The sequence below is a fragment of the Emys orbicularis genome, chromosome 4 (assembly GCF_028017835.1).
Source record: "Emys orbicularis isolate rEmyOrb1 chromosome 4, rEmyOrb1.hap1, whole genome shotgun sequence".
Lineage (NCBI taxonomy): Eukaryota > Metazoa > Chordata > Testudines > Emydidae > Emys > Emys orbicularis.
This window is the reverse complement of record NC_088686.1, coordinates 86389420-86445984: the sequence shown is the minus strand read 5'-3', so window position 1 is coordinate 86445984 and position 56565 is coordinate 86389420. Positions and strand designations below refer to the sequence as shown.

Sequence of the window (56565 nt, the reverse complement as noted above, 5' to 3'; positions counted from 1 at the left end):
ATAATTATATCTGTGAGTTAACTGGACAGTTTCACAGTTGATCTTGCACTTTTGGCTTTTTACACTGATGTAATGCTGTGTTGAATCATGCCACTAGTGTTCTTTTAATGACCATATATAGGCTTATGCTATATCTCATTTTTGACACTAAAAATTCTATAATTTTTTTATTTTTAATGTATAAAGCTAGACCAAGATGTATCAGGAATGTAATATTCTTTATAACAAACTCACAGAGTACTGCTTTTATCTCCTTTCAGCTTGACTACTGTAACTCCTCCTTTATGACTCTCTCAAGTTCGGTTTGCCAGAAATATGGAAGCTGCAATCCATCTCCTTGCATGAAGTTGGTAGAACCTCACATCCATTATCAGAAATCTTCATTGGCAGGCTGCCCATATTGGAGTCCAAAATAACATTTCCATCTTTTCTATCTTCCATGGAATTACTGTCTTCCACTTCATATCTCTCTGATTTCACCTATTTCTGTTCTGCAACCTGTTCCCTAATACTTTGCAAACACGAGATTTCTTCCTACAGGCTCCATGTGGTATTATTTTAAAGTTTCCATTACTAAGGCTCCATTTTCCCTGTCCCTTAACTAGCTGGGATGCAGAGAGTGGTGTTAATATCACCCCTTCAGCAGAGCTACTATCGCAGTAGAATTCTATTTGTTGGTTGTCCTACACAGTGAAAATAATTCTATGCTCATAATTGATGTAAACAGAATTTGATAATAGTTGAACTTGATAGCCTATCAGGTCTCTTCCAACCCAGACTTTTGTGATGCTCAAGCAAAAAATAATACAAAAACACTAATCAAACATCTAGCAGCTTCCATCTCAAGCTAGGTGATAATAATAAATATTGAGCAAGGAACATTGAAAATTAATCTTTATCTAAAACATATTTAATATAAAGCTACTGAAAAAATGAGAGCTGATCTGTTGGATCTGGTGAGATCTTGTAGTTGTATTGAAAAGGATCAGAAGAATCTCTTTGAGGTAGCATCAGACATGATTAAAGACATGGAAGCATTCAGAGGAGTCTTGTACATTCTGAAATTTAAAAGATTAAGTTTCTTTAGGGCTAAATAATCCTCAGCCCCTAAGCAAATGTTTGAGGTCAGGAAAGGGGAGAAGTCAAAATAAGCCTCATCTTACCATGCTCCCCTGTTCAAAGACTAGGGACAATTGCTGTCCCTTCACTCTGAAGCTCAGAATCTGCTCCCTCTGTATGTCCCCAAGCGTGCATAGTGTCCCAAAATGGGCAGGGAAGAGGTGGAACAATGGCACCACCCCACCAGTCAGCTGAACAGGACCCCTGGACAAGTACATTGCACCACTCAAAGGAAAGGATGTACAACCTCTGGACCACAATCTCTCTCTCAGCTCTGCAAGGGGTGAAGCACCCCAGCTCCTCCTCCAGTACAGGCCTTTGTGTAAATCAGCCAGTCTGGCTCCTGGTCATTAAAAGAGAATCATAATCATACAGGTGTACACAATTATGAATAAAGGAGCTCAGTCAAGTGCTGCTGTTTACTTTTTCCCATATGACAAGAGGCCACTCAAGGAAGTTAAGATAATACATTTAATATGGATAAAAGGTAATGATTTTTTACACAACAAAAATTGTACAACTCACTGTCAGAGGCAACAATTGAACCTCCTCAATGGTTTTGATTCACAGCAGTGTTAGATATTTAAAGAATAGAAAAGAAGCTTTGTTACTCTACTCAGGATGAAAATTGGAAGGTCTGTCAGTCTTCATGCTCAAAGGAATAAACTAGGGTAAAGAAAAAATAGCACTCATAACTCATAAACATGTAGGAATTTAGGATCTCTGCTCTGGAGCACACTGGTCCATCTAGTCTAATTTTATTTGGCCTATGCTGCACATATCAAAGGAAGGCAAACCTTCCTTAGTATTGCACAAAGTCCAGAAGAAATGTCTCCTGTGCTCCAGTATTGCATAAGGTCAGAAAGAAATTTTCCCTTTGGTACAATATTTCATAAACTCTGGAAGATGTTTTTCCCATGCTATAGTATTGCATGATTGTCAAGGTCCATGATGCAACGTAGCACCTTCCTTTGAAGTATCCAGCGTAAACCACATGATGCTGGACTAGATGGACGAGTCTGTTCCAATGTGATGATATCTATATTTCTATGTGACTATCTGAGTTGGTTGTCCCTGTATTGATTATAAATGAAACAGACTTCAGCACACTTAGATAAAAGCAATTAATTTAATCATTTACAACTGAATTATGAACTGCTGCTTTTTGTAGCGGTCATGAAGCTTTCTGATATAGGTCTCATGTACACCAGAGACAGTTTCCCAAATGTTGTCTGCTCACCTCCCTTAAGATCAAAATAAGTAACAGGCTTTCCCTAAGGCATTGGTCCACTTCCTCAGCTAAGGTTCTGGCCTATGTTTTGAATGAGGTGGGGTTGGTGTTTGTAGCTATGTCAGTATGGATTATGGATTATAATTTTGTTTTCTTGCCGCTGCAACATTAATTGTCCTAAGGCAGCACTGTCTTTTGGCATCATCTGAGGCACACTGCACTCTCTCTCATATAGACATTATTTTTGTTCTTTTTTGTTCTGTAGTTTACCTTAAATCTAAAATAAAGTCATTTAAACTGAAAGCCTAGGGTTACTCTTTGTATAGAGAAAAGCGTAACACCAGATTTCACAAGGGTTAGGGATAATGAAGGAAATTGACTTCCTATTGATGCACCATGCACAGGATACACTATTATTTTTATTATTTGTATTACTATAGTGCCTAGGAGCATAGGCACCGACTTCCTGTGTTCCTGGAGGGGGCCTGACCCCAGCTCTGCCACAGGCCCGGCCCACACTCCTCCCCTTCCCCCAAGTCCCCTCCCCGACCCTGCCACTTCCCATCCCTGCTCCTCCCCAGGCCCCACCCCCACTCCACCCTTTCCCTAAGCCCCCATCTCCAGAGCACCCTGGAGTTGGTGCCTATGCCTAGGAGATATAATGGACTAGCACACCATTGTGCGAGGCACTGTACATACAAAGAACAAAAGATGGTCCCTGCCCCAATAGTAGAGTGAGAAATACCCTAATGCAAAGGCTCTTTATTTTTTCTGACATGGCTGAATGTTTGGTTAGTAGGCAACAAAATAATCAATGATGCACTTAGCTATGTTCTTAAACTCTCACAAGGATATTGGCTTATATATACTAAAAGTAGGTAAACTAATTTATTATGTATTGTAGCTCAACCTGAAATTGGAATGATGTCATTAATTACAGTAGTTCACCTGTTTTCCTGAGTTTATTTCATAGGAAATATTACAAAACATAAAACAATACATTAAACTTTGTTTTAAATCGATGGTATATCAGGCTGGTATAATGGGCCAGATTCTGATCTCCTTTACATTGGTGGAAATCCTCAGTTGACATCAGTGACTATGTCTACACTGAACACCAGTATTAGCGGTATGTAGGCTATGTGCAGCTACACACTGCAGTGAAAACAAGCTGCATCCACACTAAGGTGTGTAGCTACATGTCAGTGAAAGGCTCTGGTGGGGGAGGCAGCATGGAAAAGCTTCAGCAGCTCCCTGTTGCTGTACCTTTCCTGCCTGCCAGAGCCTTTCTCCTCTGCCAAAGTCTTTCCCTGGGGTGAGAAAAGCCCCTGGCAGGGGGAAGTGCAGGAAAAAGCTCCAGAAGCAGGGACCTGGAAGAACATTTCCCTGCTGCCTTCCCATTGTCAGAGTCTTTTGCTGCATCAGGGAAAGGCTCCAGCAATGGGGGAGGCAGTAGGACACTCTATTGCTAAAAACAGCAGTATAGCCCGGGGAGGCACTGCTCGGGCGTGTAAAGAAGCATGTAGGATATATGCCTGGATACATACCTACAGGCTTCAGGCATATCTTTGCTCTACTCACCTAAGCAGTGCCTCACCATCTACACTGCTATTTATACCCGCACTAGGGGGGTTAGCTGTGTATGTACGCTACACAATGCCATAAGAAGTGTGCAGTGTACCACCTAATGTGGTTACTTCAAATTTACACTGATATGAGTGAGGTCAGAATCAGATTCAGGAAGTGACAGTCTCAGGCCCTGCTCCAGAAAAGATATGCGCACATGCTTACCTTGATTCACTGTGAGCAGCTTCATTGCTTTCAATAAAAAGGTTGAACTGTTTTAGCTGAACCTTTCCAAAAAAATCCAGACTGAGGCAGATACCTGTTATGAAAAATTTCAGTCTCAACAGTTAAAGTTTGTCAAAGTTATAAGAAGTTGAAAACAGAGTCACATAATAGAAAGTGTTTGGTATGCTTAATGAGAGGTGTGGCTACCAGCACCATCTACAATTATGAAATGAGCAGGAAAGAGGGAGCGATCTGATTGGCTAATGAAGTCCTAACCTGTATAATTATGGGTCAATAACTGAAAGATGTCAGAACTACTTAGACATATCACAACAGAGAAGCACTACACCAGTTTTCTTTGCTACAAACAATTAAATAAATAAGGCAACTGTTCCCAGACAAAATGCCAATAAATAATTCACATTTTCCTATGGAACCTATAAAGTACTTTCTTGTTTGTCAGTAAATGTAGTACTCAGGACTGGCACACCACGGTCATTTGTCAGCACAAGGTTCCCCACCAATCCTCTGCCAATGTTGACTTGGAGAGATCACCAATGGAGGCAAGAGGGTAGTTCAGGCTCCATAGCAATTCAATCATTGCATCTCTCCAAGTCTTTCAACAAGGATACACATTGAGATGGTGATTTTCATGGTGTCAACACAAGTCCATTGAAGTCAATTACATTCATTTCTCGTAGTCCACCGAACATCCATAAGCTGGTAATAGTTTTGGGACACTACTGATCTGGGCTGTATTGGTTTAAAAAGAGATGTGCTTCTCCTGCCCACAGTGCCACTCTTAAAGTGTCTATTTCTTTATGGAATTCATGCTGAAGATTTCAGAAAGTGATTTAATACATCGTTTTTTGGATGTCTTTTCTTAATCAAGGCATATCTCCCAATAATATTATATTATTTTTCATAATAAAGGGAGATTATTGGTACAGCCATGTTGGAAAACAAGGAGCTGGTCCAGAAAACTATGTATCTATCTGTATGTGTATCTTAGGGTTTTTGATAGTGCTCATCACTGTGCTAGCTAGATGCTTCTCAGGTAAGTTAGGTCGCTAGGGCAAGATCTGGACTTGATGAGTCTTTTGCTCTTTTCCTCTGATTGGGATAAAGATATCTTTTTTTATTCTCTTCCCAATTCCCCATTAATTTTACTACTTTGTAAAAGAAGAGGGTCTCATAACATGCCCTGAAAGTGGTCAGACTTTTATAGAAAAAAAATTAAGACCTTGGAGTTAGGATTTTTAAATTTTAAATCCAGTACTGTATATCAACAGTTGATGAAGAAAACCTAACCCAGTTAAAGGTGTAGGAAACCAGCCTACTCTTGTCATGAATATTGGGGATATCACTGCATTGTTGGAAAATCTTGACTAATCCTAAAGAAGCTAATAATAGCACATTCAAAAGTATCTATGCAGATCCATAGAAATCTAAGATATTTCTTAGATTTATGTGAACAAAAGAAATTTGAAACATTTGCACAGTTTTAAGAATATCAGCACAGTCACCTGATAGTCAAAATCAATATAATGGAATAAAACAGTTTGCATAAATGTCCATCAATAGTCTTGTCATAGGTAAATCAGCAACATCTTACTGTCTTATGAAATTTTATAAGACTTACAAATATTTTCTGACTGGAAATATTGTGGTAATTCTCAGAATCTCCAATCAAAAATTATAGTTCTACAGTATTTTAATTTTACAAGATTCTTCTGCATCTAATCCTGGAATGTTTGGTGCGGGGTTTGGGGGGGGGGAGTGTATAATAAAGCATTTCTGAGTGACTCTCTGAAAGATACCAAGTGACTCAGCTTTATTTATGGTTGTCCTAAATAAATAAATAGCTGAGATTTTCAAAGCTGCTTAAGGAATTTGGTGCTCAGTTCCCAAATGGGAATTTGATGTCCAGAAACCTTCGGCACCTTTGAAAATCTCAACCTATGTAATTAATTCAAATAAATCTAGTCTTTTGGCTTGGTTCTTCTCCCCTGGAAGTAACTGACAAAATTTCCTGTGATCTCCAGGGTGGTTAGGTTGGTCCTATACATCAAAATTACTGAATAGTTTCTCCACAGTTCAAGACTACAAAATATTAGCAATATTTTTGGCTTTAGCACTCTATTCCTTATCTTAAGGAAGAGGTCCCAATCTGATGGGATTTATGAAAAAAACTACACAATGGATTAAATTTATCCCTAATGCAAACAAGTGCATCTCCTATTGACTTTGGACTCTCATTGACTTCAAAGGGAGGTGCATTTGTTTTCATCAGGCCTCAATTTGCCCAAAGTGAAAGCATTTTTGATGAAAAAATGGATTTAGACCTTCCCACCATGCCTTCTTCCTAGATGCACAGAACACTTGTGGTAAAGTATACAGTCTCTCAAAAGACTGCAAATATGTGGTCTTGGTACTGTTATCTCAAACATCCATCACTCTAATATTATGGTATTTGCTTTAAAGGCATTGTTCATCCTTCATGCTCTGCAAAGACATCAGACAGAAATGTCCACTGTCTCTCCCTTTCAACAGTTTACTCATAGTTTGAACGATTGTAGCTTCTAACTGGGATTTCACACTCAAACATCGGACACCAACCCTTTAAAATATTTTAGGGCTGTAAAATGTAATTATAAATCTAAAGAGAATGCAAACATTTTACCATATTTAGCAAACTATAGTCAGCCTTTGGCTTATACAGTGCAATTCATGATGGTTGTGTTGTGTATATTCCCACCATCAACGCAAGACAATACTGTTTAAATGTTTTGCATACCAAGTTCCTAACCTAGTCAGGTGTCTAATAGTAAGAAAAACATTTCCCTATCATGATTACATCTGAGGCTGTTTTATTGTCATATCTCATAAGTGAAGCAGTCAGGCCTAGTCAATGCTTGGATGGGAAACCTCCAATGAAAAATTAAGTGCTACAGAAAGTGGTGTTGGTGATTCAGTTTCTGGCATTCTTCTCTATGACTGACCATGCTGTTACAATAAGAGATGTACTGTTGGTGTGAGATGTAAAACCAAAACTGTCAGCACATGGAGTCAGTAAGATCTCAGAATCCTTTTCACAAATGTAAGGATGTTAACCCCTGTGCTCTAGCCAAATACTATCTGAGTAGTTACATTCTGTCTACCTGAAATTCCATGTGTAGTTTCAATTAGATAATGTATCCAATTCAGTCAGATCTCAATTGTTGTTTATATCCTCAGTTCTGGCAGCCAAGAGTTGACCTATCTGATCCCATCACCCACACATTTATTCTCAAAGTTACGGTCCTAATCAGACCGCCTTTTATTCACAGTATAGTTCTTGACAATTAAGGTCAGCTTTCTAGTAGCTGTAACATCTCTCCTAAACTGTTTTGTAGAGCTGGTCAAAAATTTTCCATCAACATTTTTTTTTAAATGAAAAATTGGGTTTTTGACTAAACAATTTTTTGTGAAGTATCTGCTTTTCACAGAAAATGTTGATTTTTTTGTTGAGAAACTGAACACTCAAACCCCAAAAAGTTTTGTGCTAAATTAAACATGAAAAACTGGATAATATCTCCCATGATGCACTATGGCCAGGAGACTCACAGGAGGAGAGGAGACCATGGGGCACCATGGAGTTGTAGTCTACCCCAGAAACTCAGTTAATAGAGGAGAGTGGGGATCTGAGGAACCTGAACTTCAATTCCCATGAGCTACTGTGGGAGCTTTTCCAAATTGAAATGTTCAGTTTTTAATTTCTTGCTGGAAAGTTACAATTTTCTCCAGAAAATTAACCCATTTTCTACCTCGCTCTATTGTTGGGTAGTGTTGTGGTTTTTCTATAAAAGACAGAACACTCCTTCCTAGAGGTGTCTGCATTTCACAGGTGGATGAAGTGATCTTTATATGTTAGTACATAAATCCATTTATAAAGTTTGTAGAATGGTTTGGGGGGTCTTTGGATGAAAATCACTACATACATTTTATTCACTGTCTGTTTTAAGGGTACAGATGCTATAGTGCACACAGACTAGAATACCCTTTGTCCATGCTAGGAGTTTTGCCAAACTACAGCCATCAGTGGCCAGAAACCAAAGTAGCTGCATCTGTGCAACTCCTTTGTGCATACCTGCTATTTGCACCTGTGCAGTTTACCCTGCTTGAAACCAAGTGGTTCAAATCACAGCTTATACCAGCGTTGCCAGTCTACAATAAGGATTTCCAGCAGGGCAACTGCTCCAGTATGTGGCTGCTGGAAGAAAGGCAAATTATCAGTGTATACAAGTCCCTAAATTATTTATGGAAAGCCACTGCACACTTTTCAACAGTTTAGAAAGGATTTAAGGACACTACTGCAAAATTAAAGCAGGCAGAGCTTTATAAAATGCCCCTGAATCCATGCTCATGGGCATTTTTCTTTCTTTTCCTCATAAAAGGAGATACAGAGTTTAAATTGGAGCTTCAGTAAGATGTTATGCCAGAGAACCAGAACTTGGGGCCTGACTCACTGAAATCAATGGGAATTAAGGGGATGGAGAGAGCTCAATATATCTCAGGGTCAGCCACTTCGTGAACAGTCTCCTGGACTTTTTCCACAAGTACAGAATCTCCCCTCCTTGTTTTAGAATTGTATCTGACCTGCCTTGCTTCTGTAAACTGTGTTAATCAGATTACATTTAATTTGCAACAGAGACATTGTTGACATCCTGAAAGCAGCACTCTAATCCTGCCTGTACAGATTCCATTTCTAGCTCTGTCACTCATTGCATGAGTTTGGCCAAGTTGCTTTGTTTCTCTGTGTCTCAGTTTCTTCATCTACAAAATGGGGATAATAATACTTACCTACCTTACAAGGTGAAACTTAATCCAATAATGTTTATAAAGCTCTTCAAAGTCTTTGAGTAAAAGGTGCCGCATAATTATTGAAACAGAATCAGTTAGATTTTATGTTGGAGATGATTTTTTTAATTACAAATGTACACACTAAATTACTGACAACATCACAGAAAATTTTAAAAAAAGTTATATTTTCCTTACGATTTCATGATTACAAAACTTCACAAAATTTGTTAAAACTAAAAAAACCTTCATGAGTACATAAATAGAATTTTAAGTATAAATAACAGTAACAAAATAAACAGATGTATGTATTCAATAAATTAATTATAAATATTGCATTGGTAATGAAGTGCTAGGTCAAGAAAATACTAACATTTCCAGTACAGTTTTCTGTATAGAAATACTTATTATAAATGAAACTTTGGAAATGGGTAATTTTCCTGGACCCCTTGTCTCACATTCCTTTTGTTGTTATTCTCTTGCTGGAATGCTAACATAGGAGAACAGGACTGAAAGCATCATATATACATTATGGGCCATAAACTACCGAGAATCACTCCACCACATATCAAAGGCAGTATTTGCCCAGTTCTGCAACATTGAAGTCAATGGGTGCAGGATCAGGCCTATATGGTCTCGAAAGAACTGCTGATGCTTTAAAGGAAAAATATAAAAACATATTTGGAAGCAATTTGACCTATACAACATTTATTTTCTGTCTTTTCTTTTAATTGCTATGGATATTTACATATAACAGGACTGTTATGACCTGAAAGTTAATCTGTTTCTACTGCTTGTTCCCTACCTGATGAACATAATTATGGATTCTGTACAATCCTCAATCCATACATAGAATTCCCACTAACATTAATGAGAATTCTACCTCAGACCAAGTATAATACAGGTCCCAAAGAATTCATCAGCAAACATACGTGAGCCCATAAAGAATCAATGATCTGGTTTTCCAGCATGAGCCCTTAGCAATAATCAAAGAAGGGAAGAAAATGCGTAATATACAAGCAGAATTGTTTCTCAATGCAATGTTTAAAATGGAAAGTTGTCCCAGAACATCAGCAGCAGTTTTTTAAGAGATAGATTGAACCCTAGTTCACAGGGTAATGTTTGTTAGGTTTTGTAATCATGTTTTATTACAAATGTTTGTCTTTGAAAGGCTATGAAGTGAAGAGGTCATTAACCTCCCTGTGAATGAAAAGCTTTTGCTGCATTTGCTTGTATCAGCAGGAATCCGAGGTGAGCATAAGTAATAATAAAGGGGTGGTGAAAAATGTTAGTGATCTTATCACCCCAGCCATCACCAGACGGAAGGAATTTCTGCATGTTGTGTATTTTTGTCAGAGGCGAACCAGTTAAGCAGTTGTTTAGATTATTTTTTTCTAAATGTGATATGAAAAAATGAATAGCTGGTTCTTAGAATGTAGCCTTAGAATGGTGCTACTATTTTACAAGTTTAGTACATTGCAAGAACAATGCTAGCACCATACCTTAAATGTTTACATATTCTACATATTACTACTGGAAAAGCTAAATAATATCCTGGTTCTGGTAATGTTTGTTTAAAACCATATTTAAAGTCAGGAGCATTAGTTATTTCTGAAAGCTGGGGCTCTTCACTGGAGATATTTTAGAGGTGATTCCAAAGGGGTCCATGCTGTCAGTTTCAAGAGGTGAAGAGAAGAGATCTGATTCAAAAGTATGACTATAATCACCATATTCCACAAAATCCATTGACTCTACAGGCACGGTGTTGATCATAGGTAAGAAGTGAGACAATGGAAGAAAGTCTTTCCCTTTGAATTGTTGTCTTTGTTTGGCACTACTTAAAGACACAGAGACTCCATATTTCTTTGATTTATATACATTGTAGCCGTCTGGGCGTATCTCCTCTTCAAAGGAGCAATCTTCTGTAGAATACCTGAGCTGAACAGTAAGGAGTGAAGACAATTACAGATATGTCTATGACACTTATCAGATATAATATAAAGCTTGTATGTGCTTGACCCTACTCTCCTTGATGTGAGAGAGATTCAAGCCCTCCGTATTATACACAGAATTCATAACAATCTATGGGGACATTAAAAGTCAACATAGGCTTGATCCACACTCCTTTGAAGTCGCTGGGAGTCTTTCCTTTATCCTCAATGATCTTTATTCCATCTATTACCACACAGCTGCTACAGACTGCCCTATTTTGATTTTAGGGGAAAACTTTGATAATCTCTGGTAGATACCTCAGTTTTATAAATTATGATGAATGCTGACGTTTTAATTACAACCACGATAGCTAAGGGCCCAATCCAGCAGTCCTAATGCATACAAAACTCAATTTGAATCCCACGGGAGATTTGCCTGGGTAAGGGCTGCAAGGATCAGGTCTGCAGAAAGGCATTTTTATAATAGACTGTGTTAAAATAAAGAAAATTAATGATTAAAAACAACAATAAAATGGGCAAACTGCAAGTTTTTTCTCGTCATTTTATTAAAATGTCTAAAAATGTATTAGTACAGTATCTCTTTCTCATTAGGCATTAAACTTATCAAACAGTTCTACTATGACACCAATAAAGATTCTATATAGGATAATATATTTTATAACCTGCCTAGCAATTTGTAGAATTCATCTTAGACATAGTTTATAATGTAGATATGGTATGTTGAGATTTTGTGTTATCTCAGACTTTTCCAGATCCTTTAAGTAATAACTATTTTCCTTACAACTCTGGTGTTATTTCTGGCTCAGTTATTTGAGGTGACTGAACTCTGGGCCAATACAGGAGAATTGCTGGTTATGTCTAGGTCTTTGATGATTAAAAAAAGCAGTGTTCCCGAATGAACTCTCTACCTGTCAAAATATAACCCAGAGCACATTTGACTTTTTTTTTTTTCAGTTGTAAAAAAAATCAAGCTTTGTCAAATACTATCAACAATGTAGAATAGACTGTTGTGTGTGCTATGGTTACCTTTTAAAAGTACTTTTAATGTTGAAGGAATAAAGCAAAAAAATTTATTTTTCTCACAGATTAAGACTTGCAATATTTATCTCCATATATTCTATCTCATAGAGCTGGAAGGGACCTTAAAAGGTCATTGAGTCCAGTCCCCTGCCTTCACAGCAGGACCAAGTACTGTCCCTAACAGATTTTGCCCCAGATCCCTAACTGACCCCCTCAAGGATTGAGCTCTCAACACTGGATTTAGCAGGCCAATGCTCAAACCACTGAGCTATCTCTTCCCCCAATCAAGCTGGACATCATACATTTTGAATGAATGTATATCAGTACCAGATTGTGAACACTTTACTTCCACAGGTGGCCAAATTATTCACACAAGTAGTCTCACTGAAGTTAATTGAACTACTCATGGAGTAAGTTCTAGTCAATGTCTGAGTAAAGGTATCATCTTGTAACTCACAGTAGATCCTGCTTCTGTACCTCCCAATCCATCCCAGCACACCACCTCCCAACTCATGCTGAGTAGTACATTTCCCCATTCATTTCAATGGAATTACCTTCAGAGTAAGGTACTAACCAAAATGAGTAAGGGGAAGAGTACAAATTTCCCACTGGGCCCTGCACAGGCTACTAGCATGGTGGGTCTAGGTGCAGAGGAGTCAGAAGACATTATGCATCAATTGCTTCCCTGCGTCACTCCGGAGCAGGTGGGTTAGGAGTGGCCAGCACATTTTAGCCAGTGTGGGAGTCCATAATTTGCTGTTGGCATAGGCCAGTAGTAAATGACTTCCTCTTCCATCCCTCAATACACACACACACACACACACAAGGCATCTGGAGCAGAGTGGAAACAGGGAAAGGATATTGCATCTCGGAAGACACATTTTCTCTGTGGGCCAAATTCTGCTCACCTTACTTGTGTGAGTATTATTACTGAAGTTAATGGGACTTCTCATTAGAGTAAGACATACAGGATTTGGCCCAGTACATATACAGGAGTTTGCATGGCTGTATTCTAATAACTGTCAAACATGTACCTATTCAGAATATTAATTAATATAATGAAGTATTGCTATAGTTCAATAAACAGTCATTCAATAAACAGTAAATTAAGGGCTGTTCATTTTTTTCTCAAAGATTATTACAATAATGCACAGTGCAACTACAAAGAGCCTGCTTCTGCTCCCAGGGAAATCAATGGGAAATCTCCCACTGACTTCAGTGGAAGGAGGATCCTATCTATAGTTATCAGTCACTGAGTATTTCAGTTTGGACATGCAATAAAAACTTCAAATTGACACTTTCCATACATGGTGGTTGGCGCCCAAAACCAGATCACCTCCCTCACCTTTTCAGTTTATTGAAGGTCTGACTTTAGACAATAAAAGCAAGGAAATTCAGGCTTGAAAGGCAAATTCTGCCCTAGATACTCAAGTAAAAATCCTATTCGGCCTGATCCTTTTCTCGTTAAAGCTCATGGATGTTTTGCCATTGGGCCCACTTCTTCTCCTGTTGAAATCAGCGGGAGTTTTGCTAAGGAAAGTAGGTTCAAGCCTTACATTTGCATTCTGGGGAAAATGCACCTTCCACCTATGCGACTCAGGTAGGTACAATGGAGTTACATGGCAATGAATTTGGACCTTTCTCATTAACTCATGCCTTTGAGTAGGTATTGCAGGGGCCTCACAAGAGCAGGACTGTATTTCTGATGTATCTAGCTGATATGCTGAAATACCTAGGCAAAAAGGCATGAGTTAACAACACCATGTCAGAGAATCGCTATAATCCTCAGGCTCCCATAACCCTACAGGTGCACTGTTGATCACAAGTAAGAAGTGAGACAGTGGGAGAGAGTCCTTTCCTTTGAATTCTTGTTTCTGTTTGGCATGACTTAAAGAGATAGCAACCCCATATTTCTTTGATCTATACATATGGTAGCCATCTGGGTGTATCCCCTCTTCGAAGGAGCAATCTTCTGCAGAATACCTAAGCTGAACAGTAAGAAGATAATTACAAATATGCCTGTATCATTTACATTCCAATGTAATGAACATGTTTTCATTTCATTGCAGATAAATAGCCACATATCAAATAGGCATTATTGGGTCCTCTGTTCTATTTTAACTAAAAGTGGATAGAAAATTATAAGAGGGAAAATGCAATAAAGAACGAAAATGGTCGATTGTCCTCCTTATTTTTATTTGTATTAGAAATTTTGGGAAGTTTCTTTCTCATTTGTCGCTAAACTTAAATTTCTACTAATAAACATTACAGTTTCATTAGACACTAATAGGGACAAAAAGTAATTAGAGAGTAATGACAAAAAGTAAACAGCTCATAGTTCTGTCTACATTTTATCAACTCTCTATAGTAAAAGAACTCAACTATTTAATCTTACACATCATTTTAGTTTAGGAGGCTGAGACCTATTAAAAGGAAAGCTTGCAGTAAACGCACCCTATTTATCTATTTATGTTGCCCAGTGTTATTTGTGTTATTGCCCAGTGTCACATTCATAAACTGCTTCGTTATACATTTTGATTTCCTTGCTCCTTCGCGGAAGTCAGACCCTTAATGAGCTGCTTGGTGGTGGAGCAAAGATGTGATCGGCTTAAGTTGTTTTATCTGGACGCTTCCAGATAAAATCATAACAAGCCCTGCGAGCGCGTGCAACCATTCCCGCATTTGCTATGGACTTTCCCATGCCGATTCAGTGCCCCCCCTCCAGCTCAGTCTCCCTCTCCTGTAACTTACAAGTCCATGCAGCTTCCCGTCTTCTTCCATGCAGAGGTACCGGGAACTGTGGACGCCCTTGATCGCCACCGTGCGAACTGCCACAGCCCTGATTTCTAGCAGACCTATGCAGCAAAACCAAAACAGCGTTCAGATGAGGGGGGAGAGGATCGCCGTCCCCAAGCCACACACACCCTCACCCCACCGCCTCTCAGGGCTAAATTTCACGGGTAATCGGAGGTAAAACTCGTCCTGCTCCCTTCACAAAAGAGCCTTTACTGTCAGGTACCCAAGCGCACGCTTTCCTATTTCCAGGGCTATGGGAGAATGCAGCCTCATAAGCTCACTAAGGGAATCCAGGGCGTGGGGCTCCATTCCTTTAGCCGAGATCCTGTTAATAAGTAAGACGGCAGCTTTCCCTTATACTTACTGTGGGGACTCTGAATGCTGGTGCCATCCACTTTGCCATCACTGTTGATCCTCAGGAAGTAACTGAACAGACCATGTTTGCTGGCTGTGTATAGGTGCCTTAATCTAATAGGTTCCCCCCAGCCATAGTTCACATGTGGCCCTGCATCAGAGAAAGGCAGAGATCTGACGACCATTGCAAAACAGAGTCCAAGCAGAGCCAGGGACGTGCAAGGTTTGCACAGGCTCCTCCACATCTTTTCCAGGTTATTTCAATTGCAAGAGGACTCCACGCACACACCCCACACGCATACAGAGAAGCAAGTGCCACTAAAGAAAAGGCAGTGGCTTGGTGCTTTTTGAGCTAAATGCTTCGGGGATGTAGTAAATGCAAAGCCAATCCCCCTGCCTTTTTATAGGTCTCTGTTATCAGTCCAATCGATACGGCTAATTCCAATTCCAATATAGAGACTATTTCATAGAAGGAGTTAGTCAGAACAGTCACAACTCCCCCGCCCCCCAAGTATTGATTGGATGACATCATTTCACAGGGGACACCCTAGGGTGTTGTTTCCCTCCCCCACCCCTTCCCTAAAAGCTTTATCCAGGAATCTTTCTGTTATTTGGAATCTAGCATTTCTTATGCCTAGCAAGGCAGAAATGTGCAGTCGGGTGTAAACACATACTGTATGAGGCTTACATACCGGTGCAAACCTATGCAACGTGGGATCGGCGCTGACAATGCAAGTACTGAAGCTAAAGTGGGAAAACAAGAAAGAAGGTTTTCAGTCTGTGCGGGACAACTTCAGAGTCTGAAATGTTCTCTTGCCCACACAGAGCCCACGTTTAAGAGCTGGGGGGAGGGGGACAGATGTGGTTGTGTATAAATCAAAATCAATCAATCATAAATGAAGGTAACCCTAGGGACATCTTTTGTGGCCAAAGGCAAAAGTCAGATACATGACAAGAACGATTTGATTAAAGATCACAATGCCCTAATTTACCCATGAAAGCTCAAATTCTTTGTTAAAGTCAATCAGCTGTTTGGAAGGGATCTAATGCCCACTTCCCCCTGTATTTTCCTTTCAAAAAGAAAGTTAATGTCCTTAAAAATGTTTTTTTTTTAGTATTAAAGATGCAGTATTAAAGGTATTAATACTAAGCAAAACATTAAATGTTAAGACAGCTCCCCTTAGTTTCTGACACTACGACAACACCTTTCCGCCTTCATAAACCACTTCCCCAGATCTCCCTAGTCAGTACCAGGAGAGACTGCAGAGTAGATGAAAGATAACCTTTTTCCAATTTCCCTGGTGAACATTACGCCAGAGAAGAGACTGAGGAGGATGTGACCTTAAGTTATCTCGGTTAGCACCCACTTTTATAATTACTCACCCTTTGTTCCAGAGGGAGGTGCAGATGGAAGAGTATACAAAACATCCGGAATCGAGATGAATAATAATAATAAAAAAAAAATCTGCAAAGCAAGGGTCAACTCCACAGCTCATCAGCCGCCCAGACAGGATCACCTGAAGTTACCAGCTAATCTTCCCACCTCCTGTTACATTTGACCAGGAGTGAGGTGCTGCAGATCAGGGAAATAATATTAATGTAACCGTTATTATTCCAATTTGTGGGTGGCCCAGCTCTGGATTCCATCCATACAGCAAAAGGAAGCCAAAGCAAACCGAACCAACAGAAGAAGAAAACACCCTGTAATGTTTCCCCCCAGAGGAGAAATACTAACAAAGAGGTGGAAGCACTCTCCACCTGCTTTCCCCCAAAGTACGTTGCGGCCATAGATTATCTGAGACATAACAATAGCCTTCACAATAGATAACGTCAAGCATGCAAGTAATTCATTTCACACTCACTCCCAATCAAGTAGAAGCAGGATGAGTCACTGAGGAATACTCAGCAGCATTGTAGTTGGTAGCTGCTGAACAGGGGGCTCAGTTCCCATTCTTTGTATTGGAAATGTTCTGAATATGCAACCTTTCATGGGGAGTGCTTGTGCGGGACAGGAAGCCAGTTTTTGACCTACGTATGGTCCATAATTAAGTGCCACCTGTCAGGCAATATACAAATCATGTGCATTGGACTTTATTATCTGTACGTCATTCTCTCTTTGGCCACTAGATGGAGCTTTAAACCTTAAATCTCAGTTCTCTCCCACACACTTCCCTGTTAGGCGTAAATCTGGGGGTGAAATCTTGACTCCATGGAAGTCAATGAGAGTTTTGCCATTTCACTCATATTTTTTAAATACTATATTATGTTACTGAGATGGAGCTGTTTCCTGTTATCCTGGTTATAAGGTTAGCAAAAGAAAATAAATAAAAATACATGTAGTAAAACTGTATTATCCCCACACCTCTCTGGGCCCCCAAATTAAAATAAATTCTCTAATATTGTGCCTTAAATGATATTTCAAAAAGCTACAGGAAATGGAGAATAAAGCTGTGTGAGGCCTTGATCATCTGTGGAGGAACTCTATGTTCTACCATTCAAATTTCCACACCTGTTCTTGAAACAGCCTCCTTCTTCCCCTATACCAAATGCCACCTCACTCTCCTCCTTTGAGTCCCTCCTAAAAATTCACTTATTTCACCCTGAGGTTCACTACTAAACTGTGGCACAAGCAGTTGGGTCACTATTATTACTATGTTTTCTGTGTTCTGCCTATTTAATATCTAGGAGTCTAGTCTCTGCAGAAAGCAGCTTCCATTTTGTGAAGTGGAGCAGATGCAGCATGTTACAGAGGAGACACAAACACTGTGCTCTCTCATGGAGTCCTTACGTTTGTGTTTTCTTATTTAGTTAACCTGAAAGAATATGATTGCTCTTTGTATATGGAAAAACACCACTAATTAGGGGTAATGTTGCTTTTTTTATTTTATCTGTGCTTTACTGTTTATTTGAGGTTTGGGATTTCTTTGTTATACTTTGCTAATTTTCTTTTGTTCATGTTTATTTCACTTTTAAATAATTATAAGGGGTGTCTACAGTGTAAGATAGGTACCCATAGGATTTTATAACCCTAACTAACAAATAAATGTTTTTTCCCAACCACAAGATACATTTTAAAATACAAATAAATATAAAAGACAGACAATCCCCTCTGAAACTACACAGTGCCCGCCAACTCAAATAATGCAACGTGTATATCTTTTGTTACTTTCCTATCTCCGTTCCTCTGTCTGTACACTTTCAGCACAATCCTACAAACCCTTACTCAAGGGAATAACTTTACTCAGAAAAGAAGTCTTATTTAGTTCAATTAAACTACTTATGTGCATAAAATTATTTACATGAATATAGTTTTGCAGGATCATGCCCTTATGCCTCTAATTTACATGTTTAATTTTACTACTGTGAATAGCTCACAGAAGTATAATTGCATAAGTGTTTGAATCATCTGGGCCTTAGATTGTATGGTTGGCACAGCATGAATCTTGTCTTCTTATATTTAACCCAGATTTTCAAAAGTGACCAGTGATGTGGGGTGCCTCAATTTTTGGGTGCTTAACTTGAAAAGGAGTTGAACTTTCAGTGCCTGGGTACTCAGTAATTTCTGATAATCATTCATCTCCTGCAAGATATCTCCAGTTGGGCACCCAAAAACTCAGACACCCCAAATCACTAGTCTCTTTTGAAAATATTGGCCGGTAAAGCACTTTACAGCACTATGGAAATAATAAATAGTATCAAGAAGTAGGAGAGGCTCATTTTCTTCTCTACTGATTCTGCAACATTATTACATTACTACTACAAAGGCAGTTCACTGCTCAGCAACCCTGGGCCCCACAGCAGTTGTGCATGTTACTCACCCCGGCTACATGTGCATACTTCAAGGAATAGAGCACCCATCACATAAAGAGGGTATGCACTGAAATGAATCGGAGAGAGGGTTTTTCAGCCATTTGGTATGCATTTCAATAAACTGGAATGAAATAATAATGATACTAATTTGGCATTTTCCACCTGAGGAGCTCAAAATGCTTTTCAAACATTAATGAATCAATGCTCACAACTCACCTATGAATTCAGTAACTATTAATATCCCCATTTAAAGATCAGGAAACTGAGGCACAAGGAAATAAAGGAATTTGACCAAAGTCACATTCCAAGTCAGTGTTACAGCTGACTAAAAGCCATTATCATTCAACAGCTGTTAAGAGGCCTGTGTGAAATTAGTTTATTAATTATTAATTACTACTATTATTATTATTATTATTATTATTTAGGCTGGAATTTAAGTATCCAACTCCCACTGAAATTCAGTTCCAATGGGAACTGGGGCATTTGATTCCCTTAGGCTGGTTTGAAAATCTCAGTGATAATGTATATTGGCCAATCTGGCTCCATCATGAGATCTTTAATGACCTGAAAATAAAAAAAAGCAATCCTACAAGAAGTAAAAATGTGGACAAATTGCTAAGGAGAAGGAGTACAAAAGAATAGCACAAGCATGTAGGAACAAAATCAGAAAAGCTAAGGGTATGTCTTCACTAGCAACGTTAAAGCGCTGCCGCGGCAGCACTTTAACATGGCTATGTAGTCGCGGCACCAGCGCTATAAAAACCCACCTCCACGAGGGGAGTAGCTCCCAGTGCTGGTGTATTGTCTACACTGCCACTTTACAGCACTGAAACTTGCAGCACTCAGGGGGGTGTTCTTTCACACCCCTGAGTGAGAAAGTTGCAGCGCTGTAAAGTGCCAGTGTAGACAAGCCATAAGGCACAAAATGAGTTATGCCTAGCAAGGACATAAAAGACAATAAGAGGTTCTTTAAATACATTAGGAGCAAGAGAAAGATAAAAGAAAGTGTAGGTCCTTTACTTAGCAGGGAAGGAGAGCTAATAACTGATGATATCAAGAAAACTGAGATGTTTAATGCCTATTTTGCTTCAGTTTCACTACAAAAGTTAATGGTGACCAGATATGCCACATAATTAATTTTAACAAGGAGGAAAGAATGCAAGCCAAAATAGGGAAAGAACAGATGAAAGACTATTTAGATAAGTTAGATATATTCAAGTCAGCTGGTCTTGATGAAATTCATCAAAGGGTACTTAAAGAACTAGCTGAAGCAATTTGGAACTGTTAGCAATTATCTTGAAGAACCCATGGAGGATGGGTGAAGTCCCAGATGACTGGAGAAGGGCAAACATAGTACCTTCATTAAAAAAGGAAATAAAAAGGATGCAGAGAATTATAGATCAGTCAGCCTAACTTCAGTACCTGGAAAGATACAGGAACAAACTATTAAATGACCAATTTGTAAGAACTTGCAGGATAATAGGATTATAAGGAATAGCCAGCACGGATTTGTCACACACAAAAATCATGCCAATCCAACATAATTTTCTTCTTTGACAGGGTTACTGGCCTAGTGGATGGAGGGAACTAGTAGACTTGATATATCTTGATTTTAGAAAGACTTTTTTGACATAGTCTCACATGACACTCTCATAAGCAAAGTAGTGAAATGTGGTCTAGATTAAATTACTATAAAGTGGGTGTACAGCTGGTTGAAAGACTGTACTCAAAGAGTACTTATCAATGGCTTGCTGTCAAACTGTGAGGGAGTATCTAGTGGGGTCCCACAGGGGTCAGTTCTGGGTCCGGTACTAGTCAATATATTTATCAATGACTTGGATAATGGAGTGGAGATTATATTTATAAAATTTGCAGAAGACATTGAGCAGGGAGGGAAGCACCTGGAGGATAGGATTAAAATTCAAAATGACCTTGACAAATTGGACGATTGATCTGAATTTAACAAGATATAATTCAATAAAAACAAGTGCAAAATACTAGGCTTAGGAAAGAAAAATCAAATGAACAACTACAAAATGGGGAAACCCGTACAGGTGTTTGTTTAACCTGCTCTTAAAAATCACCAATGATGGAGATTCCACAACCTACCTAGGCAATTTATTCCAGTACTTAACCACCCTGACAGGAAGTTTTTCCTAATGTCCAGCCTAAACAGCCCTCGCTGCAATTTAAGCCCTTTGCTTCTTGTCCTAACCTCAGTGGTTACAGAGAACAATTTTTCTCCCTCCTCCTTGTAACAACCTTTTATGTACTTGAAAACTGTTGTCTTGTCCCCTCTTGGTCTTCTCTTCTCCAGACTAAACAAACCCATTTTTTCAATCTTCCCTCATAGGTCATATTTTCTAGACCTTTAATCATTTTTGTTGCTCTTCTCTGGACTTTCTCCAATTTGTACACATCTTTCCTGAAATGTGGCACCTAGAACAGGACACAATACTCCAGTTGAGGCCTAATCAACACAGAGTAGAGCAGAATAATTACTTCTCATGTTTTGCTTACAGCACTCCTGCTAATACATCCCAGAATGATTTTTTTTTTTTTGCAACTGTGTTACGCTGTGCACTCATATTTAGCTTCTGATCCACTATAACCCCCCAGATCCCTTTCTGCAGTATTCCTTCCTAGGCAGTCATTTCCCATTTTGTATGTGTGCAACTGATTGTTCCTTCTTAAAAAGTACTTTGCATTTGTCCTTATTGAATTTCATCCTATTTACTTCAGACCATTTCCTCTAGTTTGTTCAGATCATTTTGAATTTTAATCCTATCCTCCAAAGCAGCTTGGTATCATCCGCAAATGTTATAAGTGTACTCTCTATGCCATTATCTAAATCATTGATGAAGATATTGAACAGTACTGGACCCAGAACGGATCCCAGCAGAACCCCATTTGATATGCCCTTCCAGTTTGACTGTGAACCACTGATAACTACTCTCTGGGAACAGATTTCCAACCAGTTTTGAACCCACCTTATAGTAGCTCCTTCTAGATTGCATTTCCCTAGTTTGTTTATGAGAAGATCATGCAAGAAAAGCCTGTATCCTGCTCAGTGGTGGAACAACTTTAGACTAACTCAAAAGGAGAGCTGTGTCTAGTAACTTGGGATTTATATTTCACAAATGGAAAGGAACAAAAGGTTACAGGATTTAAAAAAAAAATCTGTATCTCCTTTGGTTTCCTTTGGCAACTCTCCAATAAGCTTAGGAGAGGACACATTTCTGCCGAACATAAATAACAGGAGTACTTGTGGCACCTTAGAGACTAACATGTAGTCCAGGTAAAGAAGCCTTGTCTATTGCTTATACATTATTGTATAACATGTCTGACCAAATATGGTCGGTTCTGATCCTCCTCAGAAGGAATTCTGTGATTAACTTCAGTGGGAACAGGATAAGGAAGATGTTACCAAGGTCACAGAAAGCCATGATGAAAATAAGGAAGGAAATGAGGGAAGGACAGAAGTGAAGCTGTAATACACAATATTATACTGCTATTCTGGAATGCTGGATGCCATAATAAATAACCATAGCAGCCCAGCACAAGTTAGAACAGCCTACAATTACTCTACCTTATTCTGGGAACTATTCTAATCCCCGGCTGCATCCAGAATCCAGGACGCACAAAGGTGGCATAAATTCCTTCTGGGCTGTGGATAAGCTCATAATTAGATTCCAGGGATTTTGCTTCATGTTCCAGATGATGGAACCTTAATAGGAGACACAACTGTCCTCATATAAACACTTTCAAGATGTCACAACTGTGGGATTCCCTGCTGAACTAAGACCACAAAATAGCAAGATAAAAATAAATTAAATATCAAGAGTCCCAAATGGGCAAAATATGATCAGCCTCCTCATGTACTATACATCTTTAATCCCTCTGTTATAAAATTGCTGTACTAAAAGTAGGCCAATTCATTAGAGAAAGAGATGGTATTGCAATTTGTTGTTACATCTATTTTTTTTTTAAAAAATCAATACAATTATAGAACTTATTTCAAACATCTTTGACAATTCTGTTACATAATAGATTCTTAATCATTGCAGGCAGTGAACACATTCCTAAGGGAATTACTTCCCTTATGATTGACTTGATATTCCTGTGGTCAAATATTGTCTGCCATTTTTTCTATAGGCCTGATCTAAAGCCCAATGAAGTTAGTGTGAGAACTTCCATTGGATTCAAAAGCCTAACTGCATTTTCTTCATAAGGACAATAATTGTTCCATGTTTTGTTAAAGCTGATTCCTTGTGCAGCCATGATGCCCTGGAGTTATGTCTCAAAAGTCCATGGGAAGTTTGCATACATAAAGTCATAGAATCATAGAAGATTAGGGTTGGAAGAGACCTTAGGAGATCAGCTAGTCCAATCCGAGGGTGCTAAAGGAGTTGGCGGATGTGATTGCAGACAGTAGCGTAGCTAGCGGGGTGCAGGGGAAGCAGCCGCTTCCCCCGCCTTTCCAAAAGCAGCCAGAGGAGCGGGGGGGGGGGGGTGTGGCATGCGGCCTGCAGCGCGGCCCAGCAGTCGCGGCTGGAGGAGCGGGGGGGGGGGTGCGGCATGCGGCCTGCAGCACGGCCCGGCAGCCGCAGCCAGAGCAGCGAGGGGGGGGCGCAGGCTGCCGCCGCCACTGAGCTCCTCGTGCTTGTCCCGGGCCAGGTAGCAGGTGAGGAAGGCACAGGCGATGCTGAAGAGGGGGCTGAGGCAGTGGAACAGTCCCAGCAGGGTGCGCAGCGCCGAGGGGCCCCGCCAGCCGCTCTCGCCCTGCTGGCCCCAGGGGCTGCTCCGGACGTAGGAGAGCAGGAGCGAGAGGACAAAGGCGGCCAGGGTGCCCAGGCTGAGCAGAGCCCTGGGGGAGGCGGCAGGGAGCAGCAGCAGGGAGAGGAAGCCCCTGGGGGGGTCCTGCCTCAGGGGGGTCACGCAGCTCTTCACATAGCCGTTCCGCAGGCTCTCCGGGCCGCTCCCAGGGCGGGCAAGGGGGGCAGCCACCGCGCTGCCGTCTTGCGGCAGCTGCTGGGGGAGTTTGCTAGGTCCATGCTGGGGGGCGGCGGCGGCTTCTCTCTCTTCCCTCATGGTGGTCTGGGGAGAGCGTGGGTCTAGTCAGCTCCTTCTCCTCCTGCCCACCGCTTTCCCCCTCTCAGTTGCCCATCTCCGCAGCGCGGCCGGCAGCCGCGGCCGGAGGAGCGAGGGGGGGCGCAGGCTGGCGGCCTGCAGCGCGGCCGGCAGCCATGGGGGGGCGGCGGGCGCGGCCGGAGGAGCGGGGGGCGCAGCATGGCGGCCGGCAGCCGCGGCCGGAGGAGCGAGGGGGGAGGCACGGGGGTGGCACCGCAGGGCCGGAGGAGCCATGGGGGGGGAGGGGCGGTGCGGCCGGAGGAGGAGCCAAGGGGGCGTGGCCAAAGGAGGAGCCAAGGGGGGGGCGCCTTTTTTATGTTTGCTCCCCCTCCTCTTAGAAGCTGGCTACGCCACTGATTGCAGAGCCGTTGGCCATTATCTTTGAAAACTCATGGCGATTGGGGGAGGTCCCGGATGTCTGGAAAAAGGCTAATGTAGTGCCCATCTTTAAAAAAGGGAAGAAGGAGGATCCGGGGAACTACAGGCCAGTCAGCCTCACCTCAATCCCTGGAAAAATCATGGAGCAGGTCCTCAAGGAATCAATTCTGAAGCACTTAGAGGAGAGGAAAGTGATCAGGAACAGTCAGCATGGATTCACCAAGGGCAAGTCATGTCTGACTAACCTAATTTCTTCTATGAGGAGATAACTGGCTCTGTGGATGAGGGGAAAGCAGTGGATGTGTTATTCCTTGACTTTAGCAAAACTTTTGATACGGTCTCCCACAGTATTCTTGCCACCAAGTTAAAAAAGTATGGGCTGGATGAATGGACTATAAGGTGGATAGAAAGCTGGCTAGATCGTCGGGCTCAACGGGTAGTGATCAATGGCTCCATTTCTAGTTGGCAGCCGGTTTGAAGCGGAGTGCCCCAAGGGTCGGTCCTGGGGACATTTTTGTTCAATATCTTCATTAATGATCTAGAGGATGGCGTGGACTGCACTCTCAGCAAGTTTGCAGATGACACTAAACTGGGAGGAGTGGTAGATACGCTGGAGGGTAGGGATAGGATACAGAGGGACCTAGACAAATTAGAGGATTGGGCCAAAAGAAACCTGATGATGTTCAACAAGGACAATTGCAGAGTCCTGCACTTAGGATGGAAGAATCCCATGCACTGTTACAGACTAGGGACCGAATGGCTAGGAAGCAGTTCTGCAGAAAAGGACCTAGGGGTTACAGTGGACGAGAAGCTGGATATGAGTCAACAGTGTGCCCTTGTTGCCAAGAAGGCTAACGGCATTTTGGGCTGTATAAGTAGGGGCATTGCCAGCAGATCGAGGGACGTGATCATTCCCCTCTATTCGACATTGGTGAGGGGCCCAGCCCAGGCCAGTGACAGCTTTTCTATATTTAAGAATATTACTTATTACTCCTCATCTGGAGTATTGTGTCCAGTTTTGGGCCCCACACTACAAGAAGGATGTGGAAAAATTGGAAAGAGTCCAGCGGAGGGCAACAAAAATGATTAGGGGTCTGGAGCACATGACTTATGAGGAGAGGCTGAGGGAACTGGGATTGTTTAGTCTGCAGAAGAGAAGAATGAGGGGGGATTTGATAGCTGCTTTCAACTACCTGAAAGGGGGTTCCAAAGAGGATGGAGCTCGGCTGTTCTCAGTGGTACCTGATGACAGAACAAGGAGTAATGGTCTCAAGTTGCAGTGGGGGAGGTTTAGGTTGGATATTAGGAAAAACTTTTTCACTAGGAGGGTGGTGAAGCACTGGAATGGGTTACCTAGGGAGGTGGTGGAATCTCCTTCCTTAGAGGTTTTTAAGGTCAGGCTTGACAAAGCCCTGGCTGGGATGATTTAGTTGGGAATTGGTCCTGCTTTGAGCAGGGGGTTGGACTAGATGACCTCCTGAGGCCCCTTCCAATCCTGATATTCTATGATTCCATGATCCCCTGCTCAAAGCAGGACCAACACCAACTAAATCATCCCAGCCAGGGCTTTGTCAAGCCAGGCCTTAAAAACCTCTAAGAATGGAGATTCCTCCACCTCCCTAGGTAACCCATTCCAGTGCTTCACCACCCTCCTAGTGAAATAGTTTTTTATAATATCCAACCTAGACCTCCCCAACTGCAACTCCTTGTTCTGTCATCTGCCACCACTGAGAACAGCCTAGCTCCATCCTCTTTGGAACCCCCCTTCAGGTGGTTGAAGGCTGCTATCAAATTCCCCCTCACTCTTCTCTTCTGTAGACTAAATAAGCCCAGTTCCCTCAGCCTCTCCTCATAAGTCATGTGCCCCAGCCCCCTAATCATTTTCATTGCCCTCCACTGGACTCTCTCCAATTTGTCCACATTCTTTCTGTAGTGGGGGGCCCAAAACTGGACGCAATACTCCAGGTGTGTCTTCACCAGTGCCGAATAGAGCGAAACAATCACTTCCCTTGATCTGCTGGCAATGCTCCTACTAATGCTCCTACTAAGTCCCAACTACTTCCTTGCAGGATCATTAATAATGCTTATGGTTTTTGCCATTTATTTTCTCAAAAGTTCAAGGAGGAAATTTTCTTTTTTTATATACATATAAAACTAGTAAAATGAAAGGGGTAATTTTCAGCATTGAAATATTTATCAGAAAATCTAAACCCATCTCATCCCATCCAATTCTTTTCTTTTCTTTTCTTTTTCTCTTGAGGGTCAATTTCTATTTACATAAATGTTGGAAAGTTTTAACTTAACCAAGTATATTGACACACCTGATTTAATAGTTATTTATACTACATTAATTCAACATTATATTTGAATACTTAGAGGCAGAAAAGAGTCTAGTAGTTTAAAGCTATGGCATCCAAAGGTATTGTAATTCAGCCACATTTTATATATACATTATTTTATATTACTCTTGTGTTTATACTGTCGAATTTATACTTTAATACATGTATGGGCAGTATGTAGCTTTGGCCACAATAATTTTGATTTTCCTGAATTATGTGTATTGAAATTCTTTGCATTATTGTTTGTTTTAAACCAACCAAAAAACAAATAAAAAAGGATAAAGATAACTCAGTGGGCCAGCTCCTCAGTTGGTTAAATCATTATAGCTCCACTGAATTGGGTGGATTTTATACCAGTTGAGGATCTGATCTGGTGAATGATCACTATTTTCAGTAAGCACGTACAGCCAGATTCTAACAGTGTAAATCTGGAGTAACGTCATTGCCTTCACTTTCTGTCTGTCCACTCATCTATCTCCCAAGCATTTGTATTCAAAATCCTGAGCAGCTTCAAACAACCTCCATTTTTAAAAGTCAATCCACCACAAAATGTTTCCTCCTAAATGCAGCATTCTTCCTCCCAAAAGATACCCTTTTGTAGACACATAGGCCTGGTCTACACCTAAGACATAGGTGAACTTAGCTAAATTGCTCAGGGCTGTGAAATATTTCATGCCCTGTGAGATGTAGTTAGGTCAACCTAACCCACACTGTAGGTACAGTCTGTCTACCTAGCTGCTGCCATCGCTGTAGCAATTGTCTATACTACAGCGCTACAGCTACAGCTGCTGTAGTGCTTGCAATGTAGACATGCCCACAGGCCAATAGGCATTAAAATATTATGATATTGAAGTCCGGCATCTTGTTGTAGTAGTAGGATTTTATGTTTGTATTTTGTATAATTTAAAATAAAAAAATACAGAATAATAAGATAATAATGTAACATGTATTAAATGTATTAATGTATGATTTAACCATATCCTGCCAGCCACCCTTTTTGAATAGCAGAAAGGAATGGCCTAATGTGCCATTGGTAGAAATGAATCAGCCAGAATCTGTTTCTGGGCTGATTTCAAGGCAGTAACAGACCTTTTAGGGTCACCACTTTGTTGTAGGTTTAGCATTTTAAAATAAGTAAAAGAATGCAACGATGGTTTTTCTTTTGCATTGCAACTTGATGTTCCTGTTCAAAATGTTCTGTGTAAATCAGTTCTGTTTTGTGTGTAAATGAGGAATGTGTGTGTTAAGAAATAAGTGTGAAGGCCATCACCGGACCAGATGTTCTAGGGAGGAACCGAAGACAGACGCAAGGGCACCAGGAGGCTGCCACACACCCCTATTGAAATGTCAGAATAGGGTAAATTGATGACTCTAAAAATGAAACAGGCACCTATCAATGGGAACAAGATTGCTGCAATCAAAACCAGCATAGGAGAGCTCCCTAAAACACTTAATAAAAAAACAAAATAAAAAATAAAAAGGACAATTTAAAAAAACAAGCACTCGTCAAACAACAATTGATTATAGCATGATGGTGCAAAACTCATTGGTCCCAGTGAAGGAAAATCACTATATAAACAGGGTGCCTTGCCCTGAAACTTTGGGTTCGTCCTGCCAAGACTTCCCCGGAGCATTGTGTCGTGACCTACAGAACCCGGCTCCTACCTACCCGTGATCAACCTAGCTGGCCACTAGATTGATCCAGACTCTGGACTGGTAACTATACCATCGACTGGTGGGACAGTGTGTGTGTGTGTGTGTGGTGTGTGATTGAATGTATATGCTAATTGTTGTATCTTCAATAAACGTGGCGTATTGCCTTTCCGCCTGAAAAAGATCCCGTGTGCTTCTTATAAGCATAACATTGTGACCCTACATTTTTATAAACACAAGCTTTATAACAATGGTAGGGGAGATTCCCAGCACTCGTTTTTAGCCTTCTACTGCTTGGGTGATTTGGGGTGAGAGGGAAGTGAAAAAATCAAACATCTCTAAAAGTGATCTAAAATAGCATTCTTATGCCATAAAAGTCATGCTCTAAAGTTAGTTATCTTGAGCCCCTCATGGCATAGCACCAATGACTGAGAGTTTCTCCTTCCAATAGTATGAAGCTCCTGTTTGTTGTCCTGTGATGGCATTTGGATAATAGATTTAGATAGTGTAATATTCTTAAATATAGAAAAGCTGTCACTGGCCTGGGCTGGGCCCCTCTCCAAATTTTGTAATATTTGTGATCCACACATTGTGGCTTGTGCCTATCCTAGTATTTTCCTACAGAAATTCTGGTAAATTAAAAAAATAACCCCTCAGAATTGTAGAATAGATTGAAACGTGACCTCTGCTTTGCAAGGAAATAGTCTCCTCCCTTTTGTGTTCTGTTCCCGTGGTGTTTGCCCTAGGTCTTTAACAACTGGATTTTGTTGGTAAACTTCCTTGTCAGTGAGCTTTGGGTTACATGTGCTCTTCTAGCTTGAACTAGGGATTAATGACCCTAGGCGCTGTTTACCCAACATCTTTGTGAAAAACATGCAGCAATTTTCTAACTGTCCAGAAGTGAGGGACTCCACGTTGTTGTCTGCTAAGTCGAAGGCATTTTTCTGCAGAACATTCTATGTGCTTTGCATTGTTAGTGGCTAAACAATGTTGCTTTTAAGGCCTGCCCCTACTCCCAATGGGAAAACTCTCATTTACTTCAACAGGAGATGGGATAGGACGCTAAAAGAAGCTGCTATACTATTTAAATCTCATGCATTTTGATTCCTTTTGGTGACTCACTCAGAGACTCTAACATTAAAAGATAGAGGAACAAGTGTGCTATTACAGAGGGACCAGAGTCACAAAGTGAGAGCTGTTTCTGCATTCTGATCCAAATGTATCCAAAGTTCTAGAGGTACAGTGCCAATGTACTCAGCTTTATTAAGTTTGATTCCATGGTAACTGCTATGAGGTCATTCCTGAAGACTTCAGTAGTAGTTTTAGGTGTGGAAGGACTCCAGTATCAGGCCCCATGTTGGAACATTAGGCCAAACTTGTCCCTGGTGTAACTCCACTGACACCAGTGGATTTATACCTGAGCTGAGTTTGGCCCACTATCTCTAACTTCTTGATGCTTGAGGTTTAAAAATGGCTTTGCTCATTAACTGGGAGACTAAGGCAGAGACTGGCAAGTGGTGATTTGAAGATATCAGGAAAGGGAAGTGGGAAGGCCGAGGGGATTTAGCTGTTACTCGCTTGGTGGTGAGGCACTTAAAAACCCCTTCTGTGTGGGGAAGGAGATGTCAACTGAAACCTCCGCTTGAAATCAGGCCTTTCCTAGAATGGGGCTATATCTTGGGGAATGTGATTCAGTTATCACCCAGCTAAAAGACAAATGTCCACTCCACACTGTGAAGACATGTATGAGAACACTTGGTCAAAAAGGGATCCTGGAGGCTCCAATAAAACTCCAGTCGGTGGTACAGCGGGGCTAAGGCAGGCTCCCTGCCTGCTCTGGCTCCACACGGCTCCCAGAAGCAGCCGGCCTGTCCGGCTCCTAGGCATAGGGGCAGCCAGGGGGCTCCACATACTGCCCCCACCCCGAGCGCCAGCTCTGAAGCTCTCATTGGCCAGGAACCGTGGCCAATGGGAGCTACATGGACGGCGCCTGCAGGCGAGGACAGCGCTCAGAGCCCCCTGGCCGCACCTGTGCCTAGGACATGCCGGATGCTTCTAGGAGCTGCCTGAGGTAAGCGCCACCAAGAGCCCACACCCCGAACCCTCTCCCACACCCCAACTCTCTTCCCAAGTCCTGAGCCCACTCCTGCACCCAAACTCCCTCCCAGAGTCCGCATCCCACACCCCTTCCCACACTCCAAACCCCTCGGCCCCATCCCGGAGCCCCCTCCTGCAGTCCTACCCCCTCATCCCCAGCCCCACACCAAAGCCCACACCCCTAGCTGGAGCCCTCACCCCGGCACTCCAACCCCTTGCCCCAACCTGGAGCCTCCTCCCAGACTCTGAACCCCTCATTTCTGCCCCCCCCCGAGCCCATACCGCCAGCCGGACCCCTCTCCCCCCTCCTCCACCTCAACCCACTGCCCCAACCTGGAGCCCCCTCCTACTCTCTGAACCTCTCATTTCTTGCCCTACCCCAGAGCCTGCACCCCCAGCTGGAGCCCTCACACCCTCCCGTGCCCAACCCCCTGCCCCAGCCTGGTGAAAATGAGCAAGTGAGCGAGTGTCTGGGAGAGCTGGTGACTGAGGGAGGGGGGATGGAGTGAGCAGGGGTGGGGCCTCAGAGAAGGGGGAGGCAGGGGCAGAGCCTCAGGATAGGGGGCAGGGCAAGGGTGTTCTGTTTTCTGCAATCAGAAAGTTGGCAACCTTAGCTGCAGCACCCCTTGGCTTGAAGTGGTTTCCATTATATACAGGGTTTACTGTTTGGTTCGATGGCTCTCAGCACCCTCACTATACAAATTATTCCAGCACCCCTTGGGAATTCCATAAATTTAGGACTTCAGAAGGAAAAATATAGACAATAGCCCTTTTGCACCTGCAAATTCCATGTTGTGACAACTTTGGATCTTAATTATAATAACTAAAACCAATATAATTCTTTGCATTTTCAAAGCAATACACAAACATTAACTAATTAATCCTCACAACACCCTCTGAGATAGGGGAGTATTATTATCACCCTTTTTCAAATGGAGAATCATAGAAATGTAGCGGTGAAAGGGATCTTAGAGGTCATTTAGTCTAGTCCCCTGTGCTGATGCAGGACTAATTACACCTAGACCATCCCTGACAGGTTCAACCTGTTCTTAAAAACCTCCAATGGTGGGAATTCCACAACCTCCCTTAGAAGCCTATTCCAGTATTTAACTAGCCTTATAGTTAGAAAGTTTTTCCTAATATCTAACCTAAATCTCCTTTGCTGCAGATTAAGCCTATTGCTTTTTCTCCTACCTTCAGAGGACACAGAGAGCAATTGATCTTTGTAAAACTGCCCTGTTCATAACAGCCCCTAACTTATTTAAAGATTGTTATCAGGTCTTTCCTCAGTCTTCTTTTCTCAAGACTAAACATGCCCACTGTTTTTAACCTTTTTTCATAGGCCAGGTTTTGTAAACCTTTTATCATTCTGTTGTTCTCCTCTGGACTCTCTCCAATTGTCCACATCTCTCCTAAAGTGTGGCACCTAGAACTGGACACAATACTCTTGCTGAGGCCTCATCAGTGCCAAGCAGAATGGGACAATTACCTCCCAGGTTTTAGATATGACACTCTTGTTAATGCGCACCAGAATGAGATTAGCCTTTTTCCACAGAAACTGAGATACAGTGAAATAAAGTGGCTTGCCCAAGAAAGCTGAGACTAGAATTCAGGAGTTCCTGGGTCTCAGTCCTATGCTCAATGCATGAGATCAGGCTGCCTTACCTCAGAGGATAAAGTGGTATAAAGGAAGCCATAAAGTTAACTGAGACCCATAGTTGTTGCATATTATTACTATTACACATTGCCCCTTATCATTTATATTATGTCATAATCCATTTCAGGGACAAGATAGCGTTCATGAAGAGGTTAGAGAGCTGTAAATGATTACTGAATTCTAGTAAATGTCATTGTGTCAAAAATGTCAATGTAATGCACATGTGGGAGGTTTGTATAATGATTATTCACTTACTGACATCACTTTTGGTTTTGATATTACAAGAAGGACTCTATGTCTGAAATGAGCAAGTCCTTTATGAAAAGGTCCTGAACAAATACAAGTTTCAAGAGGTATTCTGATGTCAGATTTGCCAGCAATGTCATTTAGGATTTCAGTGTCATTTAGGATTTACACTGATTAGCATGTATTACACATAGCCAGATCCTCAATGGATGGAATTCTAAGTAACTTGATTGAAGTTAATGGATCTATTCCAATTTATACCAGCTGAGGATCTGGCCTGAAAGCCAAGGAGAAAGAAAGATGTTGGAAAGAAGAAGTAAAATATTTGAATACAAATCCTCCAAAATGTATTCAGTAAACAAAGTGAGATTCTCCTTCATCTGGATTTTACAGTATGGTGATGTCCTTCCCTCTGCTTGACAAGACAGTTACTCTCAGTCCTAATTGTAATTGGCATTAAACTACACAGAGAGTTTGGAGAGAGTTTAGGTTGAAGAGAGGGACAAATGTTCCTAGAAACTGTCCTTTTAGTTGAAGGTCTTTTGAGATAATTTTCCTCCTGATGGAAAGGCTACACTTCAGTTGTAGTGTAATTTCATGATTCTTGAGTAATCAGGAAACTGAATTTATGATAAGAAACTCACTCTTATGTTCCCCAGTGCAGTTTCTTAACTTGCCACATTGGGGGGTTGCCACCATGAGTCATGGCTCAGGGATGGTCGGGGTCAAGAATTGAAGGGCAAAGGTTACTGAAGCATCCTGCCAATGGCAGCTAGAATTGACCTTTATTTGACAAAGCAGAAGTAACTAAAACAATTGTACTGAAATAGCCAGTCCATCTGAGCATTGCATCTGGATTGATCCTAATCAGCCATAATTTCCTAATTTAAATGGTCAATTAAAAGACCATTTGAAAGTAAGAAGAGCAGAACAGATAACAAATCGACATGGAAAAAGAATGGATGGCTTTAAAAACGTAATTCAAGTTTATTGAAGTTACACTTTTGAGTAGTGAGAAAACCGAAGAGGAGTAGATGTCTTATTCTGTTTGAAAATCATTCAAATTCATCAACTGACCTGTGTAAATATATAGATAAAAACCCAACTAATGTTTGAAAGTAAGATAAAAGCTCTTAGTTAAAAAGACAAAACAAGGAAATTCAGAATTAGGGCTGAGCCCTCCCCTCCATTTGTCAGCCTAAGTATTTCAGCACATGTGGAATGGAATGTAAGATCACCCACTGTCTGGCTATTGCTCACGTGATACGCCTTGGTCTGACCTAAAAGGCAGAGAAATCTGAGTTCTCCCATTTTGTGTATTATGTGAACACAGAGCTATTCTAATTTTTTTTTAAATAGCCCTATGAAAAGAAATAAAACTCCACTAAACTGAACCAAGAGTTTTAGGGCCAGACTGTCCCTGGCCCTTTGTAAATGAACAGGGATGTGGGGGACAGCACAAACAACCCATCCCTCCAACCTTTTGCATACCCAGTATGAGGGACAGGGACACTCCATGGACCCTTGGGTGAACAAATCAACCCAACAGGGATGAGGATGAGAACTATGGACTGCACCACACATAGAATGGTTCATGACCCTGGTTGGCGATGGAATGGATAGTGGAGCCTGCACATTCCTCCTACACACTGGGGAGCTGGTGGCAGGGTTGTGTTCTCTGACTCCTATAGTCCATATACTCTGTAACATGGAGAAAACTGACTCGGGCACTGATCTTCCAAAGAGAACTGAAGGAAAGGAGCCATGTGCTCAGGCAGCACACCTCATTAACTTCAGTGGGTATCCACACAGGTGCAAGGGTTCTCTTTGCCAGGATCAGGGTCTCACTGAAAGCTGTATATTACTCTTTATCTTCATTGGAGGTATCCCATGATAGAAAATGGAGCTCTCCTTGACCTATGGCAGAACAACTATTGATCTCAATTATACGAGTCTTTATCAACAATAGAACACCTGTTGACAGACAATAGACTGTCCTTGATCCATGGAGGATCTCCTGACAGATGGGCCACATTTGGCCATCAATCTGCTTTGGAAGTCCAGTCGTTGTCTATGAGAGTTGCATGCAGAGAATGGCATGGTATATGGATCCAGGAAGTTGCCATGTCAGGATCAATTTAAAGACTGTTTAGTTTAGTCTATCATGCTAACTTGGATAATATCCCTGCTAACTATATCTTTGCACTACAAATGCTGGAGGTGTGTTTTGTGTTTGTTTGTTTGATGAAAACTCGTTACTCTGCACTTCCATAACTGCTTTTCATAGTTAAGCAGAATGTGTCACTGATTTCATTATATTATTCAGGAATTAAAGGCATGCTATAAAATAAAACCAGCAAAACTGCTGTAAAAATGCAAGGTACATGAGCATTTCCTGTCCCTATAAGATAGATATATTCATAACTAATTTTTCTAAAATATATATTAAAATAAAAAACAACAAACATAAGCACCTAGCACTAGTTTGGCAAATAACAGAAACAGTTATAATGTTATTAATTAACTAATGGCCTTGCATGTTTAATTTCAGTCAAATTATTTTTAAAGCTGCATTACAAACCTCATATTCCATAAAAGTTATTTTAATGGAGAGATACGAAGACTGAAGTCTGTTTTATTGGTGATTTACGTGCTGCCAACTTAAATCCTGTTGGTTTCTTCATTTGGCAATGATAAAACTTTTTCAGCTGTCTGTGACCTGTTTTGTAGAGTTGTGGTGCACTGGGAAACAGCTGATGGTGACTGCATTTCATTGGTTGATGAATTGATTCCCTGTGTATAGTTTGTATTTCAATTTAACTTTGCAAAATATTTTTGTGATTCTTCAGGGTGAAAAGTTCCACACAGATATAATACATTCAAAAATACCATTAATTAATAATACTAATAATCAATTAATAAAAAGAGCTAAGTCCCAGTCATGCCCTCCATGGAAGTACTGCCATTTACTTTAAAGGGAGCAGGGTAAGGCACTGGTTATTAATTATTATTATTACTATTTAACATTTATATTTCTGTAGCAGATAGAAGCATTATGCCAGGTAAGGCTCCATTCTGCTAGGCATTGTACAAGCACCTAGTAAACAACAGTGTAATATTTTACACGTTATGCTTTCTCAGTGAAATCACACAAATATTAAGATTATAATTTATGCCAAACCAGTCCATGTAAATTTAAAACTAGAAGTCTTTTCTCATATATTACACACATGAGCATATGTGTCTGTGACTTAAGTAATGTCCTTTTTCTCACTCAGATCAGTGGACTTCATTGTAAATAGTATTGGTTTGAGGAGAACCTATGTACTTATCTGAATGAAATGAAAGGGAAGCACAGTTCTTGGCTCCAGTTTTCTGTCACTCCATTGTCATTCAACAAAATGGACCAAAGAGAAAAGCGATCAATCCATAAACTCATGAAGCCTCAGTCTCCAGCTGTCATCAGCTTTGAGCTCTCTCCACTGATCTTATCTGCTGCAGAGTGATTGAAAGTAATTTGTTTTGGTTGAAAGTAATTTGTTTTGGAGAGTAATTAGATTATCTCTTGGGGGGCTTCCTACCTGGTGACCCAGAGCTTCTCCATGGCTTGCTGCTCATTAACATCAATTACCATAGAGATCTTCTTCAAAGGAAGGAAGGCTTGCACTGCCCAGGGTAAGGAACCCATTAAGAAATATGCTTCTCATTCCTGTTAGGAGATAATACACCTTCTGAAGTTAAACAATTATTCGTGGGTCAGACTTATATGATCCCACTGGGGCTTAAGCCTTTTGTTTTTCATCCAATGTAAAATGATTAGTAATTAGGAAATGAGATGGATTTTTCTATGGGTCTCCAGTGATACTGCTGCGAAGTATATTAACATGAATATAATAGAAGGAATCTAAGCCTTACATAATATTTCTATGGCTATGGATGTTTATGAATAGTTCCAAAGCAGCAGTATTATGGACCTGGAGTCTGGCTGGTCTGAAGTAATACAGGACACATCATCCACACTTTCAGAGATATTAGAGCCAGGAGCACCATTAATCCCTCTATGGGAAAGTGCACAGAGGATCAGGGAAGTACATGTCCCAATAGGCAACATTCTGTTCCCCAGATAATCAATATACTTGTAAATGTGACTCAGTATTATTAAGGTCCAAAATACGGGCAACATTTGAAGCTGTTTTTTTTTTTAAAAACCATGTGAGGCCAGCCTAAATGAGTCATTTGCTAAATGTGACATTTGCTGACTCAGATTACATCATGAGCTTTTCCAAATAAACATGGAAAATAACTGCATAAAGATCTGTTTGTTGGAGCAGGCCTTGTTCCTCAGACACTGGTTAGTTTAGAAATGAATCATCCCAACTATGTATTTAATTTACAGATTTTCAGCCTGCTTCTTGTTGCATTTCAGACCTTTTGTGCTGCTCTGGCAATGTAAAGAGATCGTAAAGAGGGCAGAAACAGCGCACTATGGAATACCTCTAGTGTGATGGGGTTCCCTAACCTGGGTAGAGCTCCTAGAGTGATTATATGAGCTACTGTCTCTCAGCCCATCCAGGATATGCTGGGGGCAGACCAGAGCAAGAGTTTTATCAGAATTTTGGCTGTGCTCTGGCTATTCTCTGCTTCCTACAACCCATAGGAGCTTGTGGAAAACAGAACCTAAGTTAGAGCAGCACAGAGAGTCATCTTAAAAGAGAATCAGGCCCATTGTCTTTATTCATCAGGAAATACCACGATAGGTGCTGCCAGATACAACTTTTAAATGCATTGTACAACTACTTTTAGCCTCTTTTCTTGGATGCTGCTAAATGCTAACATCTGAAGTAAATTTCCATTCTTTCCTTCGTCTTATTTGAGTGGTTATGTCATTATTTATTAAAATGATTGTTTTATGTGTGCCAAAAAAGAATAATAAAGACCTTTGATGAATACAATTGGCAGGCATGTAAATGTGGTGAAGGAATGTAGAAGCGAATGAATGACCTTTCTGAAATAGAATTTCTCCCTTAGCCATCCATTTTTGTCTGCGCTAAAGCCAGTTAATGTGTTTGTTTTCCCTACTGTGTTTATTACAGTTGGTTCCTCAATACTTCCTTTTCCTAAAAAAAATGCACATTGTCCACAGTATCACTTGCATTCTTTAAACAGGCTACTGTGGGCTTGCTTATTAGCCAGAGACTGCTTGTGTAGAACAAATTGTTTTCTGATTCCAAAGTTTTCATTGAATGCATCTGAAATAACTATTGCATTAGCTTTTCATACGTTTCAACTAGGGATGGACTGTGACCAAAACCCCTGAACCAAACATTGCCTGAGCCTTAAGGATGTGCAAACTTGGCTCCAGATCCACATTTTGCAAAATTATCTCTGTCTTTATAATGGGGCCACCCAAAACCCTGGATCTGAATATCATTAGTCTTTGAAGTGTTCAAAATCTGTATGCAGATATAATCTCAGTTTTGCAGTTTATATATATTTTCAATTGTGGCTCCAATTGTCAGATTTTGGTGTAAATTTCATGATAAAAATCCAGAGTAACTCTGAAAATCAGCCGAGTTACGCAGTACTTACACCAGTGTAACTGAGATCTAGATCTGGGCCATATCTCTGCACCAGCAACTCAATACAAATGTCAAGGTGTCAAGCAAATCGTTGTGCATGGGTGCAATTTTGTTTCATAACATTAATTAATCATTAGGTCACATGTTTGGTGAAAATGTTTGGATTCATTTGTGGTTTCCATTAATAAGCAGCAGTATAAGTCATCTCTGCTACTATTGACTGTTTCAGCTGAAAAACCAAGGACTTATTGCTTAGAGGTAATCCCTTCAGGTTGGGGAAGTTTGCCCTGTATTTGGTCAATGGACAAATAGAGAACTTCATTCTACAGGGCTGTGAATCCAGCCCCTTTAAGTAGAGCTCAATTTTCTTTATATACAAACACAGAACCATAGAAATGTGAGGCTGACAGTGAACTTGAGAAGTCATGAAATCCAGCCCCCTGGCCTGAAGCAGGATGAAGTAAACCTACCATCTCTGGCAGGAGTTGGTCCAACCTGTTCTTAAAGGCCTCCAGTGATGGGGATTCCACAACCTCTCTTGGAAGCTTGTTCCAGAATTTAACTACTCTTATAATCAGAAAGATTTTTATAATATCTGAGCCAAATCTCGCGTGCCTCAGAGTAAGCCCCTTACTTACTATCCTACCTTCAGTGGAAAGCAAATTTCAGGCCTCTCTCATTGAGATTTGTTTAATCAAGAATTTTTTGGGATACATTAATGGAAGTAGTTTAAAAGGTGAGGTCATTCAACCACAGTACAGAAACAACATCATGTGAGTTAAGGAACCAATCACACAATTTGCATAGAAAATTCCAACCATTGAATAAACAAATGAACCTTACAAACACTTTGTGAATGATGCAGAGGCTGATTTGTTTGTGTAAGCAATCCATTGAACAATTATGACTCACAAACAGATTGATAAAAATAATGATCTGCTTATGAATAATTCACAAACAGAAAAAAGGGATAAATTCACCATGTTCACAGCAAATAATTCAGCCATTTCTAGTTAAATTCCTTAATCGGTGGAAACCAAAGAAAGGAACACAGTTTCAAATATTCAAAAGATGGAAATGCAGCTGCAAGGGACTTATCCTAATAGTTCCAGTTTATGACTACAATTTTCATTTATCATTCTCCATAGCTCTCTCCATGGCTTTGCTACAGTATCATTTTTTGCCTGATACTGCTATATAGTCCCATCCAATCCTCACCAAGAACAGTAGCAGCAGCACTAAGTGTGAGACTTGAAAATTCAACTCTACAGAGACATGTAGAACATCTCAATGAGGAAAAAAACAGATAAAATGATCCAACACTCTCCTTATCCCTGGGGGGAGGGATAGCTCAGTGGTTTGAGCATTGGCCTGCTAAACCCAGAGTTGTGAGTTCAATCCTTGAGGGGGCCACTTAGGGATCTGGGGCAAAATCAGTACTTGGTCCTGCTAGTGAAGGCAGGGGACTGGACTCAATGACCTTTCAAGGTCCCTTCCAGTCCTAGGAGATAGGATATCTATAGTTATTTCATCTATTCAACATGCCAATAGTGGCTGTCTCATTCCAAGTGTTTCCCTATTGTCTATTAAAGGCATGCTGCAAGATAATCATTATAGGGAAAGTTCAACTGATTTCCTCTTTGAAATACATAAAGGCAGGATTCCAGTAGTTGATTTGAATTTCAAACCTTTTGATGTCTGTAGGTTTTACACTTATACATCTCGAAGACTGCACACACCTTGCTATAAACTGATGTCACAGCTACAATTCACAGCTGGCTTTACAAAGAATCAGCAGGACATATCACTTACAAATGCCACTCTTTTCTTTTCCTTTAGCTTGCTTGAAATTGTATGTTAACTTGTTATGTGCTTTGGTGATTATTTTATTCATTTACTTAGCCCAGCTTCAGAGAACAAGTCATTTATCACCAGACAACTTGATTCATTATCTCAGGATTAAAACCAGAGCTTGGTCATGATGTTTATTCTTACAGCATCTGATCCAAAGCCCACTGAAGACACTCATTGACTCAATGGACTTTAAATCAGGATCATAAAATCCTCCATCCTGCTACATGCCAGCTCTTTCCTATGTTATGCTGTGTCTTCAATTTCCCCTGAAACCAGCAGAAGTTGAGGGTGTTGAGCACCTCACAGGAGGTGCTCAGTAGCTCATGGTGGGATTCAGTTCCAAAAATGAATGAATTTTAGAAATGAAAATCAGAGGGAGTGAGATCCTTATTACTGACTTCTGCCCCTTTATGATAGCTAAAAGGGCAGAGCAGCATAAAGGGGCCCTACAAGCTCTGGTTCAAGCCTGGGTATAATTGCTCTGGCATAGGCACTGAGGGAGATGGCTATAAGGTTCTCTTCCAAGGACTGTGTCAAAAGCCCTGTCCTGGTATAGGAGTCATTCCGGAAGCAGGGATGGGAGTGGGACTACAGTGCACAGTATTACAGATATTCCAGGCAGCACCGAGGCTCAAAGTCAGCCTTGGGGAGACTGCTGTAATTTAGGCCTTGCAGGGCTGTCTAAATTATGCCTCTGCAGTCCCCCGCACACCCCAGAATCAGGATGGCACGAAGGTGGCTTAAAACTTCCTGAGCCACTTCCCTCTGTCCCCCTCAGCAACACACACACTGTCTTTTGCCTGTGAGTTCTGTGCTGCATGGGGGTATGTCTTCATTGCAGAATTAGCCTGGGCTCTTACTTAGGTTCTTACCCTAAACCGCCTACAGTACACACACAAAAACTTCTCACCTGAGTTAAGTTGTGCTTTCAACCTGGACTGGCTAGCATGGCTGGAGGAAGAGAGGCATGGGTGGGTCAGAGCCTGGGTTCTGCCTTCGCTTGGGTAACTTCCCTACCTCGCAGTGAGGACTCAGGCTAAATCACTTGAGTGCTGATAAGCCTCCAATGCCTTTCTACAATTCCTCCGGTGGAAGGACAAATTCTCCCACAATTCACTGGGAAAGAATCGTAGAGTAACTCTACTTAATGCAGCACAAAAGATCCATGGGATATGCCTCAAAAGTCTAAGCGACACATGGGGTAGTGTAGCACCAGTGAGGACACGATAACTTGGGTATGGCTTTGTAGTGTGGCTGCTCATGCTAGGCTAACCTGGTTCTCAGAGTTGGATGCCAGTCACCTAGGCTAACTCTGCAGTGAATACATACCCTTACAAGGGTAATACAGAATATCACACAGGAAGTTTAAATGAAAATCAATTCCACTTTTGAGGCCAAGTTAAGACAGCATTAAATTGTGTTACTATCATGATCTGAATGTTTTTAATTATCGTTAATATTAATGTGAATGTATATGCCTATTTCATATAGCTTAATTCACCCAACATATGTCTGTGCAATAATACAGTGCTTTGAACTTATGTTGTATTCCACTGTTTGTCCAATATCTCAAAGCACATTCCAAAGGTTAATTGGTCAATTATGCCCCGACCTCGCAAAGCACTTCAGCTTTTTATTTTAGGCATGTGGTTAGTCACACTGACTTCATCTACCTTACATTTGTTAGCAGTTAACCTAATCTGCCATCACATTGCCTTTCACTTATAGGTCACTGGTAATCTGGTCGATGTATTTAGGGACAAACTGCATTACCATTTAATGGTTGTTCCGTGGTCTATGCGAAATATGTTGATGGCCTTAGCCCAATTAACAGTATACAGGTGTTCACTTAAAAATGAAAGTATCATCATTACCATTTTGGTTGTCAGACTGTCTTTTCCTGGAGCTTTTGCTTCCTTCATTTGATAAACTGCATGTCGAACTTCGCTGACGAGGACCAGGAGTACGCGCTTGTTGGTCTGTTGTAGTGTTGGTACTGGGACATTTATTTGAGACACGAATGATGTGGTGTAGAAATCTTTGCAGACCACTTCCATCCCTTTTCTGTCAATTGCTGCTTTTCCATCTTTGTTCTTCAGCACTGTTTTTGTCGACCTGTCCAGCATCAATTCCCATTTGCATTTTTTTAGGCTTCTGAGATCTTCAGTGTCTTTAAGAGCCTTTCATTTCAGTACTTCTCAAAGTCCTTCTTTAGTCTTCTTATCAGCTTGCAGAGGTGGGAGTACTCGAGTTTGTCACCATCATTTCGCTTCATATTCCTCTGCTTCTCTAGCAAATTCCTTGTTTCCTCCCAGATTCTTTCCTTCTCTCTTTTCGGTCTTTCTTTCTCGGCTAATTTCACGCATTGCTTCAACTTATCAGTGAAGTTTTTATAGTCCTCGTTGCAGTAAACTATGAGACTCCAGTCTTCCTTGGAAATGTTCACTTTCTGATTGCTTCAGTGAATATTTTCAGCCGCTGTCTCTGATTTGCCATCTATAGTGCTTTCTTCTCCACCTTTACACTGAAGTTGAGCCTCTCTCTGAGCAAGCGATGGTCACTATCGGTGCTGAATGATGGCACTATTGAGATGTCTTGTACAATGTGCTGCTTATCGATTGGAATATAGTCGATCTCGTTCTTGTTCTTCACTTTAGGTATGATCCACCTTCTCTTGGCCTTCTTCTTAAACCAGGTGTTACCAATGAACATTTCTTTTGTCTCTACCAGATTTGCCAGTCACTCTCCTTGTAAATTCCATTCACCGATGCCATACCTTCCAATGAACTTTTTGCCTTCTTTCCCTCTTCCGACCTTGGTGTTGAAGTCTCCCATCGCAATTGTATATGTGGATTTTTGAATGAGGGTTTCCTCAAGCTCCTGATAGAATTCTGCAGTATCATCATCTTCACTTGTGCTTGTGGGAATGTAGATAATCTTGAAGGTGCTATTCTTGTTCAGTTGGAGGTATAGCACTCCGATGCGTGATGACTTGAACTTGCAGGAGATGATTTTTGAAGACCATTCCTTGTTGATGATAAAACCAATTCCTCCAACAGTTCTCACTCCTTCTCCTTTTCCCAACATGATGGTGCTTCTGCCTCTCCATTTTGCTTCCATCTCCTTTCTTTGTCATGTTTCACAGAGTTCAAGGACATCGCAGGCTGTCCTTGCCTTTTCCTCCATTAGATGGTTGATCGAGTTGTCAGTGTCCTGCAGTTGTAGGTACACACTGAAATGGCAGTCCTTTTTCTGGCCCCCGAGATTCTCAGAAGCCTCTTGTCAATTAAACTCCGCACCACCGCGTAGAGTGGATCAAGGGACATGCAAGGAACTGGGGCCCATTTATTCGTTTTAGCTTTTTCTTCTGCCGCCCACTGGCTATGATGTCAGTGGCATATTTATCTCCTCAACTTAGCTAGCAGCCAACCTCAAGAAGGAGGACAACTGTCCCCTCTCTGGGTTGGCAGTCTGACAGTTTAATAGCATGGTAGGACCTACTGGAGAATACACTCCATTATCATCACTGTCAGACAATCCAGGGTCACTACTGCGCCGCTTTGAGGCGTTGGGGTAGGATTTTGCAGCAACCAAAAATGATAAGAGCTGGAGGCCACGACCTCTGGAAAACTCTTGCTCAGAAGTTTAGCCGTTACTTGAAAATGCAGAAAATACCGGCCAGCTGGAAAGAGTCCAACACCATTTTGCTGTACAAGAAGGGCGATCATGAAGATCTAAAGAACTGTCATCCAATATGCCTGTTCTTGCATGTCTACAAGCTATTCACCAAAATAATAACAAACTGACTCTCACAGAGTCTGGATGAGCAGCAGCCGAGAAAGCAGGCAGGTTTTCGAAGGAATTTCAGCACAATGGACCCATATCTTCACTATAAACCAGCTATTGGAGCACTCAAGGGAATACAAATTCCCTTTATGCATTGCCTTCGTCGACTATGAAAAAGCATTCAACAATGTAGAGATCAGTGCAGTGCTGAAAGCTCTTGCAGAGCAGAGCAATGACTCAAACTACATCAAACTACTAAAGGAAGCAAACTCTGACTGCACTACAGCTATAACTCTGTTCGACACTCCCCTTCATATCCCAGTAAAAAAAAGTATGAATTAAGGAGACACGGTTTCACTGAAACCTTTCACAATGGTAGTGAGGCGGATGAACTGGAAGGGTGGAGTCAGCATCAACAGAGAGCAGTTCAACCACCTCAGATTCGCGGATGATATCGTGCTGATTGCCGAAAACACTATCAAACTACAGAAAATGCTGTGAGAACTCGACACAAAAAGCAGCCAAGTCGGAATGAAAATGAACCACTCTAAAATGAAATGTATGCGGTCTGATGCCTGACCAAAAGCCCAAATAATAGTCAAGGGAGAACAAATAGAAGAAGTTGAACAATACATCTATTTGAGCCAAGAAATTAACACGCGCCATGATCAGGAAGGCGAACTCTTGTGAAGAAAGAAAGCTGGTTGGCACACATTCAATTCTATCAAGGATGTCCTCCAAGGAAAAATCAACAAGGCAACACATGCCAACCAACCTCTTCAAATCAATAGTACTACCGGCAATGTTGTACAGCAGCAAAACGTGGGCGCTGACAAAGATAGAGGAGCAACAACTGTCTGTCACGGAGAGGGCAATGGAAAGAAGAATTCTGGGGACTTCAATCTGTGACTGCGTCCCCAATGAAGTGATCAGACAGCAGAATGAAGTGCAGGCGTCGTTGTTGAAAGCAGGTACAGTAAAATGCAAAGGGCCGGGCATATAGCTAGGCTCACTGACAATCGATGGACTACAGCTTTGGCCAACCTCCAAAGAGATGGGAAGATTTTATCATGAAAAGGCATAGCCGCTCATGGAGAAGGCCAGAATAAGAGAAGAATGGAAGACGTGTTGTGATCGGTGCAATCTATATGAGGGCTGAAGGACCGATTGATCAAGGTGATCACCATTACTTTGTTGGGAGACTCAGCAAAAAGAACTTGGAGCTATTGTGTCACCTGCAAAGGTGGTATCATCCCTCTAGATCAGAGGTGAGGCAAATTGGTCAGGCAGTAATGCTACACCTCCCTCATGCATAAACAGAAGATTTCAATGTTACAATTGATTATAATAACTCTGAATATTTGTGTTATTTGTACAAATGTCCATTCACTTAATTCCCCTTTAAAACATACAAAAATGGGAGAATCTTCCTCTTCCCCTTTCTCTTTATTCTCTAGTTTCCAAAGGGTATTTTACAAACAACAGGGAAGGACTTATGCTTATGATTACGTGGAATCTGAAAGAGTCATGCCCCTAGGAGCCAAGCCCATCTGACTCCCTGTTCTGTGGCCAAGCAGAGAAAGAGCGCTCTCTTGATTATGGCTATCTTCTCTAGACTTTTTCTTATGTAGATCCTTCCTGAAGAAGACCTTAAACTGAAATCTCAGTGTGAGCTTGCATTGCTATTTTCAGCTTGCCTTTTTCAGTTAGCAACCCATGCCATACACAGCGTTCCACCTACCTTGTTTTGGCTGCTATTTGTTCGGCTGACATTTAATAAATTAAATCAATGTCTCACCAAACACATGTATCCTGATAGAATTAGTGTAGCCTAAATTGTGACATATTAGCACAGCCCAGGGTAGGGTGGGGAGTTGCCTCACCCCAAAGGGGAATGCACCCTCCTATCTTCATGCCCCTGGCTTGTTTTGTGGCTGATGCAAAGAGAATCATGGGACCATAAGTTCATCTCCTCCCTAATACCTTTGGCATGGATTGTACCTCTGGGGTGCCTTAGGAGAGCAATCCTTTTCCTCCCCTGACCACAGGGACCACTACTGCCCTTACCCTTGTATAGGGCATGCAAGTGGGCAGACGACTCCTCCCCCCCCCACACACACATGTACACAGCATACACCCATGAAAGGACAAAGGTCAAATTTGTCCTTACATGGGGCTAGAATGGAGAAGAATACATGTGGGGGGAATGTGCTGGGAACATTTCCATGCCAATAACTGATTCAGGACCTTACTCAAAACCCATTGAAGTCAGTAGAAATTTTCCCATTCACTTCAATAAAGCTGAATCAGGTCTGTAATATAAAGTTGTATCTGTATAGATGCTATTTGACCTATGTGAGCATCCTTCAAATTATCAGACTTGCCAGAATCTTGTTTTGCTCAAGTACTGTATTAGTATAAGATCTCCATAAAAGACCTTTAGTCCTCAAGGCAAACAAACCATTGTGCCAAAGGCTGCTTTTCCTAATGGATGCTCAGAAGTATTTGCTGGGTGGGAGAGCAGGGTAGTGAGTGTTTGCTTTCTACTTTCTGTATGTCTGAGGTGACACTGCTAAAGAGTCAGAAACAAATTATGTGTGAAACTCAACATCTCTGCTGTGATTGGTATTTGCCTATGCAACCGATGTCCCTAATTCAATTATCAGGAATACATTCATTTTACAAATGAATAGGGATCACCTTCCTAAAATTTCTCTAGCCAGCAAAAGGGGAATATTTTGTTACCAACTGTTTGTGGGATACACAACTAAATTTTCTAATCACCAGCACTATTGATATAATCTATCTATTGAAGCCTAAATCAGCCTTTCTGATTACTCCAATTATTTTACAAGTGGATTACAGTTGGGGAAAATAATCTGAGTGATTTAATTATGAAACTGGGAAAGTCACAGAAAATTCCTGTTCATGTCATGAGTTGTGTATCGGTAAACTGCATTCTAGACTTGCCATATCTTTCAGATGAAATCATAAAATGAGTTACTTTCAAAATCTCCTACATAGGACTCCTTCATCTACTACCTAAATTCTCTTTAAAATAGAACCAAAATGGAATGATTTAGTAGATTTTCCTTTAAGTATCATTATTTTGAAGTAAAGTTCTAACATACTCCTTCCAGTGAGATTTAATAAGACTACTATTAAGTGTCAATACACTAATAATTATAGGAAATATAATTACTGGTCATTCACAGCTATGCTAATATATGTATGTATTCTTTGACTGTGCTTTAAATGATCCTTTGGTACTGAATCAAAAATAATCCTTGTAAAATCTATATTAAATGTGTATTTGTGACGCTCAGTTATACATGCGATCATTTAGTCCTTTGTATGTTCCTTGCTGCATTACCACTATTTGCACAAGAAATTGTACTTGATCCTTTTTTTTTTTCTGATCACATGTAAAGATGATGTCATTATCTTAACTTAGGGCTTGATCCTTCAAAAGGAACTGCCTGGGTGGACACTTGATTGATATAGATCGTTTCTGGAATCAATAGAGCACCCATGTCGGTACAGGTCTTTATGGTTCTTTCTGCAGAATCAAGGCATCTGGTGCTCCTGAATGATAGATTAGATGGGCCAGTAAGTGTACGTGTTTCTAGCCTTTCATACTTCCCTCCCCACCCTTATTTAACTACTTAGGGGTTTAAGCAGTGAACAAATAAATTAATGTAAGTAAGCTTTGTGACCCCAGGATCCTCCAAAGCTATAAAAGAAAAATACAGTCTGGAGAATGGAGAAGAGCCTTGTGGGCCTGGATAAAGCTGGTAAACTTTGAGGAGATATGCAATTACATATCTAAATCAGGGTTAGGTCCTTATGCTAGACTCTTCCAGGAGATGACATCCCAGAGAAGCACTTCTTGTAGGTTCATAGCAGTACACAGTATTTGTATTTCACATATACTTGTTACTCCACAAAAGTAAGAACCCAATACATTAAATGTTTTGCCACCACAAACTGACGAACCTGAGATATTAAAGTGCAGAAAGAGTTGCTGTCCCTTCCTCAGTTTCACCAATATTGACTCCATTCCTAAGCTAGGATTTTGCATCCACTCCCCTTTCCGTCCAATCAGTCACTGTCTTTTGTAGTGTGAAAACAAATGCATTAAAGGTGAGATTTACCCATGCAGAGGACCGGCACAAAGTCTATGCACCACTGAAATCTCATTTATGGTGGGTCTTAAGTGATGCATAGGCCTTACACTGGTCCTCTGCACAGAAGTGAATTTCACCCTAAATGAAAACCTCATGGATGCATTGTGTTGCAGAACTTACCTTTGCTATAAGTTGGGCCATTACTCATGCCATCCTCCATTTAACAGACACTTCTCTGGGCAGAAGTGAATAAAGTTTGTGCTAACCTTGCCCCTTACCCAGCTACCCCTGAAGGGTTCAGTTCTGAAACATACCAAACACCCGCCTGCTGAGGAAGCTGCACTCTGGGTTCCCACCACGAGCTTGCACTGAAGCAGGGCTAGTGGCCTTTGCAGACTTGCTGGTTTTAAAAGGCCTGCAGTGGAAATTCTGTGACTCCTTTGTGAAATGTTACAAATTGGCTGTGTCTAATCCGTGCTTGTAAAAATCACCATAACAAAGCCCTGCCCTGTATATAACTAGCCATAAGCTTAGGCATAGCAATCATACAGAGTTTATTTCCTTCACCTGTTGACACTCTACCACTTGGCATCTACTACTGTGTATTAACTGGTCACTCAAGTAATCAATAAAAGGAGGTCTATTAATGGCTTGGGGTCTTTTGTTAGGAGTGGCTGAGAACTTCAGTGGGAAAGTTAAAAGGAATTCCATTATATATTGTATCCCATTTATATGACCTCAAGAATTATTCTCTTGTTTATAAATCACTTAAGGTACAGATAATTAATAAGAACAGATTGTTAAGGCAGAAGAGGTCATTTGTAGCTGAAACATTGTTCTATTGTCAGCAGTTACACTACACAGGTGAAACAGAAAGCTAGAGATTATGATACTGAGCTGCTGTCAAAGAGTTTAGCATTAAATTCTAAATTGATATACAGCACTATGCAAAGTGCAGTCTCCTGTACACCAGCTTCATGTCCAGCCAGTACATGTCTTATGGTCTCTGAGGGCCTTAGCAGTTCAGTCAGTCTCTTAGGAAAGGATATATCTGGGGTGAATTTTGATCAGTCTCTTGTTACCTTGTTCATTTGAAACAGGTACAGTAATTTAACATTGTGAAATGCTTGGGAATACCTTAGTGTTAATATTAAGGTGAGGTTTTGGACATAGATTCCGCTGTATATTATAGATGGAGCTGGTAACACCACCTATAGTAAAGTTTGCCTGATACTTCCCATTGAAAGACCCTGTTTTCAGTTGCTGATGACTTTGCCTGGATTTGAGTGGAAATTTGTTATACTGGATGTCTGCCTCAGTTTTTTGTTTTGTTTCAAGAAAAATGCTTCAGCCATTTCTGAGAAGAGGCTGGGGGGAAAAATTGTTTTACCTAAGGAAAAAAATTCTTGCAACCATTTCATTGAGAAGCTCTAGAGCAGTGTTGGGCAACCTGCGGCGCAGGTTGGCTGCCGCTTCCTGCAGCTCCCATTGGCCAGGAACGGCGAACTGCGACCACTGGGAGCTGCGGGCGGCTGTGCCTGCGGACAGTCAATGTAAACAAACTGTCTCACGGCCCCTCAGTGGATTACTCTGATGGGCTGTAGGTTGCCCACCACTGCTCTAGAGCCTTCACCCTTTGGAGCAGGGACAAGAAATTTGTCAGGAGGCTCACTCTGGTGTCAGGGGTGTAGTTTTTTGCTATCCCTGTTTAAATCTGCATAAACTTGACCAAATTATGAACCTTTGAAAAAAATCTCAGTTCATACATGCTCAGTAGAGACTTGTTAAATGTTCAGACATGCTCTGTAGAGACCTGGGAGCTAAATTCTCTGAAGAGTCTATCTGTACTGGGCATGCTCCTTCCCAGAGCTAGAGGAGCTGAGAAGGACTTTCCCTGCCACTAGCCCTTCAAGCTGCAGGGGGCCACTGTGCACAGGAAATGATAGCAGGGAGCCTGTCAGTGCTCCCCCTATTGGCCCCCATGCAGTGTGGAGGAGGAAGCAAATACAGAGGGGACAAGAGCTGGACTGGAGGGAAGGGTGGAGGGAGTAGATTGGGAAAAGGAACTTGGGGAGGAAGACTGGCTCCGAAAGGAGATTGGGACTGGGAACTGGGGGCGGGGGCAGTAGGAGCGGGGAGACTGGGAGTTGGTGAGGGGGACCGGGAGCCAGTATTAGGGGAAGACTGACATCAGATGAGGAACCAAGGAGTGGGAGACTGGGACTGTCTGTGCAAGGAGTCTGGGACAAAGAGCTTGGGGAGTACATTGGGACTCAAAGTGGGTGAGAAGCCAGGGGGGAGACTGCGATTAGTGGCACAGCGAGGGAGACTGGGCCTGGGAGCAGGTGGGGAAGACTGAGATCAAATGAAGAGCCTGGGGAAGGCAGGGAGAAAGTCTGGACTGGCTGGACAAGGAGACTGGGACAAGAAGCTTGGGAGCCATAGCTGGGGATGGACTGAGATGGGATAGGGAGGCCATTGTCTATAGGACCCCTGTTTCATTTATTACTGAAGCTGGAATATGTGCAGTGAATGAGGCAGGGGATTTGGCAGGAAGAGAAAGAATGGCTTCATGGTTAAGGAAGGTGAATGCTGCCCTGGAAAATATGATTCTGCCCTTGACTCTGCCACAGCGTTCCTATGTGAGTAATTTTTCACAGGTGGTCACTAATTGTGTGTTCCTCATTTTCTGTATGCCTGACTTGAGACCCTGGGGTATGATTAGCAGAAATGCTGAGCACTCACAGCTGCAACTGAAGTCAATGGAAGCTGTGCTTTGAATGTATAATGCTAAGTACTCTGAAAAAATCATGTCTCTAGTGTCTCAAACTGGGCACCTAAAATGAGTGGACACTTCTGACTTGAATGTTTCTATGCCTCTGTTTCCCATCTGTAAAATGTGGGGCCCCCTTTACCTCACAAGGGTGTTGTGAAAATAAATTCATTACTGTTTTTGAAGTACTCAGATATTATAGTGATGAGTGCCATAGATAGTTCATGAAGAAATTCATAATTCTACCTTCAGAGCAAGGTTTGAATAGTCACTGGCTTAATAATGAAGATAAAATAAAATCTTGAATACCTGCTCGTTTAGTGAGCACTGTCCATCCTGTACACTGAATTAGGAAGGAGTCCTGTGAAAACAATATGTGATAATATAATTAAAGACTGCCTCATAATGCATGCACACAAAGAAGGCAGATTTAGATTGCATGGGCAACATAAATTTTGTCATTTCCTCACATTTGAGTGCTGGACTTTGCAACCTTAACGTTCCTTTAATACTTTTTTTGTATGTAACATTATTTTGTATTACTAATCATCCACTATTCTATTGTCAGTACATGCACAAGTGATCCAAGCATCATTTTTTATCTCCCCCCATGCTTTATTGACCTTTGTTGTCACTCATTCACACTATCTCATACAGGTTAAAGAAAGTGATTTAGTGATGTTTGTACCAATTAACATATTCCAGTTTCAAACTGGTTGTTAATCAGGTTACCTCTGAAGTACAAATCAACTCTTCATCAGCTTAAAGGTTTTTGGAAAGTGTCAAAGCCACTTGGTAAAATGCTTTGGCTTCTGGTGAGCTACTGTTTACATCCTTTGGCATTAACTCCACAGCTACATCTGTTTGCTTCCAGTGGCTTCCAGAAATGTATTTGGGAATGTTAGCCAATGGTCAATACAGCTGTTTAATATCAATCATGCAACTGTAAAAGAGTAGGAGCTCTAGAACCACCAATGGGAATATTTTTAATGAGAGTTCCCTTGTAGTATAGGTGGGGAATCTGAGAGTGTTTGGAATCCCAAAGGAAACTTGTAGCAACACTCTTGAATGAGGGCATTGAAAGAAATGTATCCTATCACAGCTCTAACTGAAAGAGGCTCAGCAGATTAGTAAAGTTATGTGTACAACCCTCTGTGTTGATTATTTTGTTCCACAAACTTATTTTGTAGCCCTCTGTTTCACTCTTCCAGCCAATCAACTGACTCCTTGAATTGGGCCTTTCTCCCAGTGATGAGTCAGACTTGCCTGTGGGCTGGACCACAATGGTTTGTATCTAAATGACATGATCAGCTGTTTTGCCTCCATAGGAACTAGCCTACTCTACCATGGAGCCAGTCCCAAGACTGCTTCAGTGCTTCCTTTAACATTAATCCTACTAACCCAATGCAGTCTCCAGTGGTTCCAATCCTCAGACCTCCTCCAGCTTTCAGGCCTCCTCCAGCCCTCACCTGGATGGGAACACACTGATAGGAAGGACATGCATTGCAAAGATTTCTGCAGTGGAAAGGCTAGTTGGTGCTGCAGCTAAGGGCTTGTCTTTGTGGGAAGTCAGATCAGGATAAGCTACAGTGTGAATTTAAACCAATATAGTTATATCAGTATAACTCCCGTATGTGCACTCTTATTCCAGAATCAGAGTGCTTTTTTTAGGTTTAGCTTGGATGTCACTTTGGAAAGGGTTTAAGCTAAACTGAAAAAAGCCATTCTTATTCCAGAATGAGTGTCCACACTGGGAGTTACATTGGTATAACTAACTATACAGCTATAATTATGCTGAACTATCCAGTAAAACTTTCCCATGTAGACAAGCCCTGATTCAGAATGAAATGAGGGGCAGGGGTGAGGCAGGGCAGAGATCAGGGAAAGAGGTGTCCAAGGGAGAAACTCAATTCTGTATGGTGTCCTCAGATTTTTCTTAACTGAAATATTCTGAAACCATTTTAAGGCCAATGGAAATGTAAACCCTTCTCTTACCTCTTTCTGTTGGTCTTATTTTCCAGCTTCCCTGAAAAATCCTGCCCTGCCCAGTGTCTGAATCAATTCGTCTGTGGCAATGCCTCCTGGCTGTCTGATTCTGTGTAGCTCAAAAGCTTCTCTCTTTCACCAACAGAACTTGGTCCAATAAAATACATTACCTCACCCACCTTGTCTCTCTGGTTCAAAGAGCGCTGTTTTTGACAGGAAGAATATTTCCTATCTCATCCATGTTGTCTCCTCTGGTTTCTTCTGTTGTCTGTCTTCCCTCTCTATCTCCCTCCCCTTCTTTCACACTGGTTGCCTTTATCTGCCTCCTCAGTGTGTTCACTCTTCTTCATTCTTTGTCACCCTTTCTCACTCCCTTTCTTTTGTGCTCCTCTCCTATATTGTACCCACATTTTCACTGCCCTTTCCTTATCTTCCCTGGTTACCTGTGACCTCCATTGACCCCTTTCCTCTATGTCCTATTCTCTTCCTTGTGCTCTGCCTCTCCCTTTCCTCTGACTCCCTGTCCTTGTTTCATCTCCCCTTCCACATACCTGGACAAATCATTTCTGTTGCTGGGCTATGCAATTTCCATTGACCCAGTCAGGTATAAGATATGAGAAGTAAAGGCAGATATTATACATATTGCATATTATACACTCTATGTATAGCCCCCGCATTTTCAACTGAAGATTTGTATTCTTCATGCATAGGCATGGGCCTGAGCCCAAATCCTATATATGAAGACTCCCAAACTTTGCTGAAGGTCATATCTGGATCAGAATGTTGCAGCTGGCTCCTTTATCTCTAATGGATCAAAACAACACTCCGGATCCAAACCCTACAACACTGGTAGAAGTTTGCTTCTGGAGCTGACCTCTAACTCTCAAGCACATCCCTGTTAATCAGAGTTGGAGATATCCTATCTCCTAGAACTGGAAGGGACCTTGAAAGGTCATCAAGTCCAGCCCCCTGCCTTCACTAGCAGGACCAAGTACTGATTTTGCCCCAGATCCCTCAGTGGCCCCCTCAAGGATTGAGCTCACAACCCTAGGTTTAGCAGGCCAATGCTCAAACCACTGAGCTATCCCTCCCCCTGTTGTTAAGATATGTTGATTCTCCTGCTAGTAGGACCATGTTTCCACCCTTCTTTAATCTCTGCACAAGCTTCCTAACTTCTTCCACATAAAGTTCAAGCTTCTTTTCAAGTTACTGTATAAGCAGGGGTCGGCACCACCACGTTGCGCGATGGACACTTGACAAAATTACCATACTTAGTGACGGACACTGTGGGGGGAGGGGTCATGCCATTAAGTCATTCAATTTTTTGAAAAATTACCACAAAACCTCAAAATGTTTACCACTGACACTTGTGTCCGTGTATGGACACGTTGCTGACCCCTGTGTATAAGTCTACAGCAGACTACATTTTAGGGTTGCCAACCCTTCAGGATTGGCCGGGAGTCTCCAGGAATTAGAGATTAATCTTTAATTAAAGATTATGTCATGTGATGAAATCTCCAGGAATACATCCAACCAAAATTGGCAACACTACTACATTTCCACCCTATGCTTCCTTCCATTTCTGACAATCCGTTAAAACCTCTCTCCTGAATGCTCCCTTAGACTCTTTCACTCCCTCGTAATCTATGCAATGCCTCCCCCTCCTCTTCTTCAAGAAAACTACACCTTCTCCCGGAAGCATTCCCATTATAAGGTCACATGTTGATGTGGGCTTCAGTCTGTGAGATACTGAGCAACTCCTGCACCGTGTTGCGTGGCCTCAACTCTCAGTGGTCTAAGGACTGAATCCACCCCTACTTTGGTCAATGACAAAATGTCCATTGGCCTTGCCCACACTAGACTTTCCCCCTGAAATTTCCCACCATTTCCACCAGGAGTGCAACTACACAGATGTTAATAATGTTGGGAGGAGTAGTGTAGACCAGCCACCATAGGCTGCTCTACCAGAACTTTGTCATTGGTCACCATGTCATTTAGATCTTCTCTGAGCAGGAGCTTAGAGCATATGATGGTCAAGCCCCTGGCAGCCAGTCTACTGTAATGACCCAACCATTGTTAGCACTGGTGGGAGCAATGGCAGGAGATTTTAAGGAGAAAAGCTCTAGTTAGAATCCCCACAGTGTCAGGAATGAGGACTTGCAGATGTTCCTTCCCAGTCTCCAGGCAGCCTATGCCTATGTGTACAGCTGAGCCACAGTAGGGCCGTCTGATTGACTACTGCACCTGATTAAGCCCAACACTCATAACTGATCTTTGGCTACTCAATGCACATGCCCACAACTGCAAGCTCTTCTGTGCCCGCCTTGCTCTAGCCCTGTTCCTGCCTAGTTCACAGCCTCCTGTCCTGACCAGTCCACTCCAGCCCTGCTCTCCTGCTTGGTTGCTGACTCTGGCTCTGACCCTTGGCTCTGATTCCTGGTCACAGACTCCAGCTCTGACCTTTGGTGCTGTTTCACCCGCTGACTCCAGCTCTGACCACTAGGCCTGACCCTCCTTCCCCATCTCCTGATTCATGACACAGACTTTGGTGGGAGCACAATTAGACCAAAAAGGTGGAAGGTGAGAGTGCTCATCTACCAGACAGAGCCTCAGCACACTCATCAGCAGGTCTCTTGTGTTTGTTCACTGGATCACATCTGCTTTCTGCACTCAAACTGTGATCAGTCTGGGGTAGGGAATTTTAATTTGCTTATTATACTTATTGGAAAGCACTACATGTATTTGTAGTACTATGTAAATAATAAATATAATCATGATAGTTATGTCGAGTTAAGAAGGTACATCTAGATTGAACAGTCAGAACAGAACATGTTTGACAAGGGAACACTTGAGTATAGAACTATCTGTAGACATGTCTATGGGTTAAACACTGACCACATTTAGAAGTCTGGGTATACAAATGCTCCCCACAGTCAGAGTCACAAACACAGATCTGCAAAAAATGAAATGGCAGCATATCATTTAAATTCCCTTGACCTTGCAGCCCAGAGATCAGGCGTCTTTCACACACTTTTGTCCTGAGAAGAGTAAAATTGTGCTTGAGACTGTCACTTGATTTAACTTATTGTCTTCATCCAATAAAAAGATATTACCTCCCCCACCTTGTCTGTCTTCATCTCAGTTGTTTACACTGTTACTTTTGAAGAGATATTCTTTGGGCACTAGTCTATTTCAGTTTTGTGATAATTAACCCCTCATCTATTTTGGATTCATTATTAGTAGTACTGTAAAGATGTTTGTGATTTTGAAATTTGTTTTCACTCTGTATTGGAATAAAACACTGAATTTCAAAATTTCCAGCAAAACAAAATTTGTTGTTGTTTTGGGTCAATTGAAAGAATTTGTTTTGATAAAATTGAAACATTTCATTTCAATGTTGACTTTTTAAATTTTATTTATAGTATAATTTATAATATAATATAGAATAAAACAGTTTATAAATGAAAGTTTAAAAACAAAATATTGAAAATTCTGTTCTGATAAGGTTGGTGAATCGGCATTTTCTGATGGGAAACCTTTCCATTGGAAAAATTTCAACTAGTTCTAATCATTAGATACAGTTTCATTTAGGTAGTTAAACAGGAATTTCATTCATTTTTTCTAGTATTGCTGATATTTATGTTTCATCATATCATGAGCTCAGTAATCATAAATAGATGTTATATAGTTTCATTCTCAGGTAGAACATAATTGATAATAGCTCAGGCATGCTGGTAATTTAAACAACTACAGGACATAATCATGATAGATGTGTGTGTGTGTGTGTGTATCCTCTAGTTGTTTAAATAATATATTTAAACACACACTTTTGCTAATTACCAGCATGCCTGAGCTATTATCAATTACATTCTACTTGGGAATATATAAGCTTATTTTATGTAATGAGTGCTATTTTATTCATAGGTCTGGGAAAAAAACATTTGCAAACACTTGTTTGTATTTTTAAATATATTTGCTCCAGAAGTATTCACACCACTTCTGCACTTACTTTCTTCAAACATTTGTGCAAAAAAGTTTTACAAGCATG

At 41.3% G+C, this 56565-nt stretch overlaps 1 protein-coding gene across 1 annotated transcript; it reads right to left on the bottom strand.

Moving 5' to 3' along the window:
- Positions 1-10585: 10585 nt before the first annotated feature.
- FGF19 (fibroblast growth factor 19) lies at positions 10586-15347 on the bottom strand. Its single transcript, XM_065404413.1, has 3 exons — positions 15113-15347; positions 14704-14807; positions 10586-10918 (listed from the first exon to the last, which is right to left on the bottom strand). The coding sequence occupies exons 1-3, from the start codon at positions 15345-15347 to the stop codon at positions 10586-10588; spliced, it is 672 nt and encodes a 223-aa protein (XP_065260485.1).
- Between the last annotated feature and the right edge of the window lie 41218 nt (positions 15348-56565).

Excerpts from the sequence above, each read along its gene's own strand:
- FGF19 (XM_065404413.1), bottom strand. The coding sequence starts at position 15,347 with ATGTGGAGGAGCCTGTGCAAACCTTGCACGTCCCTGGCTCTGCTTGGA. Across the intron at positions 14,808-15,112 it reads CAGCATTCAGAGTCCCCACA|GTCTGCTAGAAATCAGGGCT; the intron begins GTAAGTATAAGG and ends TTTGCTGCATAG. Across the intron at positions 10,919-14,703 it reads ACGGGAAGCTGCATGGACTT|CTCAGGTATTCTACAGAAGA; the intron begins GTAAGTTACAGG and ends CTTACTGTTCAG.